The sequence below is a fragment of the Pinus tabuliformis genome, chromosome 7 (assembly GCF_031772625.1).
Source record: "Pinus tabuliformis cultivar Carrire ecotype Pingquan chromosome 7, CPIR1, whole genome shotgun sequence".
NCBI classification, from domain to species: domain Eukaryota; kingdom Viridiplantae; phylum Streptophyta; class Pinopsida; order Pinales; family Pinaceae; genus Pinus; species Pinus tabuliformis.
Window position 1 is genome coordinate 1,166,476,399 of NC_142293.1, and position 72,089 is coordinate 1,166,548,487.

A 72,089-nucleotide genomic window follows, 5' to 3' on the forward strand; every position below is an offset into this window, starting at 1 on the left:
TCTCTTTCGGTCTTTCCATAAATCTGGAGATTAAACTCACAGCGTGCATAATGTCATGCCTAGTTGCAGTCAAGTACATAAGGCTGCCAACTATGCTCTTGTACAATTTTGGATCAAAATCCTTGTTTTTGTCTTCTTTGGTCAATTTCAACCCCATTACAGTTGGAGTCACAGCTGCCTTACTGTTCTGCATGTTAAATCTCTTCAACACTGCTTCTACATATTTAACTTGAGAAATGAAAACACCATTTTCACTTTGGTCTACTTCAATTCCAAGAAAATATCTTAAGAAGCCCAAGTCAGTCATTTCAAATTCACTTTTCATGACTGCTTTAAAATCAGCAATGAGAGAAGCATCATTGCTAGTAAAAATCAAATCATCTACATATAAAACAGCAATAAGAATCTTACCGTCATTCTCCTTTATGTAGAGTGTGGATTCGCCATCACACTTATCAAACCCATTCTCAATCAGATAAGCATCTATTCTACTGTACCATGCTCTTGGAGCTTGCTTCAGCCCATAAAGAGCCTTCTTCAGTTTGCAGACTTTATGCTCTTGGCCTTCAACTTCATAACCTCGAGGTTGTTCAACATAAACCTCTTCTTTTAACACTCCATTCAGGAATGCAGATTTAACATCCATCTGATAAATCTTCCATTTGTGTTGTGCCGCAATAGACAACACTGTTCTGACTGTTTCCATCCTTGCTACTGGTGCAAAGGTTTCATCAAAGTCTTTGCCTTGTTGCTGCTTGTAGCCTTTCACAACAAATCTTGCTTTGTGCCTGTCAATCTTGCCTTCAGCATTGATTTTGGTCTTATAGAGCCACTTAACTCCAAGGCATCTTTGCCTTCAGGGAGGTCCACTAACTGCCATGTTTTACTCTTCTCAATTGCACCAATTTCTTCATTCATTGCTTCAATCCATTTATCTTCATCTACAACATCTTCAAAATGAACTGGGTCATCAACATGACAATACAAAGCGAATAATGAATTCAGACCGGTATTGTTACTTACCTCTCCTTTTTCATAAATCTCATTCAGATTTTTGAATATTGGTCTTCTTGGTGTGCTTGGAGTTCCATCCGAACTTGAGGGTATTTCTGATCCCTGTGGTGTGCTTGGAGAAGCACTTCCTTGACTTCTCAAGGCTGTTCAAATTCCAGCTTGTGGTGTGGTTTGTTGTACTTGCTGTGGTGGAGGAGGAGCCACCAAGGAAGGATTATTTGCTTCTGTCCCTTCCTCTTCTTCTTCGTGAGACACAATTGTCTTCACATTCACTGTCTTCTCTAAGCTTCCATCCCAAGCTTCATCTTCAATGAACTGAACATCTCTGCTTACTATCAATTTCTTGGTGGATGGATTATAGAGTTTTTATGTTTTTGACTCATCACAATAGCCAATAAAGACACACTTCTCCCCCTTACTATCAAGATTCTTCCTTAGCTGATCCGGTACATGTGCATATGCTACACAACCGAATACTCTCATGTGAGTGACAGTTTTCTTTTGACCACTCCATGCTTCTTCTGGTATTTTGTTCATGACAGCTTTAGTTGGGCATCTATTCAATATGTAAACTGTGCAAGTAACAACTTCTGCCCAATACTCATGTGGCAAGGGTTTTGCCTTCAGCATACTTCTGACCATGTCAAGAATGGTCCTATTCTTTCTTTCAGCAACACCGTTTCGCTGAGTTGTATACCTCGCGGTGAACTGCTTTTGTATGCCATTCTCTATGCAAAAATGCAGAAAGTCTTTGGAGATGTACTCTCCTCCTCTATCTGTTCTGAGCACTTTGATATAATGCCCACACTACTTCTCAACAAGAGTTTTGAAGTGGCGAAATTTCTCAAACACTTCACTCTTCTGTTTCAGCATATACACCCATGTCTTTCTGGTATTTGCATCGGTCCACACACATCAGAGTGAACAATTTCTAAGGGTGCTTTTGCCCTTATACTCTTTCCTGTTGGGAAGCTTTCTTTGTGTTGCTTGCCCAAGATGCAGCCTTCACAAAGGCTGTCCAGATTATCAATCAATGGCACTCCCTTTACCATTCCCTTTCTATGCAACAGATTCAAGCCTCCAAAATTGAGATGTCCAAATCTCAAGTGCCACAACCAATTCTCATCTTTCACTTGTTCCTGAAAGACTTCTTGTGTTACAGCTGCAATGGTTCTTCCTTCCTTCAAATCTGCCCTGAGTTTGAGAGGAAACATTCTGTTGCTGGTCATCTACACGTGTACAATGATCTTCTTACTTGGAGGTATGTCTTTGATTGTACACATATCATATTTGAAGAACACATTGTAACCTTTGTCAATGAACTGTCCAATGCTCAAAAGATTACATTTCAGACCATGTACATAGTATACCTCTGGCATAATCATTTGTTCTCCATTTCTTCCTCGGATACTGACTCTGCCCTTACCCTTGACAGATATCATACTATTAGTTCCTGTTGTTACCTCAGATTTCACATTTTCATCCAGATTGGCAAACATTGCAATATTTCCAGTCATGTGATTACTACAACCTGAGTCTAAGAACCAAAAATCTTTTTGTTTGTCTTGTGCACTTTTACATGTTAACAACACAATCTTTGGATTCTTATCTTCTTCATTTGCAAAATTAGCATTCTGCCTACTATTCATGTCATTTTGTTTTTTCCTACATTCATTGGCATAGTGCCCATATTTCTTACAATAATGACGTTGGACTTGGGATTTGTCATACCTTTGTCCATGAGCTCGCTGTTTGCTTGAACCTTCATCTTGGTTCTGATTGCAGCTCCTTCCGCTTGTGCTTGTAGGATTATTTATGCATTTGTTTTGGCTTCTTCCACAACCTCTGTTATTTGCTCTGCCTCGACCTTTTCCTTGGCCGAAAGACATCTAAGTCTTGAATGCTTGCTCAAAAGAGGAATCTGTTCCTCTACTCAGTTTGTGTTCATGAGACATAAGAGAAGCACTCAGTTCATCTACTGTGAACTGTGAGAGATCCTTTGTTTCTTCTACTACTACCACAACAACTTCAAACCTCGACAGTAAACATCTCAAGATCTTCTCTACAATCCTTCTTTCTTCAAGAATCTCACCATGAGACCTTATCTAGGTTATCAACCCAATAACCTGAGTGAAGAATGAATCTATTGTATCAGATTCCTTCATGCTGAGTGTTTGAAAGCCTCTCCTCAACATCTGCAACTTTGCAGTCTTCACCTTCTCCATGCTTTGATAGGAAGTTTTGAGAATATCCCATGCCTCCTTGGATTTTGTTGCTACTGCAATCCATGGAAAAACACTTTCATGTACTGATTGGAAGAGAAAAAAGAGGGCTTTGGCATCCTTCTTCCTGTCTCTCTTCAACTGGTCTCTTTCTGCTACTGTCAAAGCATCCAATGTTGTTGCATCTGTAGGTTCAGCATAGCCAGTTTCAACCAGCTCCCATATTCCTTGAGAAGCAAGCAATGCTTTCATTGTTATGGACCAATAACTGTGATTCTTCCCATTAAACTGTGGCAGTTGGGAATTTGTCAAAACAGTTCCAGCATTTGCTATCTTAACCTGTATAAGTAAATAAGAGATACTGACTGTATAATTAAAAACAAGCAAAAATATTTCTCTGTTGGAGAAAATATGCTCAATAAGCTTCCTACAGCTCCTACAGTTAAAAAACAAACTCTCTTTTTGACTCAGTGAGTGCTTAGACTAGCTCTGGTACCATGTTGGAAATTTCTGATAATTTAGAACAAAACAGAGGAAGCAAAGTTCCTCAACTCAACACAAAGAAATGAGATAAATCTGGACAAATAAGATATGGAGAAAGGCTTTGTTTTTATTAACCATAAAAATGACAATAAAAATTACAAACTTCTTCAGAACTACAGTTCTAGAATAACTAAAAACTCCATACTCTGTTTTTACAAACTCTATTTTTTAACACAGATTCGTGTTTCAGCATCTAGCAGACAGTTGCTGAAACACCAGTTTCAACCACACAGTCTGTTGCTGAAACACATAGACAGTTGTAGAAACAGCCTGTAGAATGCATTGCTGCTCCAAACACAGCAACTCTGTTTTCTTGTTGTTTTCTCTACTCTGCCTTCTTCTCTGTCTTTTTCTATTTCTCAAACTCTCTCACATTCTTCTAACTTAAAAAAGAACTGGTGTTCATTACATTTATATGTTAAAAACATATTTGACTTTAAATAATAAAATAATACAAATATCTTCTAAAGCTTATCTACGTATTGAATGCAGCAAGCGGTGATGCCTTTTGAAGAAATGAAGTCGGCTGTTGCAGGGGAATTTAATTCTGAAAATTTAATGCGCAGTAATGTGAAAAATATCAAGCACGACTTTGAGGCATCCAACAGTCTGTAATATCTACAACAAATCATATTTTTGTCCAGCTGTTTATGTTGGAGTTGGAATTAAATTCCAACATATAGCAATAGCAAACAATAATGGGGAGATTCGTTAGATTTAGTTTCCCCGCACATGATCAACTACAGGGAAGGCTCCAGCCCAAATAAGAAGGGAACTCTTAGATAAATGAAGTTGATAAAACAATACTAGAAGTGGGGTTTACTGATAAGTACAGTGACAAAGATGATAATTACAGTGACAAAGATGTCAAAAAGTATGCATGCATACACCGTGCAAGTAACTCCATTAGAGTACGAACAAGGCCAAATAGACGGGTAACGGTACCAAAAGCTCTATGGATCCTTAATCTTGACCTATAGGAGATGGCGGAGAGAGAAAATAATTACCATGACAGCCAATGGGAGAGGCATACATGTAGGTACCAAACACCATACAGAAAAGGCCGTGAATTAACAAACATTTCTAGTGCCTGTGCGGCAACGTGGGACCAAGCACCACTACGGTAGGCATGGAGAAGGGAATGCCAAACAAGAAAAGGGAAGGTCTCTTACCCACGACTCTTTATGGAAAATATGACAATTTATATGAAAATCCTTAATGTAATCATAACGGTCCATCACGTTATACGACCAATCCGTTCATTTATTAAAATTTACCGAAACCATTTCCACAGATTGAAATAGGTCCGTTCATTTAATAAAAATTTTAAATTTACCGAAACTACTTCCAGAGATTGAAATAGGTCAACTTAGTGTTTAATTGAAAAAAAAAAAAAAAAAAATTACTTTAAAAATATATTTTACCATACTACTATAATATTTTAAGATATTAACTCTACTATTTACATAATAATTATCATACTACTATAATATTTTAGGATATTACATGTCTACCATTTAATCATAAATTTAAAATTGTGGAAATCTGATTAGAAATAAACATACCCATAAACAAAACATAACACAAATAGTATGTCCATCAAATCGTGGTATAGCAACAATTAGTTTTAGAAAAATTAACATACCCGTACACATGACTATACCAGTAATGACGAGAGTATATAGCAACCAGTAATTAAGATAGTATATAGCAACAATTAGTTTTAAAAGAATTAGACATATTTATACAGCATTTTCACATAAAGTAAATTGCGGCAGGTTCGATGTAAATATCAGCCATCGGATTTTCACTCAACAATAATTGGAGATATTTCTTATAATATATAAAGAATATTTAGTTGAAAACATTTATTTTACAACATATAAGGAAAACAAACCCAGCCATGACCATATCAATGCTAATCACATCACGTACCAAGCTCTCAAGTTCATGTGTGGAAGGCGGGTAGTCTTGGCATTACACAAAAATAAGATCAAGAAATGGTTAGCGTGTCCTACCACTTTATTTTAATTAACTAATAAACCCCAACATTTTAAGTGTGGCTGTTTTTCCTCCGCTCTGGTTGCTTCTTCCGACCCACATATCTACTTGAAGGGACATTGGTTGACGTCAACCACTGAGTGTTTTTCAGTGAAATTGAAATTTTCGTTAGATTCATCTGTATTCTTTGCATATGCTCTCCCATCACCATAGAGCTGATTCGATCTCCTGCTCTCCATAAAGCGCTGAATCCGATTCAATGATTCTTTCACAGTAAGATCGGTCATATTGGCAAAACAGAAGCTAAACCACCCAGGCTCGCTGCAGTGGCAAGAAGAACCAGGAGAAACATTTAAACCAATCTTTTTTAAGATTATCTTCCACAGTCGAATCTCTCCTTCTTCGCTACATGATTGCAGAAGATGTCTGAGATCCACCCAGCAGAACAAACCCGCGTTGCTATTCAGGTAATTGATGCCAGCCACACGCAGACCAGAAACCAACATTTCATGTCTTTTCCGTAACCTCCTACTATTCTTGTCGGGAATTTCTAGTGATTCCAAACAAAATACAATGGAAAAAAAAAAATCCTCTGTTTCCACTGTTGAGAATTTTCTGATAAATTCTGAAACAACAAAAAAAATATGAACAAAGAGTAATACTTTGCTTTCAGGATTTTTGATAATTCAAAAACATAAGAACAGATCATAAAATAATACTCTACTTTCCCTCAGGATCAAAAATTGATCAAAATAATACTCTGTTTCAATACAGCGAAAACAGAAAAAAAAATCGCTTTGCTGTAACTGGTGTTGCAGCAACGCAGTTTTTTTCAGTTGCTGTAACTTGTGTTGCAGCAACGCTGTTCGTGGTGTTGCAGCAGCGTAAATTTTTGACGTCAAGTATTTTTTTGAGTTACGGTGTAACAGCAACGGTGATTTGACGTGAACCACTTTTGGTGTAACAGCAACGGGGATTTTTGACGCAATAACTTTTGGTGTAACAGCAATGGAGATTTTTGACGTCAAGCCTATTTTTGACTTACGGTGTAACAGCAACGCTCACAAAAAAACTTCTATTTATAAAAATAAACTAACTGATAAAACTAAGTCTTCCTCACATAGAGGGATCTTCACAACTCTTATTACAAAACATCTTCCTCTTAACAGAGGGATTTACCAATCTATGCTAAAGAGCATCTTCCTCTTTAACAGAGGGATTTACCAGTCTATGCTAAAAAGCATCTTCCTCTTGATAGAAGGATTCACCAAACACTATGCTTAAAAATCACCTTCCTCTTGACAGAGGGATTCACCAAGGAACACTTATGTTCCACACAAATAACATTTACCTCTTAACAGAGGAATTCCAACATGCCTGCTTCATAGGCACTTCAATCTGTCCAAATTGACATTGTTGTGTCTTCTTGATATTTTACACAGACGTGTGTAAAACTTTCAATACATTTATGCTGTTGCATATACAGCTGTCTCACCACTGCTTGTCTCAGCAACTCTCTCTCTTAGCACTGTTGTCTCAATACTGTGTCTCAGTACTGCTGTTTCAGCATCTCTGTCTCAGCACTCTGTTTCAGCAACTCTATCTCAGCAACTCTATCTCAGCACTACTGTTTCAGCATCTTTGTCTCACAGCAAACAATCTTAAAACAAAAAACATTCAAATCTGCACTGTTGTGCATTTCACTGTTCTGGAAATATTTTTCTTCACGCTGCTGCGTGCTCTCATCTTCTCTCTATATATTTCCCCTGTTTCTATTTCTATTTCTGTTTATGCTTCTATTCTTTCTTCACTGCTGTGTCTACATTTTATAGTGTGGGAATGGGTCATCACTGCTTTAATTTGCTGATGAAGTTTTTGCTGTACTCTGCTGCTCATAATGAATAAAATCTGATCTTTTTGACATTCTGCTGTGCTTCTTGAGTCGGTTATGTGGAAACCCATAACTGATAAATGTTGCGTTGGCTCGAGGCTGGTTCTTTTCAGTTTCAGCCGTTCTGCTCATTAATACAGTTGTTGAGAAGTAATGATGTAGCACTGGATCTGATCTTTCCTCCTTCGGGAACTCAAAAATAATTAAAGAGTGAAAAGATGGTAATGGCTGTGGCTTAAAAGATCAGGAATAAATGTGGGGCGCCGGATCAGGACAAATGAATAAAATAGCTGCTGTTGTTCAACTGTTCATTGCAGTTCTACCGCAGATACGACGACTCTTTTATAAGTCCTCTATTGCAGCTCGCTGATGCGATATCGGGGATCACTCATCGGCGATGTCCCGCATCGCTGCTGCTACACAGCAGTTGGAATTAATATTCCAACACTCCCCTTTTAATTTCAACTGCTGGGCGTTCAATCATACCCAGACATTTCATCAAAAACTCAAAACTTTTATGATCCAATTGTTTGGTCAGAATATCAGCAACCTGCTCCTTCTCTGTTGTCATGGGAGATTTAATTCCATATCTCTTCCTTATAAGAAGATCTTTATCAAAGAATGACTGTTAATACAGTTCAGCAATAATGATAAAAAATTACAGGCTCCCCTTTAGTATATGCATTATCTTCTTTCGGCAGAATCTTCTCAAAAGAAACTTAGATCGGCTGGAGAGCTCAAGGGACTTTCGGACTGTATTTTCTTCCTTCTCCATACTTGTGTAACATTCTTCTTTTGCATGGGTCTAGCTTGTATAAAGGCCCATGTCAAGTTACAGTCACGTGCCATATGCCCAATGTTATGACACTTGAAGCATTCAACATTGTTCACGAATAAAAATTCATGATTTCTTCTTGCAAAATTGTTTCTTGGAGATTGTCGGAGACTACAATATCTATTTCTATGAAATGCTCTACAGTCTTTTGCCATATCACCAAAGTTTTAACAAGAATAACAATAACCAAAAAATGAACTTTGATACCTGGTATATGGAGGTTTCCTTGATGTACTTCCGAAGCCTTTCTGCCTTGAAATTCTTTGCTGATAACCATTCCCTCTCGCATCTTTGTCGTCGGTAGCATTTCTTCTTGGAGCTAGTTTTCTACTTGGAGTAGGATTTCTTCTATTGTAGCCTTGATTTTGCTCCTTGCCTTTGCTAGAACTAGGGCCATCATAATTTCTTTCTGCCTTCTTCACATCTCCTTTGCTTAAAGCATTTTCATTCTTGTTTGTGGGTTCACATACATACCCGAGTCATGATCTATCATATGGAGATCTGTGATAGCTGAGCATATCATCCAAGGCTCGAGAGCTCTTCAAGATTTTGTTCATCCCTTCAACCTTTTTTCTAAGGAGGACAATCTCTTCTTCCAATCTTTCACACTCATCATTCTTCTTTGTAAGTTGTTCCTCAGTTTCTTCCTTGCTACGAGTAGTTTCAGCTGCTACTACTTTAAGAGAGATAATATCTGACTTCATTTTGGAGATTTCTTCATTCTTTGCTTGACTGCTCTCCATTCTCTTCTCAGCTTCTTGTGCCTGCTTCCTGGCTTCTTGTAATTCAGCCTTAAGAGAGGAGACCTCTGCCTTGTACTGTCCAATCTCTTCTACAAGTTTGTTCACTCTCTTGTGCCTTTGTTCAAGTTGACTTGACAAGATATCTTCCTGCTTCTTTGCTTTATTCAACTGATTTGTCATGGATATGACTTCTTCATGATGCTTCCTTTTGCATTGATCAAGTTCCTTCTTAAGCTTGGCGAGCTCTTCATCCCTTTGTTTTACTTGAAGCTTGATGAGGTCAACCTTCTCATTTTCAGCTTCTATGATGGGTTCATAATTTCCTTCTTGACTGATTGTCGTGGTCAGTGCTCCCTTTGCATGAAGGTCATGAAGTCTGTCCCACATGTCCTTTGCTGATGAATATTTTCCTATATTCTTCTTTAAAAAATCAGGCAGCCCATCCAAGATTGTCTTTGCTGCTTGCATTGTGCTCCTTAGATTCTCTATCCATCTTACTATCATCAATTACTGATTCCCAAATTTCAATCCCTTGAGACTGTAAGACAGTCGTCATTTTTATTTCCCACATATCAAAATTTCCATTAAACCTTGAAACCTCAAATAGAATGCTTTCAAGTTGATTGTCTTCTATTTTGGGAGTAGAGGGAGACACATTCTTATCAGGATTGGTGACTTTCTTCTTTGACCTTGCCATTTTACTGAGTATCTTGAAATAACTGATTGTTTCTTCAACAGCAACACAGAAAATTAATCTGAAAAATACTTGGACAACATTTTCACTATGCTGGATAATTTGCTGTAGCAAGAAATCTTCTTTCAGCTTCTTTGATGTCTTAAAAGAGCCTGGACAAGCTCTGATACCATGTTGGGAATTTCTGGTGGTTCCAAACAAAATACAGTGGAAAAAAAAATCATTTGTTTCCACTGTTGAGAATTTTCTGATAAATTCCAAAAAAAATAAAATATATGAACAAAGAGTAATACTCTGTTTTCAGGATTTTTGATAATTCAAAAACACAAGAACAAAGCATAAAATAATACTCTACTTTGCCTCAGGATAAAAAATTGATCAAAATAATACTCTGTTTCAATACAGCGAAAACAGAAAAAAAAAAATCGCTTTGCTGTAACTAGTGTTGTAGCAACACAGTTTTTTTCAGTCGTTGTAACTTGTGTTGCAGCAACGCTGTTCGTGGTGTTGCAGCAACGTAAATTTTTGACGTCAAGTATTTTTTTGAGTTACGGTGTAACAACAACGGTGATTTGACGTCAACCACTTTTGGTGTAACAGCAACGGGGATTTTTGACGCAATAACTTTTGGTGTAACAGCAATGGAGATTTTTGACGTCAAGCCTATTTTTGACTTACGGTGCAACAACAACTCTCAGAAAGAAACTTCTATTTATAAAAATAAACTAACTGATAAAACTAAGTCTTGCTCACATAGAGGGGTCTTCACAACTCCTATTACAAAACATCTTCCTCTTAACAGAGGGATTTACCAATCTATGCTAAAGAGCATCTTCCTCTTTAACAGAGGGATTTACCAGTCTATGCTGAAAAGCATCTTCCTCTTGATAGAAGGATTCACCAAACACTATGCTTAAAAAGCACCTTCCTCTTGACAGAGGGATTCACCAAGGAACACTTATGTTCCACACAAATAACATTTACCTCTTAATAGAGGAATTCCAACATGCCTGCTTTAGAGGCACTTCAATCTGTCCAAATTGACATTGTTGTGTCTGCTTGATATTTTACACTGCCGTGTGTAAAACTTTCAATACATTTATGCTGTTGCATATACAGCTGTCTCAGCACTGCTTGTCTCAGCAACTCTCTCTCTCAGCACTGTTGTCTCAGCACTGTGTCTCAGTACTGCTGTTTCAGCATCTCTGTCTCAGCACTCTGTTTCAGCAACTCTATCTCAGCAACTCTATCTCAGCACTATTGTTTCAGCATCTCTGTCTCACAGCAAACAATCTTAAAACAAAAAACATTCAAATCTGCACTGCTGTGCATTTCACTATTCTGGAAATATTTTTCTTCACGCTGCTGCGTGCTCTCATCTGCTCTCTATATATTTCCCCTGTTTCTATTTCTATTTATGTTTATGCTTCTATTCTTTCTTCACTGTTGTGTCTGCATTTTATAGTGCGGGAAAGGGTCATCACCACTTTAACTTGCTGATGAAGTTTCTGCTCTACTCTGCTGCTCATAATGAATAAAATCTGATCTTTCTGACATTCTGCTGTGCTTCTTGAGTTGGTTATGTGCAAACCCATAACTGATAAATGCTGTGTCGGCTCGAGGCTGGTTCTTTTCTGTTTCAGTCGTTCTGCTCATTAATACAGTTGTTGAGAAGTAATGGTGTAGCGCTGGATCTGATCTTTCCTCCTTCGGGAACTCAAAAATAATTAAAGTGTTAAAAGATGGTAATGGCGGTGGCATAAAAGATCAGGAATAAATGTGGGGCGCCGGATCAGGACAAATGAATAAAATAGCTGCTGTTGTTCAACTGTTCATTGCAGTTCTACCGCAGATATGACGACTCTTTTGTAAGTCCTCTATTGCGGCTCGCTGATGCGATATCGACGATCACTAATCGGCGATATCCCGCATCGCTGCTGCTGCACAACAGTTGGAAATAATATTCCAACACTCCCCTTTTAATTTCAACTGCTGGGCGTTCAATCATACCCAGACATTTCATGAAAAACTCAAAACTTTTCTGATCCAATGGTTTGGTCAGAATATCAGCACCTGCTCCTTCTCTGTTGTCATGGGAGATTTAATTCCATATCTCTTTCTTATAAGAAGATCTTCATCAAAGAATGACTGTTAATACAGTTAAGCAATAATGATAAAAAATTACAGGCTCCCCTTTAGCATATGCATTATCTTCCTTCGGCAGAATCTTCTCAAAAGAAACTTAGATTGGCTGGAGAGCTCAAGGGACTTTTGGATTGTATTTTCTTCCTTCTCCATACTTGTGTAACTTTCTTCTTTTGCATGGGTATAGCTTGTGTAAAGGCCCATGTCAAGTTACAGTCACGTGCCATATGCCCAATGTTATGACACTTGAAGCATTCAACATTGTTCATGAATAAAAATTCATGATTTCTTCTTGCAAAATTGTTTCTTGGAGATTGTCGGAGACTACAACATCTATCTCTATGAAATGCTCTGCAGTCTTTTGTCATCTGAACAAAGTTTGAACAAGAATAACAATAACCAAAAAATGAACTTTGATACCTGGTATATGGAGGTTTCCTTGATGTACTTCCGAAGCCTTTCTACCTTGAAATTCTTTGTTGATAACCATTGCCTCTCGCATCTTTGTCGTCATTAGCATTTCTTCTTGGAGCAAGTTTTCTACTTGGAGTAGGATTTCTTCTATTGTAGCCTTGATTTTTCTCCTTGCCTTTGCTGGAACTAGGGCCATCACAATTTCTTTCTGCCTTCTTCACATCTCCTTTGCTTAAAGCATTTTCATTCTTGTTTGTGGGTTCACATACATACCTGAGTCCTGATTTATCATATGGAGATCTGTGATACCTGAGCATATCATCCAATGCTTGAGAGCTATTCAAGATTTTGTTCATCCCTTCAACCTTTTTTCTAAGGAGGACAATCTCTTCTTCCAATCTTTCACACTCATCATTCTTCTTTGTAAGTTGTTCCTCAGTTTCTTCCTTGCTACGAGTAGTTTCAGTTGCTACTACTTTAAGAGAGATAATATCTGACTTCATTTTGGAGATTTCTTCATTCTTTGCTTGACTGCTCTCCATTCTCTTCTCAGCTTCTTGTGCCTGCTTCCTGGCTTCTTGTAATTCAGCCTTAAGAGAGGAAACCTCTGCCTTCTACTGTCCAATCTCTTCTACAAGTTTGTTCACTCTGTTGTGCCTTTGTTCAAGTTGACTTCACAAGATATCTTCCTGCTTCTTTGCTTTATTCAAATGATTTGTCATGGATATGACTTCTTCATGATGCTTCCTTTTGCATTGATCAAGTTCCTTCTTAAGCTTGCCGAGCTCTTCATCCCTTTCTTTTACTTGAAGCTTGATGAGGTAAACCTTCTCATTTTCAGCTTCTATGATGGGTTCAAAATTTCCTTCTTGACTGATTGTCGTGGTCAGTGCTCCCTTTGCATGAAGGTCATGAAGTCTATCCCATATGTCCTTTGCTGATGAATGTTTTCCTATATTCTTCTTTAAAAAATCAGGCAACCCATCCAAGATTGTCTTTGCTGCTTTTGCATTGTGCTCCTTAGATTCTCTATCCATCTTCCTATCATCAATTACTGATTCCCAAATATCATCCCTTGAGACTGTAAGACAGTCCTCATTTTTATTTCCCACATATCAAAATTTCCATTAAACCTTGAAGCCTCAAATAGAATGCTTTCAAGTTGATTTTCTTCTATTTTGGGAGTAGAGGGAGACACATTCTTAGTAGGATTGGTGACTTTCTTCTTTGACCTTGCCATTTGACTGAGTATCTTAAAATAACTGATTGTTTCTTCAACAGCAACACAGAAAATTAATATGAAAAATACCTGGACAACGTTTCTACTATGCTGGATAATTTGCTGTAGCAAGAAATCTTCTTTCAACTTCTTTGATGTCTTCAAAGAGCCTGGACAAGCTCTGATACCATGTCGGGAATTTCTGGTGATTCCAAACAAAATACAGTGGAAAAAAAAATCCTCTGTTTCCACTGTTGAGAATTTTCTGATAAATTCCGAAACAACAAAAAAAATATGAACATAGAGTAATACTCTGTTTTCAGGATTTTTGATAATTCAAAAACACAGGAACAGAGCATAAAATAATACTCTACTTTGCCTCAGGATCAAAAATTGATCAAAATGATACTCTGTTTCAATACAGCGAAAACATAAAAAAAAAAATCGCTTTGCTGTAACTGGTGTTGCAGCAACGTTGTTTTTTTCAGTTGTTGTAACTTGTGTTGCAGCAACGCTGTTCGTGGTGTTGCAGCAACGTAAATTTTTGACGTCAAGTATTTTTTTGAGTTACGGTGTAACAACAACGGTGATTTGACGTCAACCACTTTTGGTGTAACAGCAACGGGGATTTTTGACGCAATAACTTTTGGTGTAACAGCAACAGAGATTTTTGACGTCAAGCCTATTTTTGACTTATGGTGTAACAGCAATGCTCAGAAAGAAACTTCTATTTATAAAAATAAACTAACTGATAAAACTAACTCTTCCTCACATAGAGGGATCTTCACAACTCCTATTACAAAACATCTTTCTCTTAACAGAGGGATTTACCAATCTATGCTAAAGAGCATCTTCCTCTTTAACAGAGGGATTTACCAGTCTATGCTGAAAAGTATCTTCCTCTTGATAGAAGGATTCACCAAACACTATGCTTAAAAAGCACCTTCCTCTTGAGAGAGGGATTCACCAAGGAACACTTATGTTCCATACAAATAACATTTACCTCTTAACAAAGGAATTCCAACATGCCTGCTTCAGAGGCACTTCAATCTGTCCAAATTGACATTGATGTGTCTACTTGATATTTTACACTGCCGTGTGTAAAACTTTCAATACATTTATGTTGTTGCATATACAGCTGTCTCAGCACTGCTTGTCTCAGCAACTCTCTCTCTCTTAGCACTGCTGTCTCAGCACTGTGTCTCAGTACTGCTGTTTCAGTGTCTCTGTCTCAGCACTCCGTTTCAGCAACTCTATCTCAGCAACTCTATCTCATCACTGTTGTTTCAGCATCTCTGTCTCACAGCAAACAATCTTAAAACAAAAAACATTCAAATCTGCACTGCTTTGCATTTCACTGTTCTGGAAATATTTTTCTTCACACTGCTGCGTGCTCTCATCTGCTCTCTATATATTTCCTCTATTTCTATTTCTATTTCTGTTTCTGCTTCTATTCTTTCTTCACTGCTGTGTCTGCATTTTATAGTGCGGGAAAGGGTCATCACCGCTTTAACTTGCTGATGAAGTTTTTGCTGTACTCTGCTGCTCATAATGAATAAAATCTGATCTTTCTGACATTCTGCTGTGCTTCTTGAGTCGGTTATGTGGAAACCCATAACTGATAAATTCGGCGTCGGCTCGAGGCTGGTTCTTTTCTATTTCAGCCGTTCTGCTCATTAATACAGTTGTTGAGAAGTAATGGTGTAGCACTGGATCTTATCTTTCCTCCTTCGGGAACTCAAAAATAATTAAAGAGTGAAAAGATGGTAATGGCGGTAGCTTAAAAGATCATGAATAAATGTGGGGCGCTGGATCAGGACAAATGAATAAAATAGTTGTTGCTGTTCAACTGTTCACTGGAGTTCTACCGCAGATACGCAGACTCTTTTGTAAGTCCTCTATTGTGGCTCGTTGATGCGATATCGGCGATCACTCATTGGCGATGTCCCGCATCGCTGCTGCTGCACAGTTGGAATAAATATTCCAACAATTCTCTGCTAAATATTTTCTTAAAAATTCCATGTCAGAGAGCATTGAGGCAATCAGGTGTTGTGTCTGTGAAGAATTCCATGTCGAAGAGCATTGAGGCAATCAGGTGTTGTGTCTGTGAAGAAACCAACGAGAAACAGGACATTCTACGAGAAGAGGTAACCACTGTATCGTTGTAGGAGTAAATGACTCTGACTCGGAAGCCCGGTAGTCCTAGGTCTTTTGACAGACTGTAAACAATATGAACACGCTCGCTCTGATAAATTTTATTGGTGGCCAAAATCTCGGCAATGCTTGTTAACTTTGGAGATGAATAGAGTGATCCCGAATAGATCTCGTCGCAGACAAGATGAATGTTCTTCTCCGACACAAAACCAAGCATCTTCCTTAGAGTGGTAGCGTCCATAGTTGTTCCTAATGGATTTGAAGGATTTGTTATTAAAAGACCCTTCACTTGTATATTTCGAGACCCGGCTTTCTGATAGGCCGCTTCAAGTGCAGGTATAGTTAGCTGAAAATCGTCATGGCTGCTGCAGTGTACAGGTATGAGCTCCACCCCCGTGCGCCATCTCAGATCTCTATCAAAACTGAAGTAACAAAAGCCTCATTCAGTTGCAACTTCATTTGAGAAGCAGAAGTTAATTATGTGATCATATATTTAGATTAAAATATTCTAATTAAGAATACCATAGCATAGCATGAAATTCAAGCACATAGAGATTGACAGTTACTAATCTAGTCATTGTTCCTAAGGTAGGAAACTTAATTCTTTCATGGGAACAGTTATTGACTTTATATTTAAAGGAATGCATTTTAGGTTGATTTAGAGAATATTTTGGAATTTAGAATTAAGTTAAGTTATTTGTATTTTAAATTAGCTCAGTTCTGCGACTTCAATTTATTTTACTTTGGGGTCCCATCCATTCTGAAATATTTTCTCAAATATACTACAAATCAACCATCTAGAAAAACATCACGGTCACTGTCTGTAAGATTCCAAGTATTCACGAAATCCACAATCTAGATAAGGATGCTTATCTACCCTGTGAGAAATATGAGGAAGGGGACGTCAATTAGTTCGCGTAGCTTGGCGTTACTAGAGTCATTATTCATTAACACTATATAGAAATGAGTTTACCCTGGGTAATATGGCGTTGGTACTAGAAAGGCTTCTCCAGGATCAGCCAGACAGAATGTCAGCACCTCGTGGGCTGCAGTTGCCCCTGCTGTGAGAACAATTCTATCTCTTTCAAAATTTGCGTTTCTTCCTCCAACTTCTTCCATAAACATCGCAATTGCCTGCGTCAACCATTCCTCACATTAATTAAATAAAGTAAATTACAGCTTTTTGTTTATAATTACCAGTAACGAAAGTTCAAGTTGTTAGACAACATGACAAGATTGTAAATTACAATATTCTACCTTTCTGCAATCAGGGAGGCCATGGTAATCTTGATAGAGAGCGATTCTCTTAAACTTTGACAAGCCATCCTCGGCACAAATCGATGCCTTTGGATGCGTATGTAGCCAGCTTTCTAGCAAGTCGAATGACAGCTGCAAGAAATATCAAACATGGTAAATATCATCCAATTCGAAGAACAGTTAAGTGTTTTGGGGCACAAATGTGTGTGAGAAATGATAGAATATGAACAGATATGTTATGTTATCTACCTGATTCTCTGCCAAACCCATTTGGATGATTCCAGAAGGGTTGTTTATTGGATGGTAGGGATTAGCATCGTACTCCTTCCAGCCGTCAAAATAGGGAGAGTCTTCCCCATGGGCTTTACACGTTGCCAACGATGAAAGGCGGGCTACTCTTGCAGGCAATCGCTTAGTACCTTCTTGTTGCTGCTGCATTGTTGGGCCGTCCATCGACATCGCCATATTGAAATGCTATCTACTTGATCTGCCGTGCTACGGTTGAACGAATGATACTCACGCAGAAGTTGAATCAATCGACGTGGTTGTGTATATGGAGAGCTTAGCTTTATATAACTTCTCCAACCTTATGACGATGAATAAGGACTCCTCAAAATACTATTGGAATTAAATGTTTAAGTTCAATGACAGTTTCCAGTTTATTTTTCCAATTATTTTTCTTCTCTGTTTTCCATTGTGTACGCCCCACACCATTCCAAAAACTGGAATTGTTTTCACTATCCAGTGGAGATTTGAATAATTCTGACATCTAGACAACGGATCTTTGCAAATATTTAATATTAACAGTTCGACAATACAACTTTCCAAAGATTTTGTTGAGATTTTCTGTTTGTAGCAAAATAGGAAAAATCTCAGCTGATGACAACAATAGAATTCAGGTCCTAGATTAACTCCAGGTTGTTGGGAGGGAGTTAATGCCTCCTATATTTGATGTGAGGGAGTTAATGAGGCTGTTAGATTCTCTATGCTATATAACAGGCAACCATTCGGATGGTTTGCTAAGAGGGTGAGAGTTTTATGAGGTTTTCATTATGTAATCTCCAATTTGATTAATAAATTCCTGATGCCTATGTTTGGTGGACGTAGCCCAGATTGGTTGGGTGAACCACGTTAAAAACTGTCTCTTATGTGCTTGATTGTTCTGCTGTGTTAAGTTTATTTAAGTTTCCTGTGCACCTGTACCAACAATTGGTATCAGAGCTCAAGGTGGAGCGTTGGCTATGCTGGAGCAGTGAGGGAGTTGTGCGGTATTACCTGGTGCGCTGGTCGACGATGGAGGTGCGGCGTTGATCTGTTAGCGCTGGCGGACTATGCAGGTGGTATGCTGTTGTGCGGTGCTGCCTGAAACTGGTGCGTTCACAGCCTCCGTGCGCTGAGTAACGGTATGTTCATTATTGCGTGGAGCTGTTTGTTTAAATATTGCTGGTGCGCTGTTAATTCATGCTGGTGCGCTGTTTTTTACATATTGCTGGTGCATAGTTGAACGCATATGGCTGGTGCATATTTGAATTGAGTGGTGCGTATTATTGGGGACTGTAACTCTTATTTTGAGTGAAGCTAAGGTTTTTAGTTTAAAAACCTGTTTAAAGATGCACGCTTTGTCATGGTCGGATTGGAATTGACATTGTATTCAAGGAACCAATAAAATCACAAGGATTGTATATATAACTGAGTGCTATCGTTTCAGAACTGTACTGCTTATATGACAGTGAGTGCTTATTACCTGCGCGGAGGTTTGATGATACTAAGGCTGTAACTTTGTTATGAATAGTAATATTACATTGCGCTGGAGAGATATACAAATGTTGTAAATACAAACGCTTCATTGCAATATATATGCGCTACAAATAAAGTGCAAACAAGAAACCTTTTTGTGTGAAGTGCCAAAGGGCAGTTTTTTTAAAGGCAAAAGTACAGAGGCATAGGCAGTTTGTTTTTTCTGTTGTGTAAAAACAAAGGCATAGGCAAATTTTTTTTGCTGGTTGGATATTGGAGATTATTGTCTTTTTTTTTGTTGATACAAAATGGCGAAAACTCAAAGTTCCCGGTTTGAAATTGAGAAATTTAATGGCAAGAATAATTTTGAGATCTGGAAGGTAAAGATGCACGATCTGCTGGTTCAACAAAGTGTGGCGAAAGCACTGTTGGGGAAAAACAAAAGGCCTCCTTCCATGACGGAGGATGAATGGGATGAGATGGACGATAGAGCTCTGAGCGCAATTCGGTTATGTCTGGCAGACAATGTTCTGTTCAACATTGTGTCAGAGAAAACCGCCGCAGGCTTGTGGTCGAAGCTTGAGAAGCTCTATATGACGAAATATTTGACAAATCGGATTCTCCTGAAACAGCAGCTTTACGGTTTGCGGATGAAAGAAGGTACCTCAATTGCTGATCACCTGAATGTTTTTAATACCTTACTGGTGCAATTAGACAGTCTAGATGTGAAATTTGATTCAGAGGATAAGGCAATAACGCTATTATGTTCTTTGCCTGAATCCTGGGATCACTTTGTTACTTCCATAAGCTTTAGTACATCAGAAATCCTTGAGTTTGACGATGTTGTTGGAGCCTTGTTGGCCGAGGAGACGAGGAAGAGGTCGAATGCAGACAACTCTACATCAGAGGTAATGATGGCCAGAGGTCGCTCAAGAGAGAGACACTCCGGAGGAAAGCATAGCGACTCTCGCTCAAAGTCCAAAGGAAAGAAGCCAAAGGTGAAGTGCTGGCATTGTGGCAAGGCTGGACATCTGAAAAAGGATTGGTGGAAGCGAAAGCAGGCTGCTAAAGAAGGCTCTTCGACAGAAAAGAAGGAAGCCAACACCACAGATACAGGTTCAGTATCTGGTTCAGGTATGAGTGATGAGGTATTGTCTGTTAATGTTTCAAAACATGATCAACATTGGTTGTTAGATTTCGGGGCATCTAACCACATGTGTATACATAGAGATTGGTTTAAAACATATAGATCAGTTGATGATGGAGTCGTGTACATGGGTAATGATGTCACGTGCAGTATTGTTGGAATAGGAAGTGTACAACTACAAATGTTTGATGGGACAACAAAAATATTAATTGATGTGAGGCATGTACCAGATTTAAGGAAAAATTTGATTTCATTAGGAGCACTTGATTCAAATGGATATAAAACTGTAATTCAAGGTGGAGTAATGAAAATTTACAAAGGCATCTTACTAGTTATGAAAGCTAAGACAGTAGGAAATCTATTTCAGTTAGAAGGTAGAACTGGGTCAGATCATGTGTCTGTGTCTGAACATGACAGTAGTTCCATTCACTTATGGCATCAAAGATTGGGGCATATGAGTGAAAGAGGATTGAAAATTTTGGCTGACCGAAAGTTACTTCCTAATCTAAGATCTGGAAAATTGGATTTCTGTAAACATTGTCTGTTTGGTAAACAAAGTAAACAAAAGTTTAAAACAGGCAAACATACTAGTAAAGGCATACTTGATTATATCCATTCAGATGTTTGGGGTCCAGCCCCTACAGTGTCATATGGTGGCTCGTCATATTTTCTGTCATTTATTGATGACTTTTCTCGGAAAGTATGGGTCTACATGTTGAAAAAGAAGTCTGATGTTTTTACAGTTTTCAAGCAGTTTAGAGCATTGGTAGAAAATAGCACTGGTAGAACAATAAAGTGTTTAAGAACTGACAATGGTGGTGAGTTTACTTCCAAGGAGTTTGACAGCTATTGCAAGGATGCAGGGATTGAGAGGCATAAGACCACGGTTTATACTCCTCAGCAAAATGGCTTTGCTGAACGCATGAACAAGACTCTTCTAGAAAGAGCAAGGTGTATGCTGAGTAATGCCGGGTTGCAAAAGGAGTTGTGGACGGAAGCAGTAGCAACAACTTGTTATGTGATAAATCGATCTCCATCAACGGTAATAGGCTGCAAGATTCCGCAAGAGGTATGGAAAGGACACCCTTGTGACTATTCTAAACTCAGAGTGTTTGGTTGTGATGCATATGCTCTAGTGCCTAAACATCAGCGAACTAAATTAGATCCGAAATCGAAAAAGTATGTCTTTGTTGGGTATGGTGATGGAACAAAGGGATTTAGATTGTGGGATCCTACTACCCGCAAAATCATCATCAACAGAGATGTAAAGTTTGATGAATCCTCTCTTGTACAGTTAGATGTAAATAGTAGATTGAAACAGGATGATGTATCTGATTTCCAACATATTCAGTTTGACAGCATTTCTAATGATAGTCATAACGACCATAGTTCAGATTCTAGTCATGAACAGGTTTCAGAATCAGATTATGAACAGGGTTCAGATGGAGGTCATGAACAGGTCTCAGATGGCGATCATGAAGAAGTTCCTACAGATGATAGACAGCCAATTGTGGAAGCACCAGAAACATTCTTAAGGAGGTCTACAAGGATCAAACGTCCTCCCAGAAGGTATGCCGATCATGTTACTTCAGTTGCTTTGATCGCTAATGATGATGAACCTTTGTGTTATCAGGAAGCTGTAGAAGGTTCAAATAGTGACAAATGGAAAGCAGCCATGAAGGAAGAAATGATGGCCTTAGGTAAGAATGGCACGTGGGATCTGGTTGAACTTCCTAAAGGCAGGAAAACTGTGGGATGCAAGTGGGTGTTCAAGGTGAAACGGGGTGTGAATGATACGGAAGACAGGTACAAAGCGAGGCTAGTTGAAAAAGGGTTTTCTCAGAAAGCTGGCATAGACTTTCATGAGATTTTTTCACCAGTGGTTAAAATTGTTTCAGTTAGAATTGTGTTAGCATTAGTGGCTTTGTTTGATTTAGAGTTGCAGCAATTAGATGTTAAGACTGCATTTCTACATGGAGACTTAGATGAGGAAATATATATGGAACAACCGGAAGGGTTTGTTCAGCATCGCAATGAGAAATTTGTCTGCAGGCTCAAGAAGTCATTATATGGCCTGAAGCAGTCGCCTCGGAAGTGGTATAAGAAGTTTGATTCTTTCATGTTGAGTCAGAAATATGTAAGAAGTGAATATGATCATTGTGTTTACTTTAAGCAGTTAAATAATGGCATGTTCATTATCTTAGTGTTGTATGTTGATGATATGCTTTTAGCAAGCAAAAGCATTGAAGAAATCAACAGGTTGAAGACTCAGATGGCAAGGACGTTTGATATGAAAGATCTAGGAGCTGCAAGATAGATTTTGGGCATGGAGATTTTCAGAGACAGGAGCAATGGTAAGTTATGGCTATCACAACAAAAGTATATTGAGAAAATACTTTTGAGGTTTGGTATGGATAATGTGAAGCCTGTTTCAGTCGCTTTAGCTTCCCATTTTAAGCTTTCTTCGAGTTTATGTCCTAATACAGATGAAGAAAAGGATTATATGTCTCAAATTCCATATGCCAATGTAGTAGGGTGTTTAATGTATGCGATGGTTTGTACTCGACCAGATATTTCACATGCAGTTGGGGTTGTCAGCAGGTACATGGCAAATCCGGGTAAAGAACACTGGTCAGCAGTGAAATGGGTGCTTCGGTATTTGAGAGGCACAAGTAGTTATTGTATTTCTTACAATAAGAGTAGTGAATTTGTTTGCGGGTATGTTGATTCCGATTTTGCAGGTGATTTGGATAAGAGAAGGTCAACTTCAGGGTACGTCTTTACTCTTGCAGGTGGAGCTATCAGCTGGATGTCAAAGCTACAGAATATTGTTGCTTTGTCCACTACTGAAGACAAATACATTGCTGCTTCTCATGCTTGCAAAGAGGTGGTTTGGTTGAAAGGTTTTCTTGGTGAGTTTGGTAGGTTACAGGACAACATCAGGTTACTTTGTGATAGTCAAAGTGCAATACATTTGGCTAAGAATCCGGCCTATCATAGTAAATCAAAGCATATTCCAATTAAGTACCATTTTGTAAGACATGTTATCACTGAAAGGGGAGTCTCTCTTGAAAAGGTGCATACAAAGGAGAACTGTGCAGACATGTTCACGAAACCAGTTTTGTTGGAGAAGCTACGCTGGTGTTTGGCTTCTCTTGGCTTGCAGAAAAGATAAAATAATAATAACAGGGCATCAGGCGAATTGTTGTCAAGGTGGAGATTGTTGAGATTTTCTGTTTGTAGCAAAATAGGAAAAATCTCAGCTGATGACAACAATAGAATTCAGGTCCTAGATTAACTCCAGGTTGTTGGGAGGGAGTTAATGCCTCCTATATTTGATGTGAGGGAGTTAATGAGGCTGTTAGATTCTCTATGCTATATAACAGGCAACCATTCGGATGGTTTGCTAAGAGGGTGAGAGTTTTATGAGGTTTTCATTATGTAATCTCCAATTTGATTAATAAATTCCTGATGCCTATGTTTGGTGGACGTAGCCCAAATTGGTTGGGTGAACCACATTAAAAACTGTCTCTTATGTGCTTGATTGTTATGCTGTGTTAAGTTTATTTAAGTTTCCTGTGCACCTGTACCAACAGATTTAATATTTACAAGTCATCGACATTCGTTCTCTTTAAAGATTTGTTATTTACAAATTGTCCTTTCCGTTGCAATGTCATTTTCACCCGAAGCGCCTATAGTCTTCATTCAGAGAGCTACCTAGCGCTGTAGCAGAAGCCAGTTTTCCTTAAACAACATAAAATTATAAAAAAAAATAATTATGTTTCTTGAGTTCTAGATTGGTTATATATAACCTGCTGTTTGACAAACTATAGAGCGATATCTTCCTGCATCCACGATACATGTTGCTGCTGATTTTATGTACTTTGTAGGGTTGGCGAATATTCTAGAATTTGATCGTCAAGATAGTAGCAAAATGACTTATTATATTTTAGGATATTTTCAAAATCTACCATTGATATGAAATTGGTTCTATAGTATATAAAGATATTAATAAACTGTCAAAAAATAATAAAATGACTTATTAAATTTTAGAATATTTTCAAAATTTACAGTCCTGACTCTATAATATACATAAAGATATTAATAAATCACACCAAAATGTATGGCAGTAAAAATTATTTATCCCAATCATTATTGATTTCTTTTATACTAGGCATCTTTGTGTTCTTTTATAAAACTATCTGAATTGGAATTTCAAATTTGTTTCGGGTGTAAAGTCCAAATTTGATAATGGTTATTTGTTTCCCTTGATAGTTATTTGTTTTGAAGTTTGTTTAAATTTTATAAATATGAGAAAGTATCAAATAATTTTCTTTTGTTTTACGGAAATTTCAGATTACAACATCGTATTAATAGCATTCATACTATACTTTCTTTTGTTATATGCAAGTTTCAGATAATCGCATTCATACATAACCTGAGATAAATGTGTGTTGGAGATCAGATGCTCAGCAAAATTAAACAAAATACACAGCAGATCATCATGCACATAAAGACACAAGAATTTAACATGGTTCACCCAACCAATCTGGGCTACGTCCACACAACTAAGGCATCGGCAATATTATTAATCAATAAACAGGAGATTACATAAACTCTCACACTACACCCAGCTATCTGTATGACTACCTATTTTATAGCAAGGAGAATCTAACTGCCTCTCACATCAAATTTAGGATGCATTAATTTTCTCCCAACAACCTGGAGCTAATCCAGCAACAGATTTTCTATTGTTGTCACACACTGGGATTTTTGCCTATTTCGTCTAAAACAGAAAAATCTCAACAATCTCCACCTTGACAACAATTAGCCTGATGCCCTGTTTGTTTATTATTTTTATTTTTTCTGCAAGCCAAGAGAAGCCAAACACCAACGCAGCGTCTCTAATAAAACTGGTTTCGTGAACATGTCTGCACAGTTTTCCTTTGTATGCACCTTTTCAAGAGAAACTCCTCTTTCAGTGATAACATGTCTTACAAAATGGTACTTAATTGGTATATGCTTTGATTTACTATGATAGGTCGGATTCTTAGCCAAATGTATTGCACTTTGACTGTCACAAAGTAACCTGATGTTGTCCTGTAACCTACCAAACTCACCAAGCAAACCTTTCAACCAAACCACCTCTTTGCAAGCATGCGAAGCAGCAATGTATTCTGCTTCAGTAGTGGATAAAGCAACAATGTTTTGTAGCTTTGACATCCAGCTAATAGCTCCACCTGCAAGAGTAAAGACATACCCTGAAGTTGACCTTCTCTTATCCAAATCACCTGCAAAATCAAAATCAACATATCCGCAAACAGATTCACTACTCTTATTGTAAGTGATACAATAACTACTTGTGCCTCTCAGATACCGAAGCACCCATTTCACTGCTGACCAGTGTTCTTTACACGGATTTGCCATGTACCTACTGACAACCCCAACTGCATGTGAAATATTTGGTCGAGTACAAACCATCGCATACATTAAACACCCTACTACATTGGCATATGGAATTCTAGACATATAATCCTTTTCTTCATCTGTATTAGGACATAAACTCGAAGAAAGCTTAAAATGGGAAGCTAAAGGGACTGAAACAGGCTTCACATTATTCATACCAAACCTCAAAAGTATTTTCTCAATATACTTTTGTTGTGATAGCCACAGCTTACCATTGCCCCTGTCTCTGAAAATCTCCATGCCCAAAATATGTCTTGCCGCTCCTAGATCTTTCATATCAAACGTCCTTGCCATCTGAGTCTTCAACCTGTTGATTTCTTCAATGCTTTTGCTTGCTAAAAGCATATCATCAACATACAACACTAAGATAATGAACATGCCATTATTTAACTGCTTAAAGTAAACACAATGATCATATTCACTTCTTACATATTTCTGACTCAACATGAAAGAATCAAACTTCTTATACCACTGCCGAGGCGACTGCTTCAGGCCATATAATGACTTCTTGAGCCTGCAGACAAATTTCTCATTGCGATGCTGAACAAACCCTTCCGGTTGTTCCATATATATTTCCTCATCTAAGTCTCCATGTAGAAATGCAGTCTTAACATCTAATTGCTGCAACTCTAAATCAAGCAAAGCCACTAATGCTAACACAATTCTAATTGAAACAATTTTAACCACTGGTGAAAATATCTCATGAAAGTCTATGCCAGCTTTCTGAGAAAACCCTTTTGCAACCAGTCTTGCTTTGTACCTGTCTTCCGTATCATTCACACCCCGTTTCAGCTTGAAAACCCATTTACACCCCACAGTTTTCCTGCCTTTCGGAAGCTCAACCAGATCCCATGTACCATTCTTACTTAAGGCCATCATTTCATCCTTCATGGCTGCTTTCCATTTGTCACTATTTGAACCTTCTGCAGCTTCCTGATAACACAAAGGTTCATCATCATTAGCGGTCAAAGCAACTGAAGTAACATGATCATCATACCTTCTCAGAGGGCGTTTGATCCTTGTAGACCTCCTTAAGAATGTTTCTGGTGCTTCCACAATTGGTTGTCTATCATCTATAGGAACTTCTTTATGATCGCCATCTGAGACCTGTTCATGACCTCCATCTGAACCCTGTTCATAATCTGATTCTGAAACCTGTTCATGACTAGAATCTGAACTATGGTCGTTATGACTATCATTAGAAATGTTGTCAAACTGAATGTGGTGGAAATCAAATACATCATCCTGTTTCAATCTACTATCTACATCTAACTGTACAAGAGAGGATTCATTAAACTTTACATCTCTGTTGATGATGATTTTGTGGGTAGTAGGATCCCACAATCTATATCCCTTTGTTCCATCACCATACCCAACAAAGATATACCTTTTAGACTTTGGATCTAATTTAGTTCGCTGATGTTTAGGCACTAGAGCATATGCTTCACAACCAAACACTCTAAGTTTAGAATAGTCACAAGGGTGTCCTTTCCATACCTCTTGCGGAACCTTGCAGCCTATCACCGTTGATGGAGATTGGTTTATCACATAACAAGTTGTTGCCACTGCTTCCGTCCACAACTCCTTTTGCAACCCGGCGTTACTCAGCATACACCTTGCTCTCTCTAGAAGAGTCATGTTCATGTGTTCAGCAACTCCATTCTGCTGAGGAGTATAAAACGTGTTCTTATGTCTCTCGATCCCTGCATCCTTGCAATAGCTGTCAAACTCCTTGGAGGAAAACTCACCACCATTGTCAGTTATTAAACATTTTATAGTTCTACCAGTGCTGTTTTCTACCAATGCTCTAAACTGCTTGAAAACTGTAAAAACATCAGACTTCCTTTTCAACATGTAGACCCACACTTTTCAAGAAAAGTCATCAATAAACGATACAAAATATGACGAGCCACCATATGACGTTGTAGGGGCTAGACCGCAAACATCTGAATGAATATAATCAAGTATTCCTTTACTAGTATGTTTGCATGTTTTAAACTTTTGTTTACTTTGTTTACCAAACAAGCAATGTTTACAGAAATCTAACTTTCCAGATCTTAGATTAGGAAGTAACTTGCGGTCATACAAAATTTTCAACCCTCGTTCGCTCATATGGCCCAACCTTTGATGCCATAGGCGAATGGAACTACTGTCTTGTTCAGACACCGTAGACACATGAACTGACCCTGTTCTTCCTTCTAACTAAAACAGATTTCCTACTTTCTTAGCCTTCATCACTAGTAAGATACCTTTATAAATTTTCATAACTCCACCTTGAATTACAGTTTTATATCCATTTGTATCCAGTGCTCCTAATGAAATTAGATTTTTTCTTAGATCTGGTACATGTCTCACATCAGTTAAAAATTTGGTTGTGCCATCAAACATTTGCAGTTGTATACTTCCTATCCCCACAATATTAGATGTGACATCATTACCCATGTACACGACTCCATCATTCACTGATCTATATGTCTTAAACCAGTCTCTATGTATGCATATGTGGTTTGATGCACCGGAATCTAGCAACCAATGTTGATCAGAATTTGACATATTAACAGACAATACCTCATCACTCATACCTGAACCAGATACTGAACATGTATCTGTGGTGTTGGCTTCCTTCTTTTCTATCGAAGAGCCTTCTTTAGTAGCCTGCTTTCGCTTCCAGCAATCCTTTTTCAGATGTCCAGCCTTGCCACAATGCCAGCACTTCACCTTTGTCTTCCTTCCTTTGGACTTTGAACGAGAGTCGCTATGCTTTCCCCCGGAGTGTCTCTCTCTTGAGCGACCTCTGGCCATCATTACCTTTGACGTAGAGGTGTCTGCATTTGACCTCTTCCTCGTCTCCTCAGACAACAAGGCTCCAACAACATCGTCAAACTCAAGAATGTCTGCTGTACTAAAGCTTATGGAAGTAACAAAGTGATCCCAGGATTCGGGCAATGAACACAATAGAGTTATTGCCTTATCCTCTGAATCAAATTTCACATCTAGACTGTCTAATTGCACCAGTAAGGTATTAAAAACATTCAGGTGATCAGTGATCGAGGTACCTTCTTTCATCCGCAAACCGTAAAGCTGCCGTTTCAGGAGAATCCGATTTGTCAAGGATTTCGTCATATACAGCTTCTCCAACTTCGTCCACAAACCAGCTGCAGTCTTCTCTGACACGATGTTAAATAAAACATCATCAGCCAAACACAACCGAATTCCGCTCAAGGCTCTGCCATCCAATTCAGACCATTCATCATCTGTCATGGGGGAAGGCAGTTTGGACCTGCCCAACAATGCCTTTGCCACGCCCTGCTGTACCAGCAGATCATGCATCTTTACCTTCGAGATCTCGAAATTATTTTTGCCATTAAATTTCTCGATTTCGAACTGGGCACTCTGAGTTTTCGCCATCTCGTCTAAAACAAAGAATCTCCAATTTCAATTTAAGGAAAAACAAAATTGAATGTCAATAAATGCCTATGCCTCAGATTATCTTCGCCTTTAAAAAAAAAAAACAACAACCCCCGGTGCTTTTGCTGTTTAAACTTTAGATTTCAAATTAAAAAAAGAAATGGCGCTTGCTGACCAGCACCTGAACCGCGCCTATTAAAAAACGCTCTAAGTGTTGACGAATTGGCGCGAGAATCCCACTCATATCCGCGCTAATTCAATTGGCTGGCGCTACTGTGATTGAATTACCCGCTCCAAGCAGAACACGTATAAAAAACAAAACGCACTCACCAATTTTAGGCTTGTTCTGACATTACACGTATCTGCGGCAGCACCAAAACAACACGCAGCAGCATACAGCTGACAAGTGACGCACATTTATCTGACTCCTAGGACCACAATTCGCGTGGCGAATGGCTCTATGATCCGTGGCGCCCAGCGCTCCACGCAGACTCAATACACAGCACGCAAGTTCAACAGCTCGCACCACGCTGTACACCAAAAAAAAAACTGGAATACGCACTACAACCACGCGGAGTTATTGTTCATCGCCACGCAGGTGTTATAATATATATCCACGCAGTGTTAAATACACAAATCCACGCAAGATTATTCAGCTTATTGACAGTCGATTCACCTCCATGCACCAGCATGTATCAACGCTTTAATCTTCCACAATCTTGTGGGAGCTGTTTTGATTTCAAGGGCTTTGTATACACACAACACTGGTGGGCATCGTATAGAATAGCATATAATATGTTTTCCCCATATTGATAAACCCTTTATATATGCTATTCATCACACGCTTCTTGCAACATTCTTGCTTCCGTCAAACATGGAAAGCAGCGCAGGTAGCTTGCACGCACACGCACCCGCCAGCACCCAATATGCTCCAATGATTAGATACATGTGCTGGAGAAACTATTGGCGTGCTGCAAAACCCAGAACATATGCACGTTAAGAACTGTTGGCAAAAGACCACCAATCCGCAGTCTTTACAGGTCTGCGTATTACAACCCGTTTCACGCAGCAAGACTATAATTTCAAGAACGCTGGCATATGCAGGTACTTTAAATCCACCGCAGGTACTTTAACTCCACCGCAGCACAACCAAGTCGGTTTTTGTACAGAGCCAGAACCTCCAGCAACATGCCATGCTGGTGCACTTAGCGCCACGCCTCCAACATGCTCTGATACCAATTGTTGGAGATCAGATGCTCAGCAAAATTAAACAAAATACACAGCAGATTAATCATGCACATAAAGACACAAGAATTTAACGTGGTTCACCCAACCAATCTGGGCTACGTCCACACAACTAAGGCATCGGTAATATTATTAATCAATAAACTGGAGATTACATAAACTCTCACACTACACCCAGCTATCCGTATGACTACCTATTTTATAGCAAGGAGAATCTAACTGCCTCTCACATCAAATTGAGGATGCATTAATTTTCTCCCAACAACCTGGAGCTAATCCGGCAACAGATTTTCTATTGTTGTCACACACTGGGATTTTTGCCTATTTCGTCTAAAACAGAAAAATCTCAACAATGTGATTGAAAGAGGCCTATTTTCCTTGGAATTCACGACTATTTTGGTCTTAAAATTTTTCTATGTTCCCACCTTACAATAACATTAAAAAAGTACACTACAAAACAACATATAAAAGCAATTAAATATAATTCTAACATTATAAATAGAAGATAAACAAAAGAAGGAACCACTGTAACAGAATCTGGTTTTCTTTTAAAAAAAACTTTAACATTTTTCTAGATAACAAAATAAAATTATCAAAAAATAAAAGTTTTTCCTTTTTGAGTTCTAAATTGATTTTACTTTATCAACTTCCCTTTGAAAAATTATAAAGCGATATCTTCCTCCATCCAAGCTACCAATGAATATAAGTCAACCAGCAGCGAGGCAGCTAGTGCGAGAGCATGAAGGGAACACACCAGGATCTTTGGGGAAGAACAGTAGGAAATTTTCATGCCAAACATCATTGACTTCTTTTATAAAAGATAACTTTTCCATCCAGGATTGGAATTTAAAATTTGTTTTGTTTGTAAAGTCAAAGGGTTATTTGTTTTAAAGTTTTATGCTATGTCAAATTATTTTCTATGTAGATAAATGAATGTCTAATTATTTCCTTTTGTGACATGCAAGTTTCATTTTGCTGGGGGCCACTGCTTTGGATTTAAAAATTTCCAAACGTGGATCCTTACAATAACGTTAAGAAACTTAAACTCCACTGAAAATGAAACATGATAATCTAATTAAACATAGTTGAATATCTGCTAATGAGAAATTCAAACGATAAACAAAAGCAGAAACCACTGTAGCCATTTCCTTAAAAAACTTTAAAGTTTCTAGAGAACCTTGATGTAACATTTTTCTCGTTAACCATTTAAAATTAAAGCGTGCCCCTCCAATTGAGTTCTAGACTGATTTTCCTCTATCAACTGCCCTTTGACAAATTATAAAGTGATATTTTCCTCCATCCACGCTGCAGTATGAATATATGTCAACCAGCAGTGAAGCTCGTCCGAGAGAATAATCGACAGCCCCAGGATCTGTGGCGGAAGAGAAGTGGATTTCTTCACACCAAGCGCCATTGACTTTTTGAATACGTAATGTAATGAATATTTAAACTCTTAAGAGTTCTTTCGACTAAATGTCATTAATGTTGTTGACCTTGTAATCTGGCGAACCATTAAAGTATACCACATCTTTACGAAATGTAATTTCGTAATGGACAGTGATATGTGCTTCGCAGCGGCTAACCAGCTTGCCATAGGGTATTAAATGTCCGGGGAGATGCAGGTTGGATAGTCCGATAACACGCAAATTCCCATTTCTTATTTAGTGCCCAGTCTCCCCGCTCCAAGGTTGACACGACTCTTACAGGCATTCCAACTGAAAATGATGACGTTTACAGCCATTGTCAACGTTGGAGGTATTGAGAACGACAAGATCGTTTTTGTTGTTAGGTAGATGAACTTTTTTAAATGAAGGAAACTTAAGTAATGGAAAATTTCCTTGATAAGTTGGCAGAAACCTTTCCAAATCAAGAAAGTAAAAGCTGTAAAAAGTATGGCAAGATCGGGAATTTTTATTGTAGTTATTTCCTTGATTGGTTGGCAGAAACCTTTCCAAATCAAGAAAGTAAAAGGTGGAAAAAGTATGGCAAGATCGGGAATTTTTATTGTAGTTTTTTAATGTTTAATAAGATAGGAAGTATATATTTTTTTATTACTAGCATAATCGTGGTTTATATCAATTACATTTATAAATTAATATAAATTTATAGGAACATCCATATATAATGAGTATATTTATATATATAAATTATATATTATTTTGGATGATATATGAATTTATTTAAAAATAAACAATTAAATATATACATTTAAACTATAGTAATATACACTATCATAATGTACATTAATAAATGTATATTTACTAATGTCGTTAACAAACATACATTAATCTATAGTAATGTATATTACCAAAATGAACTATAAACATTAATACTAAAAACTTAATGAACTATAAACCCAAGAGAATAATATTGAACTGCAGGTATGAGTATTAATTGCAAAGTCTATAAACAATATTATACCCTACGAATATGAATCCAAGGGATAATAATCCCAATCCATTAATAAATGCAAGGGAAAATAAAGCCATTGAATAAAAAAACCAATAGATTAATATTAAAAACACAAAAGAGTATAAACCCAAAGGAAAAATATTAAACCCTATGGATACATATTAATTGCAAACCTGTGAATAATATTACACCCTAGGAATATGAACCCTTAAATTAATAAAGCCTAGGAACTAATAAACAAAAAGGAATATTGTAAATCAGAAGGAACAATAGAGCCAAGGGAATTTTTTTTATAAACCCAAGGTACAAAAAGCTAAAGATAATTTTTTAACGCCCTAGAAAAAACATGGTTAACCAACTTTCAGCATGGTTGATTGCATTATTACTTAAAACCCAATGAAATATAAACCCAAAGGAATAACATTCGACCATAGGGATGAGACTGGATTGCAAACCCTATAAACAATATTAAACCCAACAAATTAAAAACAAATACCCAAAGAAGTATAGACCCAAGGGAACAATATTCAACCCTTGAAGGGTTGAATTTTAAGTGCAAACACTATGAATAATATGAACTGCTAGATAAAAAAAACCCAAGGAATTGATAAATAGAACGGAATAATAATAAACCCTAGGAATATGAACCCTAACATTAATAAATCCAAGGAGTTGATATTTAAACCAAAAGGAATAATAAACCAATGAGATATAAAATTATATACCCAAGATATAGAAACCCAAAAATAATATTTAATAATACTAAAAACCCAAGGGAAAATATTGAGTCGTAAGAATGAGTACTAATTGAAAACCCAATGAACAATACAATACCCTAGGAATATGAACACAAGGGAAAATAAACACATGGAACAATAAACCCAATGGATTAAAACCAAAAACCCAAAGAACTATAAACCGAAAGAATTATAAACCCAAAGATAAATATTTAACCCCTAAAAAAATATGGTTGACCATCATTGATTTCATTAATAATAAAAACCCAATGCACTATAAAACCAACATAATAATATTGAAACGTATCAATGAGAATTAATTGTAAACCCTATGAATGATACTATACCCTATGAATATGAACCAATGGGATAATAACCAATACATTATTAAAACCTATGGAAAATAAACTCATGGAATAATGAGCCCAATGGATTAAAACCAAAAACCCAAAGAATTATAAACGCGACGTAGAAAAGCCCAAAGATAAATATTTAACCCCTAAATAAAATATGGTTGACCTACGTTGACCATCGTTGATTTCATTAATACTAAAAACCAAATGGACTATAAACCTAAGGGAATAATATTGAACCATACGAATGAGTATTAATTGCAAACCCTATTAATAATATTGTACCCAACGAATATGAACCAAAGCGATAATAAATCAAATCCATTAATAGACCCAATGGAAAATAAACTCAAGGAGTAATAAATCCAATGGATTAAAACCAAAAAGCCAATGAACTATAAACCGAAGGGAACAATATTGAACCATAAGCATGAATTACCCTAATGGTTAAATACAGAAACACCAAAGGATGATAAACTAAGGGAATAATATTAATAGAAGGGATTAACATTAACCCAAGGTATAATAAGTGCAATGGATTAATACTAAAAACCCAAAGAAATTTAAAGGAAATTGAATTATATTAAATCCTAGTCATGATTATTAATTAGAAACCTTATGAACAATATTATACCCTAGGAATATGAACCCAAGTGATAATAACCCCAATGGATTAATAAAACCAATGGAAGATAAACCCAAAGAATAATAGACCCAATGGACTAAAACTAAAAACCCAAGGAACTCTAAACACAATGAAACTATATTAAACCCTAAGGATTAATAATAATTGCAAACACTATGATAAATATTTTAACCCCTAAAAAGAACATGATTGAAAAAGGTTCTCCATGCTTCCTTTGCATATTCATAGAAACCTTGTGAGAAAGTGGTGCTAAACCATGGTTAACCATGCTAGAATATGATTGATTATCAAATTGAGAGAATCTTTTTCCAAATGCAAGATAGGCGAAGGTTTCTTATCATATTAAGACAATATTAGTGACAATGCAGCGTTGCACCTTGGTTGACCATCATTGAACTTATAGTACATGATTCAACATCATAAACAATTTAAACCGAACGTAATAAACAACCCAAAAAATTAATGCAAAAAACCAAAAATATTATAAACATAGCAAAACAAATATTAAATTCAAGCAATTCGAAGCCATATATTATAAACCAAGGGCATTCATATTTTAAAACTAAAGAAAAAATAAACCTTAGCAAAATCAAAACACACTTAGATTTATTACTTTTATACAACGTAACACATTTAAATTACAAACCATGAACCTGGCAAAATCAGAATATACGTAGATTTATTACCTATTATACAACATGGCACATTTCCATACAAACCACCATTATACTCAACGAACAAATAGTAAAAGCCTTATTTATATAAATCTTCACACAAATATTGACAACCCCATAAAGAAAAATTAATAACCTCTGCAGAATAAGCCATTTTTTTCCTATCAAGGCGTTGTTTGTCACAATGATACCACCAACCATAGTTGGCAATATTGGACTGTCATCCATTTCCATTTCAATACAAGTTTACTTAGAATGGAACATACGAACATCCTAAAGATCAAGAGACGATGGGAAAAAAACACACTTTCCAAGAAAACATTGGAATGTGACCAAGCAAAGCCAAAAAAATTAAAGTCCATGAATATACAAAATAGAAGATAACAACACAACCGAAAAAAATCGATTGCAACAATACTAAATGCAAAAAAGAGAATTGAAATGAAACAATAAGTGTCATTTGTTTATATAAAAAAATAAAAACCACGGAGAATATCCACTTCAAACAATTCTTAAAATAACATTTAATGATTCGCATCTTCTGAAACACAACCAAACCAGTGACAAAAGCAACACCACTTGAAATCATTCACAACACTTTACACTCTCAAGCCAGTTGCTTCTTGTTTTTCTGCTTCATTCTCTAAGATGCGGATGCAACAAGTATTTTACATCTCTTTCATTTTTTCCAATACAGGAACACGCTCATTAACAAAAGCGGGATGCAACGCAAATTTTATATCAAACCGTAATGGAATGTGCATTTAAACTCTTAAGAATTCTTTCCACTAAATGGCATTAATGTCGTTGACCTTGTAATCTGGCTAACGATTAAACTATATCCCTTCCTTTCCTTTCGAAATGTACTGGACATTGATATGTGCATTTACGTGAGAATTCCGTAACTTTAAAATATAAAAGTCAAATGCTCCAAGGTTGACACTGTACATGACCCTGGAGGTATTCCAAGTGAAAATGATGACGTTTACTCTCATTGTCAACGTTGGAGGTATATAGAACGGTGTAAAACTCTGACAAGGTCGTTTCTGTTGTTAGCTGGTAAAAATTTGAAAGAAACTTAAGCAATGGAAAATTTCCTTTGATTGGGTGGTAAAAACTTTTTGAAATGAGAAAGTAAACGGTGGAAAAAGTATGCCAAAACAAATTCAATTTTTTAGTTTTTTAATATTTAACGTTATGGTTCGTCTTTTAGTTTAATAAAATATTATAATGTCATGATGTGTTGTATTGTATGAATTCCAAATAATAATAAAATTGTAAAATGAGTTATATCAATATTTGTTTAATTTTTTTAATATAATTAAACAATTTATATATATATATATATGAAGAGAATAATAACAAGTTAATAATTATTTATTTAATATTGAATGATAACAAGTGTGTTTTATATAATGTTCATATTATAGTACACATGTCATGTCATTAGAGTACAGATTGATATAATGAGAGTTGTACAAATTGTACACATGCTATTTTTACATATTTTTTTCAAATTTGTATATCTTAAATTGTCTATTCAACACTTTACACCAATGAGAAAATGGAATTTTTAAATTAGTTACAAACCATTTGTGTTTATGGTACATAGAAATTAATATATAATGTTATTTTCCAAACTATTTATATTTATTGTATATAGTAATTAGTGATATATTACATAGTACATTGAATGGCTGGAAAGTGCTCGTCTTCCCAATTCCGGCGCTGCAAACAGTTCGAAAAACGGTCGCCGTATGAGGAAGTTATGGCAAAAAGAAGAATTTGTCCATAACATTAGAAATTTTAATTTTTCAAAACAAAAAAAAAGGAATATTCTGCCGAAACGAAATGCGAGGCAACGACTCAAACATTAAATGTAACTGCAGTTAAGTTGGCAGAATTTTGGCAGGAGCGCCAAATTTGGCGGACACGCCATAATTGGCGGAGCTATCTGGAGTTAACTAAAGTTAGCAGGAGTTTTTCTAGGGGCAAACTGGAGAAACTTTAAATGGCCATAACTTTGGCTAGGAAAGTTGGTTTTGGACTAATTTTTTTTTTTTTTATTTTGGGTATTTTCGACCTTTTGAAGCTATTGGTGCAGGTCTTACAGCCATCTGAGGTCATTTGCGAAGATTTTGGAGCTGCGAAATTTCTAGGAGCCACTAGGGCCCAGTTTTGTGAAGACTGTATAGGGTTGCAGGTATCCATTCGAGGTGATACAATAGTCAATCCTGAAGGATTCAACTATTTTGAATCTATTTTTACCATCTATTTCTCCTGTAGATGCTTCTATTCAGCTGTATTTTCAATTTGAGCATTTAATAAAAACAAGGACAAGCCCCCAACCAGGCTTGTACTTGTTTTTATTAAATGCTCAAATTGAAAATACAGCTGAATAGAAGCATCTACAGGAGAAATAGATGGTAAAAAAAGATTCAAAATAGTTGAATCCTTCAGGATTGACTATTGTATCACCTCGAATGGATACCTGCAACCCTATACAGTCTTCACAAAACTGGGCCCTAGTGGCTCCTAGAACTTTCACAGCTCCCACAACCTCTGCAAATGACCTCATATGGCTATAAGACCCGCACCAATGGCTTCAGAAGGTCAAAAATACCCAAAATAAAAAAAAAAATTCGTCCAAAACCTAATTTCCTAGCCGAAGTTATGGCCATTTAAAGTTTCTCCAGTTTGCCCCTAGAAAAACTCCACCTAACTTTAGTTAACTCTAGATAGCTCTGCCAATTATGGCGGGTACGCCAAATTTGGCGCTTCTGCCAATATTCCGCCAACTTAACTGCAGTTACATTTAATGTTTGGGTGGTTGCCTCGGATTTCGTGCAGGCGGAATATTCCTTTTTTAGTTTTTTTTTTTTTTAAATTAAAATTTCTAACGTTATGGACAAATTCTTCTTTTTGCCATAACTTCCTCATACTGCGACCGTTTTTCGAACCGTTTGCGGCACCGGAATCGGAAAGACGAGAAATTTCCATTCATTCAACTTTGAACCAGTTCTAAGCACTTTAAATTTTGAGCATTTTACGACACTTAGGACATGAGCACGTGATCACGTCTCCCCATTGGGAAGCTTTTGGACCCCAAAAGCCTTCAACTACATGTTAAAGAGGTGAGGGTACAGCTCCCTCACTCTGTCCACCTCCATCCACTTTGCCTTGTTCGGTTTGCTGCCTTTGAAACCAACCCGAACATAATCTACACTGCCCCTCCTTGAAGTGCATGTCCTTCTGTCAAGGATTGTATCTTCTTTCAGCTCATCTAAGAATTCTGGTGAGAAATCTTCTATAGATGGCAGCTGAACAACATTTTCATGATCAACAATCAAAGGAGGTTCATACAAACGTAAGTTCTCGACATTGACAACAGAATACATTTGCATGTAGGAAGGCAAATCTAATTGAAAAACATTATTTCCAACCTTCTTGAGGATTTTGAATGGACCATAACGAATAGGCTTCAGCTTTTTACCTTCTCCTTACATCCTTTCCTTACTAATGTACAGCCATACCTCATCTCCTTCTTGAAACTTGTGATCGACTCTATGCTTGTCGTGTCTTTCCTTGTACTTGCCTTGACTCTTCTCAAGCTGTTCTTGAATTTGCTGATGTATTTGCTGAATTCTTTCAATGAATGAACGAGCTTTGTCAATGTCACTATGTCCCTCAATGGCAACATCTTTCTCAAGAATGAAATCAAGAGGTGATTTTGGCAAGTAACCAAAACAAGCTTCAAACGGTGAGGTGTTTGTGGAAGAGTGCTTGGCACGATTGTAAGCATGCTGTATGTAGTGCAAATGTTCATCCCAAAGCTTGGGATGCTTGCTGCAATAACCTCTCAAGAGGTGCACAATGGTTCTGTTCACAACTTCGGTTTGTCCATCTGTTTGCAGATGGAAAGCATTACTTTTCTTCAACTTTGTGTCCATCATCTCCCATAGGTTGGACCAAAAATTTCCCAGAAATCTGGAATCTCTGTCACTAATAATGGAAGTAGGAAAACCAAAGTGAATCCATACATGATGAAAAAATAATTCAGCAGTTTGTTCAGCAGTTATAGTTTTCTTACAAGGCATAAGTATACACATTTTGCTGAAACGATCAACTACTACATATAAATAATCATGCTGCTTTCAAGATTTTGGCAAACCTCCTAAAAAATCCATAGAGATGCTCTCCCATAGTCTAGAAGGTACTGGCAAAGGATTATACAAACCAAGCTTCCTGTTGCTAGGCTTTCTTGTAGCACATAATGAACAATCTCTTGTGAACTTTGAAACAGAATCTACCATGCGAGGCCAATAGCAATACCTCTGTAGATGTGCAACTGTTTTGATCACACCAAAATGGCCAGCAATAAGAGAAGAATGAGCTTCTCTTATGACATTTATCCTCTCCCCCTGTGGTATACACAACTTGCCCAAATGAAACAGCAAATTGTTATGCATGTGATAGTCATTTTCCTCTACATGATTTCCTTTACTCAAGTTAGCATACACATCTTTAAAGTCATCATCAGATGCATATTGTTCTATGTAACTATCATGTACAATGGAATCATTCTTAAGTAAAGTAACAGCACCAATAATAAGCCTTGAAAGCATATCAACAACCTTATTCAAAGTACCTTTCTTATACCTTATTACCAAATGGAACTGTTGCAAGAAGCCCATCCATCTGAAGTGTCGTGACTGTTGTAACATATTTGAGAAAAAACTAAATATGTTATATATTTTACCAAGTATAATAAGAATCTATTCAAGAAACATACTTTTTTATTATAAAACATTTATTATGATTTTTTTTTATTTGGAATTTCTTTAAAAAACTTATAATTTACCTTTATTAATTTTGTTTTACTAAGGGTAAAACATCCTCAAGATGTTGATAATGAGACAAATTGAATTTGTTTCTCTTTAAAAACTTTACTATTTTTTTTAATAATAATTTCTTTTAAAAATATAATGTTTTATTATAAAAACATTGACTCTAAATTTTTTAAAAGGTTACACTTTCATTTTATTAATGGAATATATTTGGTTGTACCTATTTGAAATGAGGAATCTAAATAATAGAAAAAGTTCATGATGGGACTATATATAAAATGAAGTATACAAATTTTATTAAGAAACCTTGATTATGATGTTTTGATTTTGATATTTTTTTTTTTATTTAAGGAATTATAAAATTTTATATTTTAATATTTTTTTAAATTGAATAAATAAAAGAATAATAAAAAATAAAAATAAAATAAAATTTTATTTTTTCAATATTAAATTCATTTTTTAATAAGTAATTCATATGTATTATTTTTTATTAAGTAATTGATATGTATTTTGTATTTAATAAATAAAAGATAAAGATAATTTACGTATCTCGGCAGAATGGATTAAGTTATTAAGGAAATAGGGTTTCTACATAAGATAGTTTTGGATTTCTCAATGAAGGTAGGTGATGGAAAAGATAGATAAGGTGTCTCATCATTAGTATTGAGATCATGTATCAATGAAGAAGGACATGTATCACACATTTCCACAATCAAGGTTATATAAATGGCTAGTAGTAAGTGGCTTGGGCCGAATCCTGCTATAGAGATAACATGAAGGACATGGGATAACATGAAGCACAAGCCCAACCCTAAAGAGGGAATAAATGTGGGGAATAGGGAAGGAAACATAAGCATCCAATATGTTAGAAGGAAATGAGCTAATATCCTAACCACAAATCCATGCCTTAAAACTAAATTCTTGGTGAAAACAAAGGTGAACCCAAGTTATGATGTAACATCCACAAGTATTGGAAGTTATATATAATACATGATGGATTACATATTAATAAGTAATTTTATGATAATTTGGCCATAAAAATGAATGCTAATCTCTTGCATTAACACTCATTGGGAACCCAAAGGAGAAATAAATTCAAACTTGTATCCAACGGGATTCTTCATATTGATTGTAGCAAACACAACCAATAAAGAGGAGGTAATCAAGGAGGGCTTGTATTATTTTAATTTGATTCGATTACATCTAAGGTATTGAAAAAGACGATTCTCATGAAAAGATGAGGATTTCACCAACTCATTGAATTGGATTAGAATGTTCTCCCTCAAGAATGATGGCACCAAGAAACTTTTAAAAGATTTGGGAGAAATCTTGAATCCTTTGTCAATATATTTGATGTAACTAAAGTAGGTAGTTACATCACCTATTCCAAAATACCTATGAACATTAATGTGAAAAGAGGGCCTCTAGACTCAATAATCATCAATTAATAAGATTCAAAATAATTTATACTATGAATATATTCCATTTTGATGTAGAAAGTGCCATGGGCATGTGAGCTTATTCCAAGGTTGTCCCAAAACTTTAGAAGAACTGCCAATAAATCTAATGAAAAATTAAACAAGGATTTTTTAGAAAAGGTATGAAGCAAAGAAAAACAATGAGAAAGGAAAACAAACCAACAATCCAAGAACTTAAAGGGAAACGGAGTAGCTTCCCGGAACTACGAAGAGTTGAGGAAGGAAAACTAAGTGGATCAAATTTCATGTACCTATATCAAAACAAAGTGGATCCATAATCCCAAGAACTGGAGCATATAAGGAGCATAGGAATTGATCTTATAAATCTCAACAAGGCACTCGGAGATGAAAATAGAGAAATGCATGAGTTGGACTAGATAATCTAGACCATAATCCCATATTAGATGAATAAAATGTGACGCAAAATATGGATTAGGAAGATGTAAAATATTTCATTGAAGATCTAGTCAATGTGCATGCTAAGAAAAATCTAAGTAATATTGTAGAGAATTAACTCACGAAAATTCACAAGGAGAGTATCACAAGTAAAGGGAAGGGGTACAACAAAAAATAGCATGGACATGACATGGGATGGATGGGGTTAAAAAATAACCTCCTCAAAGCTTAAGACAAAATGGAATTGATAAAAAGAAACAAGGGAGAAAATTGTATTAGCATAAACTATGGGAGACAAAGGTGATTTTGGTAGACTATAACTGAAGCATAGGTCGAATGGATAGTTATTTCCACTCTCAACCCAATATTTAAAATGGAAGTGACCAGGTGCAATATTATATGACACAATTTCCCTTCAAACTATAGGATACTATGGAAAATGACCACTTATGCTACATGAAATGAAATGTGATAATGGAACTTTTGCTTGAATAACCTCGAAGGTTTGAAAGAACCATGAAGCTAAAATTTTAGTGGAAGACGTTGCCTCCAAATACCTAGTAATCCTTTATAATTAAGATGCATTGAATATGTGGAAATATTTCTATCTCTAATAGAAAAAATTAGATGACGACAAGTCCCAATTAGAATTACTCTTATTTGTAATGGTAATTCGTGCATGATATGCTGACTTGATCAACCATTAAAATATATTGTAAATTAATACAAAATCTTTAAATGAGTATAAAATTTAATTTAATAATTTTCTAAAACACCAAAAAATTTTGCAACATAAACTATCTTGACTACTTATATTAATTATATATCTTATCCATAAACATAGAAAAGATATATTATTAAAGATATAGAAACAATTCATTAACTTCATTGATTATTAATCACATGAACATTATATATTCATCAATAAAGATTTATTTAAATTGTAGACATGTAAGCTCATATATCATTTATACACTTTGATAGATGAAAACAAATTCCATGGAAAATAATTTATAACCCATAGAACTGCATAAATGAAAAACGTATATAACTTACAAAATTGTTGTTACAGAACCATTCATTCATAAAGGTATCGACATACCAAAGTGAGTGTAGTTTTATCAAATTATATTCAAAACTAATATAAACATGAAATCTCTAGTACAAAGTCATCCAACCCTTGCCAGTGATCCAAGGTTCAATATATAATAATCACAATACAAAATAAAAAATAGGTTTTACTTTTTTCCAACCAAGGTTTAAAAATAGAAGAAAAGCTAGTGCACATAAATCATGAAGAAATATTCTTCTTTACATCGGATCCACAATTGACATTTCTCTCTTTCTATTCTAGATGTGATTGTCACAAAGAAATATTGTCGACTCGTTAAGTAATTAGTGGAAGTCTCAAAATTTCCATGTTTAGAGAACACCTATATAGCCTTTTAACATTTTCGACATGTTCATTTTAAACTTTGGTCATATAAGAAGAAATTGAGCTGAAACATTCTTTGGGATTAGAAATGAGTTCTCGACTTAAGCTATTTTGTTAAGCACTGAGCTCTTTTAGTTTTTCCAATCAATCATTAATTAATTGATTTACATATTTAATATAGGTTTCCATCCTGCAAAATACATATTTTTCATCTCATACTCTTTAATGATATCGAATGCACCATCGCTTATTTTTCTACCATTTTTATTTGTCTATATAAAAATTTCTTCAAACTACTCACAATTTCTTAACAAAATATCCAAAGAGACTTGGTAGTCAAACGGGTCTTCATTAATTGGCCTTGGAAGGTCATTACGATGATCTTGACTCTTTACTTCCCACACTTTGAGATTGTCACAAGACATTCGAGTTTATTTCTACTTTTTGGTTCAGACTTAATATGATAAAAAATCTTAGTTAGCTTATCATGTTGTAGCTTAATCTAGTTAAATTTCTTATAGAATTGTTCATTGCAAAGAACCTAGTATTAATTGAATAAGAAAATACATTGAGGAATTCGTAATTACCTTTCTTTCACTTCAAATCTTAAAATTGTACCTCAAGAGAATTAATATGTTCTTGATATCTACCGGAAGTTCTTTGATTCGTGTAGCTAGTTTCCATTTAACATCAATGCGTTCTTTAGAATGATTTTCTTCAATAGATTATGCATTTTTTTAATGGAAATTGTTAGCCGTTAAAACATATGTACTGTATTTTTCATCCAATCTCTTGACCTATAGTTTATAACATTTGTCTAACTCCATTCCTCTATTTTTCGATTGGATTCACAATATAATAACTCATACCTTCTCCATTTTCAATTAGGTGGCTAGTTTATTTATTGACCATATATTTGTATTTGCAAAGGATGCTAAATAATATGCCATTTCACCTACAGATTGCTCATCATTTAAATTAGAAGCACTCTAGAACATGCCTAACTCCTAGGATAAATCTTTAGGTTTCTTCTTTTAACTTTTCTTTCCTCCAACTTTGTAAATGGTTTTATTTTCAGTGTTGAGAACATAATTGTTCAACAAAACTATATCATCTTCCATCTTCTACATGACGTAGATTGTCAAAACCCATAAAAGTGGATGATGGCTTATTGGGAATAAAGCTAATTGGAGTGGTGTTAATCATTGAATATGTAATGAAAGATGTCGAGCCCATATGTCATTTTCCTTGATTTCTCTCTCCTAAAACATCTACTTGAATTGTCTTATAACAGGTTTGTTGGTCTGCATCATATTGTAGGTCACCAAATATGTCTTTATCATTCCTACTTCTTTCCACCATTCCTACTTCTTTCCATCTTTCTTTACATTCTCTATATTTTTATTATGTTCCTTTTTACCCTATAATTTTCTCTTTATATTTATTTTCATTCTCTTTTCCTTATTTTTCTTATTCTTTCATGTTATTCTTTTGACTCATATGGTTATTTATCTTTTGTCCCTTTATGTTCTTGTCCTTTTCTATATGTTCTTATTCTTCAATACCTTGTTTTTCCCTTGAGTCTTTATATGGTTTTCACCACTTTCTTGTCTATATTATTTATCTTTTCATTTTCTTAGAGTGGACGAGATAATATTTATTGCTAACCTGAATTTTACTTACTTAGTAATAGAGTCTATAGTATATACTTGTATATTAGTTTTCTCTTTCATAAATGCATATTTCCAATTTAGTCTAAAGGTCAAAAATCAAAATATTTTTGAGGAGTTTTCAGCCCCTTCTAAAATCATATAAAAAAAAACAATGTTTATTAATAATTCCTTTGGGATCATGCCTCTTCCCTTGAATTAGAAAAAGATCATCAAGATGTTGTGCTTCCTCTAAAGTGTGTTTAGTTTTTTATAATGAACAAACTCACAGTATAACAAGAAAACCAAGCTAAATCTTTTTCTATTTTTTCACCAAACTGGATGCAATATAGTTTGATAAGAAATTTGTCTTATAATCAACCTTCTTAAAATATTTTTTTGGGAGAATATGGGGAGTTGGTTCATAGCCATATATTCAAATAGATAAAAAAATATTTTTCAACTTACTCATGTCCAATTTCTTTGATTCAATTCATATATTTTTGAGTGAATCTAAAAGATAGTTTATTTTTCAACATAAAATGGGAGTATTGAAGCTATCACATACATCATAAAAGAAATTCTTGCATTTTTTCTCCCATAAATTTGAACAACATATGTGTATGGAATTCGTAGTTGGAGACCAATTCCAATGCATGAGTGGGACGACAGTCACGTAATATACTCCATCTACCGCATATGCTGGCATAATGAAACCATGACAATGTCCTAGTTGACTCTATTGAGATCTTCCATATTTTTTTATGAACAATTGATGCAAATTTTTATCTTGGATTAATTTGATTCCTTTCTCAATGAGTTGGTGGATAAGGGGAACAGATTTTAACCTAAACTTCTCGGCATTTGGTTCCCCATACAATCAACATAGAATAATGGCTAAAACCATAGGAGGTATTTTCAATTATTGAAAAATATAGAATTTATCATGTTTGGACTTAAATAAATTAGGTTGATCACACATGTCATTTAGTAAGTGGAGCATAGGAGTTTTTATTTCAACTACTTCCTCCACTTCACATTTAGTAAGAACTTGTTTGTCTAGTTTTTTTAGAGGATTTAATTTGTGCATACTAAGGATATCCTCATGTTTAAATGAACCTACAATATGCTAAGAATAACTTACAAAAGTATGATTTTAGTGATTAGAATGGCCATTAATCCACCATACTACATGTCAAAATATGGAAGGATGGTTTGAAATATTTATTAACTTCATACTAAAAATTTATCTTTGGGAGATATATATCAATATCAATCCATTCGAACAAGTTAATAATTTAATGCTATTGGAAATATAAAAATAGAAAGATGACTTAGTGTTTTTTCATCATCGTTATCTTTAGGATGAATTGTTTTTCCCTTTCACTCTTTTCATATTAACTTTTCAGAAATTGAATCAAAATAAAACCACAATCATAAAATACATAATTAGAATGAAACGAATAAAGACCCAAAAAATCATTCTTTGTGTCTCCTTCAGAAAAAACATGGCTTTGATAAAATTATAATGAAATACAAGAAGAATGAATTTAAAGATATGACATAATTCATTTAAATGATACTTTGATGAAAAGATATGATTAATATGGCCTACATTTAATTCACAATATATTCATTGAAGCTCTAATCCCCGTATAATTTAATGTAAACATGATACTTTCCAAAATTCAAAATTTTTGAGTGAAAGACTATATTCTAGTTGATTGGCTTATCATGATCAAGCAATGCATTAAATAATCAACTACCAAACCTCTAATACTACCAAATCCAAAAAAAATTGTTAATTAATGAGAAACTTCCAGTTAGTTATCCTCACTCCATTCAATGTTAGGATATCAAGTGCTTATATAGACACTATCAAGTGCCAAGATATTGAGTGATTAGCTTATTGGTATGAAGTTGATAACGTACATTAAAATTTTGACTGTAAATCAAATTAAATGATTTAAACAATAAATTGGCCTGTAAATCTACACTATAATGTCCAATAAATAACCTTGATCATGAACATCAAGAATGAGAGAAAATGGAATTAATTTAATTAGAGGTATTGAAAATGGTGTAGAATCTAAGAATATAATTTTTCATTATTAGTAGTAAAAAATTCTAAAATGAAAAAGTAAATGATGAAATGTTTTCTTGAATAGGTGGTAAATTTTTTGTTAGAGACAAATTTTTTGAAAAAACTATATGTGGGGAAACTAAAACATGTGTCATTTAAAGTGAATATATCACCCAAGTTCAATGACCATAAGCATAAAAATCCATGGTCAAGTGGGATAATATTAGTTAATTTAAAGAGGATTTTGGTTAATGCGTGGGATAATATTAGTTAATTTAAAGAGGATTTTGGTTAATTACTATGCATTGATCCCTACAAAATCCCAACTAAAGAGATTATTTGGTTAGTGGAATCAATCACTCACCAATAACACCCACATATTTGAAGACATTAGGCAAGAATGTAGTCATATTATACAGAAACCGAAGATCTCCAAACCCAACATTACTAAATGTGAATTTGATGCCACTAAGAGCCTTAGAAATAGTCTGCGTTTCTTCATCCTTAGAGCTAACAAAAGAAATGCCTCTATCATTATGAGGCAAGTTGATTATGATAAGAAATGCTCAAACTCCTCTACTCCTCTTCTTATGTACCTATTTCCCAAAACCCGCTATCCTATATAACAAACATTGTCACAAAATATTTTTACCCAAATAAAAAAAATTCTCCACAATCCTTACACTTTGTGAATATATGGACAGCCGAAAATCCACAGGAGTGGTACCCACTGCAGCCAATTGTTAACAACATCAACAGTCTAGATCATGCCCTATATAGGTACCATTCTTATAAGAATCATCCTTTCATGAGAAAAGCGTCCTCCTTTATCAGAGATTCCTTGGACTTTATCCTAAAAAATAAGCACCTTACACTTGATAACAATGACATTAAGCTGTGATATTGTCGCCCTTTTCACCAATATCAATATTCTTGATTTCATTGAAATCATTGCCACCATATTCACTCAAAAAACCTAAACCTCATCAATAACTATCTCTCATCCACCTCTTGGACATAGTGGTTTTGTTGATGATAATTAGTACCATTGCTGTCAATGAGGATTTCTATGGAAGCATGAATGTCACTCATAAATCCAAGAAAGTTCGAGCCCTTGCATACCTTCATCACATGAATTGAAAATGATCTAGATTATATTTAGTGTTTTTCAAAGTCATGATGCCCAATTAAATCTTTGGATATTATCTTAGATATTACACTTAAAGGACTTCCCAATGACATATTGCATTTCAAAAAATTCCTCCTAGATGAGGAGTAATGTTTGTTTGAAGTCGACAATTGTAACAAGAACTAGAAACACCGAATTTATTTGAAAATCACTAAATATTTTTAGGATAACATATGGTGACATACGATCCAAATACTAGAAATCAATCGACGGATTCAAACAAATGAACATGTTCACGATTTAACAAAATTAAATAGCAAGAGCATAAATGGTGCAATATGTGAAAATATCCATGATGTTTAATGCCTCTTCCAAATCAATCAAGTGTCTACAGATGGTAGAAATTTAAAGGGCGCAGATGTGGCAAGATATATTTGGCCCAATTATAGTGACACATGGTAGACTAAGGATGATGACATCGCTTTCATTGATGATGTCATAGCTCGAAAATTCCTAAGGCTAATGACATGAAATAAAGAGTGACAAATGGTGATTTGTGGTTGACCTAAAACGATGGAGTTCTAGTGGCGTATGACTTGGTAGTAGGGTGTTGAAGTGGAAATTCCTCGTGGAACCTTCGTCAAGGATGATGATGTGTCAAATATAGTTGGTAGCATAATGACATGTGGTAGCTTGTGATAGGTTCAAAGCCGAGAATGTGGTAGTAGTGTATGAAATGGTAGCAAGCCCATGGTGTGTTGAAATATGTTACTAGGTTTGTCATTCACAATTACATATGTAATCATTATGTTATGTATTTAATGAATAGAGAAAAATAAATCTATTATTTTTGTCCTAGAGGGATGTGTTTCATGCTCAAGGGAATGTTTTTTAGGTCAAGCACCCATTGAGTCCTTCTAGGTTTCTCATAAATTTAATTGAGTCATTGTCATGTATTCAAGACCCATTTCGACATGTGTTATATTGTAAAGAAGAATTTATTGAGTCAAAATAGAGCCAAAAGACACTCCAAGACCTTGTCATGGCACAAATATCAAGTTGGACTACATGAAGGGACAAGTTAACCTCAATAAAGAAATTCGTACCCCTCACAATCTTATAAATAATAAGGAATTTGACCTCATTTGGACACTCACTCAAGAACATTCGATCTCCTTAAGATACAAGCTCGAAAAGAATGAAGAAGATGAAGAAGATCAATATCAAATTTTTGGGCCTCTTTCTCTCTCTCTCTCTCTCTTTCATTAGGGTTTCTATAGTTTATGGGATACATGGAATTCTGATAATACATTGAAGTTGTTAAACTGCAAGGTCAAAGTTGTGAAGCTACAAGGTTGAAGCTATGAAGCTGCAAGGTCAAAGTTGTGAAGATTCCTATAGATCGAAAGTGTGAAGTTGTGAGGTCGAAGCTAATGAAGTTGTATCAAGGTCAAAGATGCTAGGTCTAAGTTTCTAAAGCTACAAGGTCGAAGTTCCAAAAATTGTTGATGGGGTCGAAGTTGGTAGAAGGTTGAATATTTTTTGTGGAAGTTGTGTAAGGAAATCCCATGAAGAATGAAAGTTGACCTGGTCTTGGAGGGTTTTGGTCAACGGTTATAGGCCTTGAAATTTGTCAATTGAAGATCTATAACAAGAGAAGAATTTTAATGGTTTTTCCTTTGTGTTGGAGAGGTTTTGGCCCTAGTTGAGAACCTACATATTGCGTCCTATTGTCTCATTGTTCTTTATGATTTGGTAGTTGTCTGATGATAGAAAACACTAAATATAATACAGGAAAAAGGAATTTAATGAAGTAAAGGAAAAATTAATTGTATGCAATTATCAAAGCAAGAGAAATCACCTAATCTAGCTGCCCTAGATGTATCAACATGGTTCATAGCTAAGGTGACTACATCAAGGAAGGGAAGAAGAAAGAAGTATACTCAAGGGGAAAAGTATGAATAAATCGTCTTGGAAACATCAATAGCATCAACTATCAAGGAGAGTTTGCTAAAGGAAGAGAAAAGAATCTAATACCGAGCAAAGGAAGAATAAAGAAGAGTGAAGCATTTTCTCATATGTTCTGGGCTACTTCTCCTCCACACATGTGAAGGGTAGGGTATCATTTCCAGTAGTGAAATTTGTAAATTGTAGTCACTAAATGGAGCCAAAGTTTCTGTCGAAAAAGTACAATTTAACAAGGCGAAGTGTTAAGAAAATTAGTCAAGGTCAAGTGATGTGGAAAGGACGAAAATCTATCCAGATTCTAGCGACATATGTGACCTAGGGTTATTATAGAAAAAGGTTGGAATTTCATAATTCATACATCAAGAATAAATTTTGAAGAAGGGCCAAAAATGTGAGGTGATGAATGAATTTTGACTAGTGTTTGCTTAAAGTAAGAAAAGAAGGAGAACCTGTTGTCGTCATAAAGGAATTAATGTGATCTCCCCGTGAGCCAAGGATCACTTTTGAAGGAAGACATCTTCACCGAGAGGACATATTTTATTATCTACATCATCATCAAAATCACGAAGGCATCATCTTGAAGATCTTATCGTCTAGGTGTATATTCAATTGAAAACTAAGTATTTTTATATCTAAATTTTTCAATTAAGATGACTTCATTTTGTAAGGAAAGCAACAACTTAGTTGGGTCGTCAAAATTTTCTTGCATGGAAGAAGAGGATAGATTTGATCCTCATAGAAAATGAATTAGTTGGTCATGTTAAGGGTTTAATTTTTGAACCACTGAAAGAAGAATCTCAATCTCTACAAGATGAAGATATCAAAAGAATAAGGAATAAACTCATACTTTATGAGGGTTTGAGAAATAAGAAGACCAACTCCAAGAGTTGGGAGAAATAATATTTGACAATGAAATGACTACCATAGTGCTCAATGCACTACTAGAGGAATGGGGAAAATTCACATTGAGCTTTTATGGGAAGAAGGAAGCTACTACATTGAATGAACTATGGTCATTGTCCAAAATTGAGTAAACTAGGCTGATGGAAAAAATCGATGTAGGATCAAGTGAGAAAGCTTAAGCTTTTTCTACCATGGATAGAAGAAAAAGGGAAGCTTGGTCCTTGGAGAGATAATAAGACCATGTCGAAGGTTAAATTCTATGGCTGTCATGAATATGGGAACTACAAGAGAGATTGTCCAAATCTCAAGAAGGAGAAAAACAAAAGAGAAAGGGAAGAAGCCCATATCATTGAAGAAGTGGAAGAAGTTGAAAAGAAGAAATCCTAGAAGGATGAAGTAAAAGATTTCTACTATGATTCAAATAATCTTCCTCACCTACTTCTTTTCAAGTTTATGTTTCAAGTTTTTTGTTGCAAAGTATACTTATCATGGAAGGAATAATTAGAAATAGTATAGGATGCATCATATAAGGAGATGGCATGATAGAATCATATGATTGAAATCAAGAGCTCATGACATCATCATAAAGAAGCATGAAGGATAGCTAAAATGGAAGGCTATAAAAATCACCTATAGAACGATGTAGCTCTCAATAATTTCAGTGGAAGCATAAGCAGTACTTATGGGAAGAAGAAAGTCATCTAGTATAGAGCTCATTAGACAACATTCACAAAGGAGAATTTTCATAGTGAGGATGATCATGATCCTCCATTGGAATATTCATCGGAAGTTTCACCCATTGGACGAAGAAAGTGTCTCATCGAGAATTCCACCTTGTATGGGATTCATGGGATTATGGTATGATGTTAAAAGAAGTGAAACAGGTCAAGGGATTGGAGTTATTTCAATTAAGGAAGTTATCGAAGGAAGTCTAGATGGCCAAAAGAAAGAGATGAGGTATGTATGCCTATATTTGATAAAATATAGTCATTTCATATGGTTGCAGATATCATGAATGAGTGATCTACCTCAAAAGCATGATAAAAACAAAGGATATCCTTCTTTTAAGGGATGCATAAAGGAATGATTCATAGATTAATAGATTAAATCACCATAATATGTCCTCATATGAAATATTAGGTGGTTGAAAAATTTGAAGGAACTATGATTGGAAGTTCCTGGGAGAAAATGTGTCAATAAATAAAGGAAGAGATCATGAAAAATGCAACTAGGGAGAAGGAAATCAACATCCAAGGACGAAAATATTTGACTATGATATATCTATGGGAAAGGTATGAAGATCTTGATAAATTCTAAAAAAGAAGGATACCCTTGACATTGTATATCTTATTAGAGATGTGTCAATATATATGCAAGATGCTGATGCAAACAAGGAGATGTCATGATCAAAGACAATCACAAAATTATTTTTGATTTAATGTTCATTTTCAATTTTTGAACAATATCTAGATGGGCTAATGTAGGGCTATCATATGAATAGATGTAGATGTCATCTACAACTGACACTCATGAGGTAGGATGAAAGATCCTAAGGGAAACATGATGCGAAGACGGTAGAAAGTTGTGAATGAAAGGCCAGATATGGACTAATGGATCACTTTCCAATAAGAGAAAAGATGACATGACTAACATGATTCATGATTGAAAGTGATGTATGGTCAATTCCCTATGAAGAAGTCCCAAAAATATGAGGACTCTTGGATAAAGAAAAATAAGTTCATGACATCCAAAGGAGTAGCTCTTCATCATATAGTGACTAATGACAAGATCATCGATATTCTTACCAAACCTTTCCCAAAAGGATATATATATATATATATATTTTTAGATAGTAACTTGGGCTAATGGGTGTGATCCTTCCTAGAGAGGGTGGTGATGGATGATAAGACTTGGAAAAGCTAGAGCTTTTTCATGTGTTGACAAGTGGATCCCCCCAAGTTCTAATGAGCCTTGGGTGACTGAGATCCTTGTCATATGTTGAAAATCAGATCCTCCCAAGCAGTGATGAGCCTTGGATGAGCAAGATCCTCCTCCTGTGTTGACAAGTGGTCCCCCCCAAGCAGTGACGAGACTTAGATTGCAAGATCATTGCCATGTGTTAACAAGTGGATTCCTCCAAGAAGTAATAAGCCTTGGATATGCAAGATCCTTTGCATGTGTTGACAAGTGGATCACCCCATGTTTTAATGAGATTTGGATGATAAAGATACATGTTACGTGTTGACAAGTGAATCCTGCTAAGTTGCGATGAGCATTGGATGTTTGAGATCCTTGTCATGTGTGAACAAGTGGATCCCCACAACTAGTGATGAGCCTTGGATGTGTGGGATTCTTGTCATGTTTTGACAGTTAGATAATCCAAAATGTTTATAGTTTGATGGACGTATCTCCCATATGATTATTCTACTACATTATATTGTAACATCATTATTCCAAAGTAGAGATAACAAAGATGATTGTATTAGGAAGAAATGCCTCCCTAGTTGAAATAGAGTGTTGAAAATTGGCATATATGGGATGAATTTCCTTGAATAAAATTTCATCTCTAACCTTTCCAAAGTGACTTTCGAAAAGTATAAATTCATGTCTATCCTTGAAACTATGACTTTCCTAAAATAGTAAATCACCTTCCATCAATTCTGATGTAGGAGCATTCAACCCAAGAGAAAATCATTGTAATCAAGTAGACATAGGCGATCATGTATTTTTAGCAAGTTGGATTCCTAAGTGATAAATTCAATAGGTACATCAACAGTGGGCTCGAGATGGATCTTCAAGGTGAAGCGCATAGCAACGGAAGCATAGAGAAGTATAAGGCCATATTTGGGGCCAACTGCTTTAGTGGTCATAAAATTCACTTTTATCATTTGTAGTGTTGTAGAGATCTGAAGCACCAGTGTTACTATTGCCTCTGTGAAGCACCCTATCATCGGTCCTTCCCTTGCTTGCCATCCTTTTTCCCATTTATCACTACATGCCTTCCAAATTTTGTCAAACGGTGGTCAAATTTGATTTTTTTGATTACATGCAAAACCATGCCTCCCCGATGACCAAATGTTGAGGTAATGTCTACATTTCTCCCTAACTTGAATTTTTAGCAGAGTAGAATTCAAAATTAAGAAGAGAAATTCATTAGTTTTTACTTTTATTTTTTATGCAGTGCATTCGTGAGGTTAAGCTCACACCATTCATGGTGCACCCTATAAATTTACAGGGTGCACCACGAATCAGAACGAAACATTAATTTACCATAAATTTTTAATATTATACAATGTGTTTGGTAAATGGAAACATACAATTTTATGAAGTTGCAAGATAGACTACTTTAAAAATTTTAATCTTTTAGGTGGTGCATCGGGTAATTCATTGAAAGCACCGCTAATTGGTGTGTAAGATAAATGCACCAGAAAGTCACGTTTAAGGAAGCACCATCATAAAAAATATTATTTTCCTCGTAGTGCATGTGGTAATTTTTTTTTACCAAAAACACCACATAATATTAAAAAATTATGGTTTGGTGTGTCTATTAACATAAACATTTCGATGAGATGTGTTGACGTAAAATTAATGCACTAGTGTGAAATGTTATGTCGACGCACCGTATTGAAATGTAAAAATAACTAATGTTATGTATGTGAACTAAATCGGTGCATCATGTTGATGTACACACCGTGTCCAGTGCATTCCTATTTTTTGGCACATTGATGTTGAATATTTTCCTTAATTGAGATTTATATATCCATATTTATAAAAAAAATCCTTTTAATAAAAAAATTTTGTTTTATATATGAGTTTTATGTATTTTATATGTCAATCATGCAAAGGCATCAATAGAGAGAGGATCGATGAGAGCAGGAGCAAAGGGTTGACCAAGGCAACATTCTAAGAGAGAGGGAGGAATGGTAGAGGAAGAGATATTTGTACCCTCACCCTTTTATGGTAATGACAGAAGGCCTCTTTAGGAATGTATACCTTGTAAGAACAAAGGCTACATGCCTAAAGGGGCACTCTGGGATGTTGGTGCGAATTATCTGTTGGTGACATTTTGATCAGAAATATTTCAATGTTATTCCTTACATGTGGTACCAACCAAATGAGGAGTACATATATTTTATGATTGGCTTATCTAAGAGGGTATTATTCTACCAAATTCCCTAATGCCTTCCTCAATGTTGCATTAGAGATTCATCTTATCTACTCCTAGAGATACATTGAGGATTATGTACTTTCTCCAAGACATTTTTAAGTGTCTAGTGGATAGTTATGGATCTCCTCCTTTGGTGCAGAGTAGATCAGGACACTCTCACCATTAGTGACTACCATTGCACACACTATCGGTGATGGGAAGCACATTAGTTTCCCTATTTTGTTTTATATTAATTCTTTGGTGCAAAGACCACGAAATATTAGATGGTGTGCCATTTTTGTGCGAGAGTTTTGTATTGTTTTATATAGGTGCCATGCTATGATACATGGGAGGTCAAACTTGACTTTTTGTTCAGAGTTATTTGGTGTATTTTTTGAGAGGTTTCTAGGCCTACTTTTGACTGTCACCTTCCTAGGTTGATGACTGAGGAACTCATGCACACGTAGGGCGACATGATCCCTCAGAGGGACCGATCAGAGTGTCTAGCCAAGCTTTCTACTGACACATTGGGGCTACTAGCTAGTGAGTTTGGCCACATATTCTTCATGGTGTCATGTCATTATGTAGGGATGTGTTGGCGATAGTGTCCCAACATACACTTTACATAGGATGAGCCAACATATGATAGAGGTAATATTAGTTCTTTATTTAAATTTATCTACTTTCATTTTATTGTCTTAATTAATTAGAATAAAATTTGTTCTAGCACATTCTTAAAAAAAAATTATAAACTACATAATGAACTTGTCTAATTATTGTTGTGTGCTATATATTTTGTAAATATTGGTATTTAATTGGGAACATGCCTCCTACCCCACCAGATGTAGATGTAGATATGGGTGAGGTCGCGATGGGTGAGGGATGTCCTTGGATACTGGCATGCGGTCGTGTAGGCCTGATATTAGATTTAGGATGGAGTTTGGAAACCAACTCTCTACAATTTTATTTGAGGAGGAAGTTTTCCCTGTGATGGTTCGAGACATTAGGGAGGATCCTAGGCTCCTAAAGCCGTAGAGGGACTTGTCACATGATATGACAAGCATTATTCAACATATCATTAGATCTATCACGCTATTTCCTTGAGTTTATAATTAATAGAAAAAAAATTTCTTTATATTAAATGCATGATTTATTACAGGGTATTGATTATGTAGGAAACGAAGTATGGAATTGTGCCAAAAGATGAGATGTTGAAAGAATGCATGGGATTTAGGTTTTAAAGAGTGTGTATAGTTCAGGACGCAATTATTGAAATGGTACATTGCTATTTGAATTAAATTAATGTATGATATTTATTTCAATTTTCATTATTCTCACCAATGTATATACACTCATTACAATTTATTTTTGTATTTGTAGGTGGAACATGACAAAGACAAAAAAAAATTGATGCAATCAACAAACCATCTGTCCAGATAACCCAAGTCATGGAAGTAGCTTGAGCACTATAGTTCGAGTGTAGAATGATGATCTATTTAGATATCAATGCTAGTTATTGTATTTTTTGAAATATTTGTCTATGCAAATCAAACATTTTGTTTAATATAATGGAAATAGTGTCCCAATTAAAATGCAAGGGATTACCAATAACTATTCCATTTTTTATAACAAAGAGACTCCTATTCGTATACAATAAAATTCATTTTAATTTATTCTAGTGCATTGTCCAATGTTGTTGTGAAATGTTACACTATTGATAAAATATATGGATGATTAAATAATATAATGAAGAGATGAAAAATGTGATGGTATAACAAATAAATAAAAACATCATATAGAAATGCACTAATTAAAATTTAATTTATACAAATACTGTGATTGGATATATGTCAATTTTTCGATGAATAAAGGATTTATAAGATAACAATAATTGCACTGTCATAGGTCGATGTTTCTAAAAATGAGAAAATGGATACTAAGACATCATATCTTAATGTGCATAATTTCGAGTATGATTTTTTGAACAACAATATTCATAATAATAAAAAATGGTACCCTCGTGCATTTCTACATACAAAATCGTGGTCTGTGTCTAAAATCAATACATACCTAGAGGATATAAATTTCATGTGCTAGTGTGATTTGCCTTTATCTCACCAATGCATCGCTACCATTAATGCACTGGTGTATTAGATTACGTAAAAGAACTGGTACTGCAATATATTTTTTTCCTACCTGAGACCCCTTTACGAAAAGTACAACACTGAGGCTTTCACAAACACATAAGTACCGGTGCATTATACTTTTGAAGAAGCGATGTTGTTTGCCTTTAACACCCCATTGCATGGTATCATAAATTGTATGAGCCAATGCATTGTTACTATTAAAGCACCAATGCTCTCATAAAACCAATGTCCCAATGCTCCAAAATATTTTTCCAACCTCGGTGCTATTACTTAAATTAACAACACCAGTTCTTTTATATTAGTAGCACATCGGTCCTTTAATACATCTCATCAACAACGACGCATTTTGACACATAACAACATGATGCATTGGAGAAGATAAAAGAATTGTGGCTGCAAGAATTTATTCCGTACCATTGTGCCCTTCCTCAAGAGTACTCCCTAGGGCATTTTAAGAAGACATAAGCATCGGGGCACTATACTTTTCAGGCACGAGTGTTGTTTTTCTTTAATGCCCTAGTGCATAGTATCATAGATTGTAAGTGTTGGTGAATTTTTATTGTTAAAGTACCAATCCTTTTATCAAGTTTATGCACCAGTTCTCCAAATTTTTGTTTCAAATAGATTTTCCTACAAATGGATTTTGTTTTCTAAGTTTTATATCTGATATATAGTTTTTTGGATTATATTTTATATTTAAAATGTTTGATATCAAATTCTAGATTGGAATACTACTATCCTCTTTAGTAATAGTATATACATTAGGTCTTTTAATTTTTATTACAGGTATTGGGTTACAATTTTATTATCCTTGTATTCAGACATTTGAGTTGCATGCATGATATTTTTGGGGCTTTTTATAACCTTATGTGATTTTGGTCAAGGTTCTTCTTATTAGAGTTTCTAGTAAATCTATTTTTGAATAAACAATACTTGTTATTTTTTTATAGTTATATCCTTCATATTGAGTTACTCTGATGCATAGTCATCACTTGCAGGGATAATAAATATGTGGTTTTATTAATTCATATGATTCTTCATTTACAACATGTCCATTTTGTCAGACCTGCCAAAATTAAGGGGATTTACCTGATAAGAAGTCCCAACAGACCTCAAACCGTTTGGAGTAGAAGGCCCACCAATGGGTGGTAGTGTAATGCCTTGACTGGGGTAGTGCACACATGTAAGTATGATCACTTTGGGTGAGAGAAAGTGTGTAAGCCTTTGGAGAGTCAACTACAATGCATGGGATTTCTAACAGATGGAGGGGAAAAGGAAGTGTGCCCCTTAGAAGCCTGTAATAGTACACATCTTGAAAGGAACACACAAGTGGAATGACATCATAAGATAATATGTGAAATAGTCCACAATTTAAAGTGATGGGTTAGTCCAACAACATGCATCTAACAAGATTCATACAATTGCATAAAAAGTAGTTCATAAGAAAATGTGTAAACTAAACAACATACATTTCTAAAGAAACTATAATAGTCCAACTACAATAACAACATACACATGAAAGCGTGTTGGCATTGATATTATTAATATAAGTGAAATTTCCATATATACATACACCATTGATGACCACTAACCCCAACAGTGGACCATTACAGTCAAGAACATTTGCTACTCCAAAGAAGTATACTCGCTTTATGTTATGGAGAGGCTAAGGGTCGTCAAAATACTCCCGAGCCTTTTCTAAGACTATGTGTGGCCCCCAAGTTTTTTTTCTATGAGTTATGAGGTTATATTTATAAAAAATGGTTGGGTGACCCTTGAAATTCCCCTTTGTCACTCTTACCCTCATGACTGTTCAAATTATTTATAAATAATTCATTACAACACATGTTGACCTTTCACGTTCCACTAATGACACTTGGGATTTCACTTACAACATATTTGCATATAATATTACAATTTCCACATGTACCCATGTAAGACAAAATAGGCTAGAGACAACCTAAAAAGACAAAACACTATGACTATGAAGTTTGGGGAAAGACAAACTTGACAACCTCCACTTTTTTCTTCTTGGTTACATATTAATGCCAAAATTAGTACTATCCTATGATGTCCGAAAACTTCTTAATGGTGTCTTTCTTATAGCAAACTCTTGCCTCCATGGCATCCAGGTATATGGTCTTGGAACCTGTGTCCAACGTTTTCTAAAGCATGTGCAACATGGTGTTGACCATGACAGGACTACAAATGTACTTCTTCATGTCATGTGCGCTCAGCTCCAAGTCTTCCCTGGTGGCCTCTCGCCTTAGTTTCTCCATGTAATCATTGATTTCTAGCCTCATTTGGTTCCTAGGTCTAGGATCGGCGAGGGAAATAATTGATTGGATCCTATGCATTCTCATAATAACACCCAAGTTTTTCTACAACCATTCATATGAGGCCTGTATGCTGCTGAATAATTGGGTGAGTTTCTTATAGTTATGGATCAACATTCAGACCTTCTCTTCCTCCATCTCTACCTGAAGCTTCATCTTCCGTGCTAACTAAAGCAGGTTCGCTTTGTATTGCATTGTCCACTCTTGTACATGGGTGATGGCAGCATGTATGTTCTTGAGAGTTTGAACAAACTCTTTGCTCTTCTATAGAAAGCCATGCATACAGACAAATTCTTTATGCATGGTGACATATACATCATAGAGCTTCAGCATGGTACTCTCAAGTGGTTATACTTCAACGAGTATCACTTTCCTCATCTCCCCCATTACAGAAATTGCACTCTACTATTGAATTTTCTCTACCTCTTGCATGGAAAACTGCAAGTCCTTTTCCAATTGTTCATTCTCGACCAACAAGTACTTAACATTTGATCTTGCTTCTCCCAAATAGGTGAAGATGGCATCAGCAAGGGAAATTATATGTTTCCTAGTTTCCTACACTATCACCCTTTCCTTGATGAATGTCCTCTTTTTCTTATAGATGTTACAACTCTTCAATCTGTATGGGCATTTCTTCCTCTATCAATTCACCTTACATTTTTTATTCTTACTTTTTGTGCTTCTCTTCTTATTCTTTCCTCCTCAACTCCCATTTTCCTTCGGCTCCTATTCTGATTTCTATGATCTTAGTTATACTACCTACAAGATCTTCTTTTCTCTCTTCCTCTCGTCTACTGTTTGTGTCCTCTGCTTTCCTTTGCTTCTGTTGCCAAAGCTACCTGCATGAAGATTAAATCCTCTTTCACTCTATGGGTCTATTCTCCCCATATTATGTTAGCAAGTTCCTCTTTCCCCGAACTTGTATTGGATTGTTGCCTTCTTCTACTAATACTGGACTTGCTTCCATGTTAGTGTTGACTCATTTTCTATGAATAGTTGAGTGTTTGTATATATTGGAAAGTTAACTAGCACTTGCTCAACTTCTTCCCTACTACTACTTTTAATGGCCTCTCTTGAAGCAGCTCTCTTTTGTTCCATGGTACAATTAGTTCTTGAGAGAAGTGCTTCATGATTGTGGTACCTGCGGGACAAAATAGACACTCATGGCATGTAAACATTAGCTCTTGCAAATCTAACTTTACAACATGATCAAGCAACAAGCAGAGCATCTGATGAAAGGGATTCTGCAATTTTGAATGATAGGGGTGACTAAATGACCGTGGGGACTGCACACTACATAGTCCCAGCAGTCCCTGTCGAAGCTTGATGACGTGAACTATGAAATGCCCAGTTCAATCTTAGCAAGGGCCTAGGAGGAATTGCAGTTGCGGAGTCTTAGTGGCCAACATGGGAGGTTGGCTCCTAGAATTGCCTAGTGCACATTTGGAACCAACCCATGATAGGATCTGCATAATTCCAAAAGCCAAGGAAAAGGTACTGAGCTCCCAGAATTCACAGTGCATGTAATGAGCTCTAGGATCTAGGCAAGGAGACCCACATTTCCCCAAGGGGAGTGTTAAAATCAAGAAGATCTAAAAGATAGTGTGATGATGAATGCATATATATTTAAGAGTTGATTCATGTGTGTGAAACAAGTGTGGTAATAATTTAAACTAAATGAGAATGAAGCATTTGAAGAGAGTCACCACAACGACGACCATGGGTGCACAAATGGGAAAAATCATGCGACACTTGAGAAAGGAAATCTATAATTTGAAACAAATATTATGAAAGATAAAATAATTTTAAAAAACAACATGCATGCAAATAAAAAATTGTAACAACACTAGCATATGCTAAACAACAAAAGTGACTGAAAAAGCAGCAAAAGACGATAAAAGCAAAACCCACCTGGAAAAGTGATGACAATGCTCCGAAGGCTCCTTGATATCCTCAGGAATTCTAGAGCTTGATGATAGAGTGTACAACTGAGCTCTAAAGGTGTCCATTACGTATAATTTAGCAAATTTTAACTTATGACATGCATGCCTGAGCTGAAGGACAAAAACCACACTTGGCAAAAACCTGTAAAGATACCAATGTGCCACCTTTGGGAAACTAATAATAGATCCCTACCTCGTAGGGATGCATTTTTCCCTTTATTTTTATTCCTTTTGAATCGGTAACCTACCATGTACTTCAAAAAAATATTTCACAGTTATGGGAAAGAATAGGCAACTCTCTTGCTCATGCACTGCACAGTTTCTGAGTACAGTGAAGTTTGTGCAATTTCTGGGCTCAGTGGCTCTGGGCTACCTATCCTCTTTGCACAATTCCCACCTCAAGGCTTGATGGCAGTCAGTTCTTCACATTTTGTGTGCTCAAGGCCCACTGTGAGTCAAGAATATGAAATTTCTAAGAGCAAAGTTGGTTTCCCTCAAGGATTGTGCAGTTATCTGAGAAAAGCCTAGAACTATCGAAAGAGAAAGTAAAGAGATCAACTTGTTGGTTAGAAAAAGAGCTAAGTGAGCAAACATGAGCCAAGATTGAAACAATAAAGCTTAGTTGAAGCATAAGTATCTGGATTAGTGTGAGATGAACTGTTGTGATTTATAAGGGACACTCGAAAATGAGGCATGGGAAAATTTTTAGAGGGTGGTTATAGCCACTACGAAATTGGCAACACACTGCCAGAAATCTAGCTCTCTCTATGGACCTTGTCTAGTTAAAAGTGAGCCTAACTCTTTCGAAAGTATGGTTGACTTCTTTTATTGTAATATCTTCTTCACTTAGATGAGTTGAATATCAAGTCCCTACCATTCTCTTTATTGATAGCACACATACCAAGCCAAGTAAAACTAAGTTGTTTCAATGGGGGATTAGGGGAATACAGATGCAAAAGTAAAATAAAATGTCAAATTTTTCATTTGATCTCTGATGTTGTTCCACTGCCAGTGAGCCTGGAGAGTACCTCAGAAAATTTTTTTATTTTCTTCACCTCTATGTGTAAGAATCCTTCCTCTTCTTTTGCCCTTTATTTTATTTTTCCATTTTTCATTTTTCAAAGAATCGTGGATAGGAACTTATTGATTTCATGAGGCGAAAGAGGGATCCATACTTATGGAGAGTAGAAGAGGTTGTCCCTTTAGATAAGGATAATTGTATATACCTCTGACGTATTTGTTAAGGTTTTGTCCCTGTCCTTACTCTACTTGACTGAGTTGACAAGCGTTAATTGAATATAAAAAACTGATTAGGGTAGGCCATACTAGTTAAGAGTGCAAGAATCATGATTCCACCATAACTCTCTCTGAAAGGAACATATTTTCCATCAGGGTATCATCAACTAAAATAAATGCAAGATTCACATAAAGAGAGGGAATAGAAAGATAAGCAAGTGTTGATAGTTGTATAAGTTCCTCTTGTGTTTCAACCTGCTTGTCTAAGAATCCAAACATGGTTTAATGTGGAAATTAACCTAATGGTGAAAAAAAGTAAACAAAGGGAAGAGATAAGACGAAGAAAAAAAAAGTAAGTAAATCAAGAAATAAAAAAATAAAGCAAAAACCACTCGTAATCCTAACATAAGCAGAGCATACGCCAACTCTCATAAAGTGATACTTCCAATACGACCATCGATTTAGTGTTTGGCCCATGTAGGGGAGAGAATCATTGAAAAGAAAGATAGGAAATAAAACTAACCAACAAGAGAGATAAAGAAGTGCAAACCAATATGTTTGAAGCTTGAATTCATCCAAAAAAGAGTGAATATGGAAATCACATGAAAGGCACTCTGCAGATGTACAATGGTGTCATGTCACATTGTGCGTGAAAGAAAATAATGTACAAACCTTTGAACTTGAAAAACGATCAGACATAACCAAAGAAGAAAAATTTTGTTTCGCAACAGTGCTTACTATGTATGACTCCACAAATGCATGGGCAATAGGACAACATGATTCTGGTGGAGGATGCAAAAATTGTGAAATATATTGATTTTCAATGTGAACAACTGAGTGATGAGGAGCCTGGACATATTCAACATATTTCTGATCAGAAGTGGAACTAACCTTAAGGATATTATAACCTCACATAACCATCAGCTTGGGCTGAATTTCCTTGATAGCTTGAGTCATTTCCACTTCATTAAAAGATGGATCATCAAAGACTAGTGGATTAAAAATATCAATAGCAGGCGAATCAAAATAGTAATTGGATGATTGAATTAAGAGATCACGACATCCATGATCATAAACTTCAAGATGAATAATGACATCATCATGATCTAACAAATCATAAATAGGGGATAATGAAAAATGAGATTTTTCACCCTCTATGTTTCAAGAAAGGTAAGATGAGAGATTGCGAGGATAAAGGAAGATAGATTTTTTGTCTTCTCAATAATATGAAATACTGACATCCCACGCGTTCTCTAAATGATTGGAAGTAGAACAATCTAGAAAAGAATTTTCACGATATGGGACAAAAATGGAAGAATCGTGCAAGATGTTAGGATAAAGCGGATGAGGTGCAGACGGAAGGAGTTTATCCTTCACCTCAAATTATTGTTTATATTCCGAGAGATACTCATAAAAAATGATAACACAGGTTGCTTGTTCAACACTAACTCCATCCAAAACTTAATCCTTGTCAACATGACATGTGATACCCGCAACGGATGAAAATAACACACCCAAATCTAGAGGATCAAAGGAACCAAAGGATAGAGTATGATGAGATAAGACCACATGAAAATCATCAGCTTTGTAATCCAAATATGTGCAAAAAATCTTTAGAAGGTGGGGTGGAAGGAAATGGTGACAGATCAATGGATGGATGCTCAACTTCTCCCACCTCGACCTGCAGAGACAATGATGTTTGATGAGATGGGGACAGAGGGTCACTTGGGACAACAACCTTGTTTGTCTCAAATTTAGAAGCTTTAACACTGAGATATGTTGGGAGAGGCTTGAAAGCTTCTAACGTGTGTGGATTTTTAGAAATATGAACAAGATATTGAAATATTTGATCCAAAATTTCCCAGTTAACTTCGTCTTCAGGAAATTCATAATAGTAGTGAAGAAAATGGAGGTGAAAATTTTGAAGGGATTCATCTAGTGATTTTTACAATTTTAAAATGTTTTGATTAAATGCTTTACGGTCATACAGAAAGAAATAACGACATAATTCTTTGAACATGTGATCAAAAGAGTATATAGAGGTTGTCAGCAATGTGTGACACCATAGCTTTGCATGCCCTTCCAATGTGGAAGTGAACAACCCATGGACAATGTCATTTGAGTGGACATCATACATGTCACAAAAGTGAGCAAAGAAAATTGCGTGCTTGAAGAAGGGTGTTGCATTGTCACCATTGAACTTATATTTGGACAAATCATCTATAATTATCACCAAGGCTTCAAAATCAACAACGCGACAAAAGCATGTTGGGGTTATGATTTCAACAAAAGTCAATATATATGTGGAGAAATTCAAAACAAACTTCAAGGGCTCAACTTGTCATCTGGCCCTCCTTCAAGTACAAGAAATGTTAAGAGTGCTTGACCTACAAACATTCATTGGATCTCCCCAATAATAAATCCCAACTACACCTCAAACCATTTCAAGTAGGAGTCACAGCAATGGGTGGTAGTGTAATTCCCTTACCCTCATAGCATGCATAGGTAAGTATGATAACTTTAGGTGAGAGCAAGTGTGAGACCCAGCGGAGAGTCAAGTGCTATGCATGGTGGTTCTAACGGACAAAGGGGAAAAGGAAGTGTGCCCCTTAAAATCCCATAGTAGTATGTAGCTTGAAAGGAACACATGAGTGGAATGACATCACAAGATAAAATGCTAAATACTCCACATGTTAAAGTGACAGGTTAGTCCAACAACACGCATCCAACAAGATTCATACAATTCCATAAAAACTAGTTCATTAGAAAATGTGTAAGTTAAACAATATACCTTCATCAAGTGACCATAATAGTCCAAATATAGTAAAAACTCATACATGAAAGCATGTTGGAATCAATATCCTTATTATAAGTGAAAGTTCCATCATACATACACCATTGATAACCAGTAGCCCCAATAATGGAACATTACAATCTTTTCTTCCAAAGAAGTTACTCGCTCTACAATATGCAGAAGCCATCACAATACTCCCAAGCCTTTTCTAAGTCGAAGGCTAGCCAAAATATTGGCTCCTAAAAACTGGTTCTATGAGTTATGAGGTTATATTTATAAAAAAAATTTAGGTGACCCTTGACATTCCCCTTTGTGACTCTTTTAATACCCTCATGAATCTTCAACTTATTTAAAAATAATTCATTATATCACATGATGACATTTCACATTCCACTAATAACACTTGGAATTTCACTTAAAACATATTTACAAATAATATAACAATTTCCACATGTACCCAAGTAAGACAAAATAGGCTAGAGACAGCCTAATAAGACAAAATAATATGACTCAAAAATTTGTGGAAAAACCAACTTGACAACCTCCACTTCATGCTTCTCAGTCACATATTGATTCCAAGCTTGGTACTATGTGATGATGTGCCCAAACTACTTGATGGGGTCTTTCTATTAGTGGTTTGTTGCCTCCATGGCATGTACATACATGGTGTTGGAACCTGTGTCGAACTCATTTTGAAGAATGTGCAGTGTGATTTTCACCATGACAGGACAACCAATACACTTTTGCATGTTATGTGTGCTCAGCTCAAAGTGTTCCTTGGTGGACTCTCACCTTATCTTCTCCATATACTCATCGATCTCTAGTCGGACTTTTTTCTTGGCTCTAGCCTCGATGAGAGAATCGATTGATGGGATCCTATGCATTCTTACCATAACATCCAAATCATTTTACAACCGTGCATAGGAGGATGGTATACTGCTAATAAATGGGGTGATCTACTCAAAATTTTGGATCAAATTCAAGACATTTTATTCTTTCGGTTCTTCCTACGACCTAATATTCTTTGCTAGGTGATGTGAGGCCCCTTCGTACGACATTGTCAACTCATGTACATCTATGATGGTAGCATGTATGCTCTTGAGAGTTTGAACAAATTCTTTTTTTTACTATTCTAAGCCATGCACATGGCCAACTACTTTATACATGACCCCCTTGGCCCCAAATATGGCTTTATACTTCTCTATGCTTTTGTTGCTATGCACTTCGCCTTGAAGATCCATCTCGAACCCAGTATTGATGTACCTGTTGATCTTGGTACCACTTCCAAAACATTGTTCTTTACAATGGATTTGTATTCCTCCACCATTGTATCAACCCATACAAGTTTCTCTATTGTTTCTTCAAAAGAGGATGACCTAGTCTCTATAAGCTTAGTCATTAGAGACATGTATCTGGTGTACGTCTCAGGTTACTTCCTTTGAAAGCACAAATTTGAAGGAGCTCCCACATTCTCCCTCGCATCTTGCACAAGTCTAGCAATGTCCCTGGTTCTCTTTCTACCTTCTCTAGATGGTTCTACTTGAGTGAATATTTCCACTTTCTTATCCTCAATTTGTGGCTACTCCACAACTTCCCGAGGCTCCTCCTTTGGAGTTAGAAGCTCCTCCTCTAGAGGGATCTAAATATCCCTCTAAAGAGAGCATCACATCAGTTTATCCTCATCAAACTTTACATCCTTTGAAATAATTGTGATTCTAAGGGATTGAAAGTACACATGGTAGTTGTGGGAAGTTTCTATGTAACCCATTGTTACACAAAATATTGTCACCATGACTATTTGCAGTCAGTATGGGTCTATCATCCTCCATACTGTCCTCCTAAGCAAGTCTCAAACCTTAGCTATTCATGTCAAGCTTTGAAAATGAGAGAAAGACCTTAAAAATCATTAAAGCTCTGGTTTCGCACTTTCTCTCACAATTGCTTGTGGTCCTGCACCCTTTGTTCATGTTACCTGCGGACCTGCTCGCTCTGTCTCTAAAGGAGTGGGTGTGGACCGCTGTGAAAGTCAAAAAGGTCCAAGTTTATTCTTAGAAACTCACTTTGGGTTAACTCTTGATGATTCTAGAAAGAACCCTGACGTGGATGGTTCGCTCCTAGGTGGTTCATGCATCCCAAAAGTGAAGGAGCTAATCCCTTGATGAGAGGAGCTATCCCTTTGAAGGAGGGCTTTATCCCTTTGAAGGTGGACCTAGTAACTTCCCTCCATTGCACTATAAATTAAGGCATTGGGCTAGTTTCTAGGGAGGTTAGAAGCTGAACATTTTTTAGGGTAAATGCTAGTGGAATTGAGACTTCCTAGTTAAGCTTGAGAGGAGAGATCACATACCTTTTGGCTTCATTGGGAAGAGAGTGAAACTTGTCAAAGTAGAGGAGACTTCTTGCTGGACCCTGGGAGGAGCTTCTACAGCATCAAGGCACACGTTGTAAAGTTCTTCTTTGATTTAAACTAATACAATCAGATTCATTTTTCTCAACAAATTGTCTTATGTGATTTGTTTCATGAATTCCTTGATCATTATGATAAGTATGCTTTATTATATTGGCTTTTTAGGTGCTATTTAATTTGTATGCTTGTTTGTGTTTGCAGATTCTCTACAAGGGAGCTCATTTGGATCAACGGAGCGAGGCTTCCACAAACTTGCATTGGACCCAAGGTAGGCCTACAACACTTGTTTTCCTTTATTTATAAGCTGCATATTTAGAGAAAGATAGAAGTTGATTGGTTTGTCTGTCGCTACATATCATTAGATACTACGGAGGTCGGTCTTGTCCGCAATAATGACTCATTCCGTGTGACAAAATGGCGACTCCACTGGGGACTTGATTTTTTGATTTGCTTTTACTTTGACTTGAGAAACTGTGTTTTTGTTTCTGTTTTTGGCTTGTTGTGTGTGGAATTGGGTAGGTTTATTAGATCTTGAATTATTTTTTGTTTTTCATACTTTTGGGAGAGGACCGCACCCTCTTCTTGTAACACAGTTCGGACCTATCTGCACTTTTGCTTTACACACAGAGTGGTACTGCACCTGTGTGGACTGCAGGCCTGCAGACCCTATCAAAATTTTGAAAAGCCTAAGATTTTCTCTTTCAGTCAGCTTAGGATTTGTTTAGGTGTTTTTGCCTCTGCCCAAACCTGCTTGTGACTTGTTAGGAACTTTTCTTAGGTTAATTCCATTGGCATTAGGGTTTTAGGTGAAATTACTAGAAGTTTTGGTTGCCAGGTTTGATTTTCATTTTGGTCTTGTAGTAGCTCGGAGCTTAGAAGCCTTGGAAGTCTCAGATCACCTTGGTTTTTACTGGCCTTCTTATGAGTCTGATCGTTTGAAAAATCTACCTTTGTTGAGGAATCCATCTTGTTTTTCTCTTTGTGAAACTTCGAAAGGACTTGTGTTAAAAGTTTTGGATTTCATTCTTAGAAAAGAAAAAAAAAATTGGTTGTCTTTTGACTGATTTGTGATTCTGGACAAATTAGTCATTAGTTTGCTTACAGCTAAGTAAAACATCCTTGAAAAGAAATCTTGTAAGCTTTTACTTCAAATAGTTTTTTAGAGTTTATAGATCTCAAGATTAGATTTTTCCATAGTTTTGAGTGTTTTATAAAAATAAAAAATTCTCTTTTGGAAAAAGTTTGTTTTTGTAGTATTTGAGTGTTTGAAAGAAAAGGGAAATTCTCGTGAGCATAACTAGTTGTCTCATTTTTGAGTGTATTGGAAAAGACAAAAAGCTCTTCTTTTGATTTTTTTGTTAAGGAAAAGATTTGTTTTTACAAGCATTTGCATTCTCAACTCTTTCCTAGCTAGAAATTCATTGAATGGAAAAGATTTCTTATCATCTTAAGTGCATTTTTTAGTGATTTGGAGTCGAGTCAACATACCATAAGTTTCATCTCCGCACCTTTTGACTTAAGGAAAAACCAATAAAAATAATGCTTAAATTAAAATCTATCTAGTAATCTTTTTATTTCTAGGGCTCTATATCACCAACATAGCTTAGGCTAGTATCTTGGAGTAGGGAGTAATTAACTCTCAAGGATAGTAAAACAAACAAGTAGCTATATCTTGCGGTAGGAGATAAAATCCAATTGTTACATCTATGCTCTAGGAAAGCTCCTCTTAAAGGAGAAGCACGAGATTATATATGAACCAGTGTGGGAACCAATCCTTCCTCATTGGGAAGGATAGAAGATATTCACTTGTTTGTAAACCTTGGATTAATTCAAGGAGCCTTCAAGGGGATTGAGCTTGTTACTCTACCCTTGCGTGCGTATCGGATTGTAGACTGTTCCCCCAGGTATATTTGTTTCCGTTGGTAACCATAGTGACCATATTCTATAGGATTCTTTCCTAAGGTGACGGTGGAGGGAAGATCCCACTGTACCTGGAGCAGACGTTGGCTAGACTCACTTGGATTTTTTGGGGGGTTCTCTTCACTCGAGACGGTTTAGAGGAGAAACTTGTGCCAATATATTCATTAAGCAGGTTGTTGAGGTAACTATTCCAACCGCCATTTCTGTATTGAACTCTGCGACGTTGGATTTCATCACCAACTAGTGTTTTCAGTGCGGAAAGTTACAGTTTGTGTGTGGTTTGATCTGCTAGATTCTTTAGGAGTGTGATTCAAAATTGTTTGGTTATTTAGAGGCTTTAGGTCATTTTCATTGAGAGTTTTCTTTGTTTGCATGTGAAGTAGTTAAAATATTTAATCGTGGCTGACTTACCGAGGAAGTCTCGTAGACTTCGGGGCCAACCTCCTGAGTTTTCACCGAGATAGCCTGAAGGGCTACAAGCCCTTGTAACTCCTAGTGATAGTAGAGTAGGATCACCTAAAGAAGGAGAGTCTTCTTTAGTGGTACATCCTGATTATCAAGCTCTAGTAGCAGATTATAATCCACAATCTGTTTCTGTTTCCGAAGTTACTGGTAGTTTTTCATCTACTAATGATTTAGGTGAGGAACCTAAAATATCTGAACCTGAAACTGAATTTGCTGCTACGCCAACATTAGGATTTGCCTCTCCAACTTCTAGTGGTCTTGGTTCACCCAGGGTAGAAAGAATAATTACCCAAAATCTTCCTTCTGGACTTATAGCTATTTAAGAACTTGCTACTCCGGAAGAAGAAGGTATCCCTATCCCTGAAAATCAACCAGTTATAGAACTTAGGGAGTGTGAATCAATCTTTTACAGTCCACCTAGGAGCAACACTTGGTATCTTTCATTGACCATTTTTTTGAAAAACCCGGGACAAAGATTTTCACCACCTCGCATTCCTTTTCACCCAACACCTAGGGGTTATTATCCTCCATTAAATATGTCAAGACAGTCATCCATGTTTTCTCAATCTCCAAAAACCTTTTTATACGGCGGTCCTTTTGTTCCCTCTGGGTATTAGTCACTTATTGGTACTTTTTCGAGAGCATCTCCTCAACCTATTGAACAAGGGTTATTAACTGGAAATAATGGAACTAAGCTGTTGAGTGTAGAAGATATTCTTATGATGTCAGGTACTATTCCTAATCCTCAACCCCAAGGTGGCCAGTTACCGCCTGGGGGGCAGCCTCAAAGTCCTCAAGTATCGCCTGGGGGGCAGCCTCAAGGTACCCAATTTCCGCCTGGGGGCAACGTCAAAGACAGTACATACCTACGGGACAGTACGTTCCTCAAGGTCAACCCAGACTCAGTATGTACCTCAAGGTCAACCCCAGTACCAATATTTACCTCAAGGTCAACCCCAGTATCAGTACGTGCCTCAAGGTTATCAACCTCAAGGTCAGTACCCAACCCAAGGTTTCCAACCACCTTCCGGTCAATCATTTTTCCAAGGAGCTGGAAATGTACCTTTGAATTATCAACCCTACCCTCAACCCGGTTATGGTCCTCAATATTCTCAACCTATTATGGGTCCGTACCCCGGAATGAACTTAGTGTGGGATCTATCTCAAACTCAACAGATCTTGCAACTGAATGTGGAGTTGTCATCTCAACCTAGACAACCCTTGGTTTTTGGTTCACCCCAGCAACCTGTCCAGTCTACTATTCAAACTTCTACACCTTCTGTAGTTTCTCAGTCTAGGCCTAGTACGCCTCGTACTCCGCCTTAAACGACTGCTGCAACTGCTGCAACATCTGTTCAATCTACCCCACCTTCTTCTGGAGTATCGATAGCTCTAGTTTCTACTGTTCCTATATCACCTCCTCAGACATCTTTACCTCAGCCTAGATCCACAATTCAAACTTCGGTTCAAATGCCTATAGGACAACTTGGTCCAAGTACGGTTGTCACAAGTCTACCTCAATTTACTTGTCAACCGTACCAGGGACAGTACCAATTCGGTCCTGCTATGCAGCAGCTAGTCTATCAGTATCAATTGTACCCTGGGTATACATATCAGCAACCTCAACAACCCCAGTAGGGTCCAGTTAATCCTGGTTTTCCGGGAGGATATAATATCCCAAATGCAATTCCAATTCCTAGTTATCCTAGATATCCTCCTCCTGGGGCTGGTCTCATGACCCAGGGTTTCAGGGACCCTAATCGTCAGTTACTGTTTATTGCAACTTTGGACTTGCCTAACTTGTCGCGCCTTACGAACGATCCAATTAACTATCTTCCGTTTTGGCTGC

General features: G+C 36.1%; 1 protein-coding gene across 1 annotated transcript; it reads right to left on the reverse strand.

Annotated features, from left to right (window-relative positions):
• Positions 1-5,884: 5,884 nt before the first annotated feature.
• Positions 5,885-17,585, reverse strand: LOC149251620 (1-aminocyclopropane-1-carboxylate synthase 7-like). Its single transcript, XM_089453940.1, has 7 exons — positions 17,382-17,585; positions 17,133-17,264; positions 16,849-17,009; positions 15,793-16,297; positions 15,710-15,743; positions 6,443-6,446; positions 5,885-6,308 (listed from the first exon to the last, which is right to left on the reverse strand). Exons 1-7 carry the CDS (start codon positions 17,583-17,585, stop codon positions 5,885-5,887), a joined length of 1,464 nt encoding a protein of 487 aa, XP_089310066.1.
• Between the last annotated feature and the right edge of the window lie 54,504 nt (positions 17,586-72,089).

Bases quoted from the DNA above. Each gene is read 5' to 3' on its own strand.
- LOC149251620 (XM_089453940.1), bottom strand. From the start codon at position 17,585: ATGGACGGCCCAACAATGCAGCAGCAACAAGAAGGTACTAAGCGATTG. The intron at 17,010-17,132 runs GTAGAATATTGT...TGGTTGACGCAG, and splicing joins GCCTCCCTGATTGCAGAAAG to GCAATTGCGATGTTTATGGA. The intron at 16,298-16,848 runs GTAAACTCATTT...TTGTTACTTCAG, and splicing joins CCAACGCCATATTACCCAGG to TTTTGATAGAGATCTGAGAT.